The following is a 72,089-nucleotide window of genomic DNA, read 5'->3' as shown; positions in this document are numbered from 1 at the left end:
CGCTGGATCTGTTAAGTGAAAAGTTGATAATGAGTCAATGAAACGAATCAACTCCTGGACCGTCCGATAGTGATGTGTCAGTGCTCTGTCCACCGCTTCCGAGTACCCCTTCAATTGTAACAGTAGTGGTCGTAGGACTAGAAGCAGTTTCTTCCCCAGTCGCTCCTTGTCCTCCTCCGTAAGGCGACTCACCAAAGGCTGCATCAAAAACAGGTTTAGTCCACTTAGCAGGCACCCACAAAGGCCCTGTAGGTGAGGAAACACAAAGATACCCCCGACCCCAATATAATACTTTTGCAGGTTTTTCCCATAATCCTGTACTTGGGTTCTTATACTTAACCCAGACCTCTGTTTCCTTAGTATTTTCCTGACCTGACCTCGGATGATGCTTCATTGCAGGAGGGGTATCATCTTCCCCAAAAATGCATAAATGATTAATCACATACAAAACCTTAGCCAAACATGCTTGTGGATCTGCCAAATCTTGATGTTTTTCAATACACTGCTTAAGGGTACCATTTGCTCTTTCCCGTAAAGCTTTCTTTAACTGTATCGGTAACTCATACAATCGTTTATTATTCACTTCCTTAACTGCTGCTTCCTCTATTCGTTTGACTACTCCTGCAACATACATAGAGTCTGTGACCACATTTAAAGGCTCCTGTAAGTTGGACACCGCCCATACTACTGCTAACAATTCCAAAGTTTGTAAGCTATCTGCAGGGTCTGCTGTGAGGAGTTGATGCTTCCATTGTCCCTTTTCTTGCCAGGTAACAGCAGCACGCCTTGATTTCTTTCCTGCATCTGTAAAAGCTGTAATAGCTCCTTCTATGGGGTTTTCTTCTCTCAAAGGTCGAGTAATCCAGTTCCATTCTGTCATCCATCGCAAAACTCTAGGCACTAATTTACTAGTCTCTACTTTAGCATGTGACATCAATAATGCTTCTTGTAAATTCTTTGAATTTATCAAGTACCAGTCCAAGGTTTCTTTTTCCATAGGTAATCTAATAGTAGCAGGTTCTCTACCATCCACTTCAAGAATTCTGAGACGCCCCTTTTTGATTAATGCAGCCAATTGTTCAATTTTTGAAGATATTGTTTTCTTGTGCTGTAGTGGTGGTGACAACCATTCCAACACCCGTATCTCCCCTGTTTTCTTTTGCAACTGAGAGAGAGCACCAAGCAAGTGGCAAGGGCTATTCCAAATAGTAAGGTCAATGGGGTGGTCGAGTTGCCGACGAGACACATACCCTTGCTGTACACAGTTACCAATTTGCTGCAAGGCAAGACGATGCTCCTTTGTCAGGTGTACAGGAGTAGTAGGGTCCACGCCTTTCAACAAAGGCCGTAGGGCTTCTAATAAGTGATTTGGTATTCCCACAATAGGCTTCAGCCACTGTAAGTCTCCCAGCAACTTCTGTGCATCATGTAGAGTTTTAATGTCCAATTGTAATTCCAATTTTTGTGGTATCACTATTTGATCCGTCAAAGTCCATCCCAAATATTTCCAGGGCTTTGTAGTCTGAATTTTCTCTGCAGCAATAACAAGTAAATATGCAGCAAGAGTATTTTTAATGGTATTAATCTGTAAAGAGGAGAATGGCTGTTGCTGTGCAAACAAAATATCGTCCATGTAATGATATATTATAGTTGCTGGCCATTTACGACGTAGTGGCTGTAATGCTGCATCAACATAAAGCTGACATAAAGTGGGAGAGTTGCGCATGCCCTGCGGAAGAGATGTCCATTCAAATCTTTTATCTGGTTCCCCACGGTTTATTGCTGGTAAAGTAAAAGCAAATCTCTTCATGTCATCAGGATGCAGGCCAATAGTGAAAAAACAATCCTTTAGGTCAATAATTAAAAGTGGCCAGTGTTCTGGAATCATAGCTGGATTTGGAAGACCAGGCTGTAAGGCCCCCATTAGTTCCATTTGGTCATTTACAGCCCTCAAATCATGTATCAAACGATATTTCCCTGATTTCTTTTTGATTACAAAAATAGGTGTATTCCAAGGGCTTGTGGATAGTCGTAGGTGCCCTTTTGTATATTGTTCCTGTACCAATTCATGGGCATGCATAAGACTCTCCCCTTTTAATGGCCATTGCTTAACCATCACCGGTGTATCCGTTTTCCAGGTGAGTGGAATGGGGAAAGTCCAAGCAATGGCAATTACCCCAAAGGGTGCTGATTAGTTAACACCACTCCCAATTGTGTTAAAATGTCCCTTCCAATTAAGCAGAAAACTGTAGGAGGCAGTTGAACAATTGAAAACACAGCAGATATTTGTTGATTCTCAATGCACACAGACAAAGACGGCGACCTGCTTGCCAATGTAAATCCTCCCACTCCTGTGAGCATGTTTGATGAGGGAAATAGAGGCCAATGTTGTGGCCATGCTTCTGGAGAAATGATGCTAGTATCTGCTCCTGTAATCCATAAAGGGTTATGCTTTGATGCCCATAGGTAATTTCAACCTTTTGTTTTGGTCTATTTTGTAAATCCACAGTTAAAAGTGTAACACCAGTAGAGCCAAAACCTTTTTCATCCCGTGCTTGCCCAGTAAATGATTGTATTCCTGATGTCATTTGTGACAGTGGTACCAATTGAGCAATGCGTTGTCCTTTTGTAATTTTAATCGGAGGATAAAGGGTGTAAGCCATAATTTGTATTTCCCCTGTAAAGTCCGCATCGATAACACCAGGCAAAACAAATAATCCCAACATAGTTATAGAGGAACGTCCCAGCAATAATGCTCCACATGTTTGTCCATTTAATATAAGAAGACCCTTTACTCCAGTGGGTATCCTCTCAGGCCGGTTCGTCATTAGTGTGACGTCTACTGCTGCTGATAAGTCCAAGCCGAAGCTCCGTGTTGTTGCGGGTTGCAGACAGGAGGTAGCAGCGATGTCACGGCAGCAGCTGGTGTCTCTGATGTCACTGAGGCAACTTGTGTCTGTCCCTCATTGCCGCATCGGTAACACTTGATGAATGGTCTCGAGCCTCTTTACGTGACTGCCAGTGAGCCGCTTCGGAGAGGAGCAAGAGCAGCTAACACCTGATTTTGAGTAGACTATGCTTTTGCAACCCTAATCCTAATTCCTTTAAGGCTTCTGCTATAAATGCCTGTGAAGCTGTTGGCATTAATGCCATTTGCTCTAATGCTTCCTCAATAGTCTAATTTGCCTCTAAAGTAGCTAACACTCTTTGGGTTGCTGGATTGCTATTTTGCAAGGCACACTGCTTCAATAGCACCCTGCAACACCAGCCCGATCTATAGCAGTAGCTGTTCTATCGATAAAATTTCCAAATGATTCTTCCCTACTATGTTTAATGCCCATATAAGCCGGTAACCCTCCTGGCTCTTTAACCATGTCTATTGCAGCACGCACTAACCACATAGACTCTCTAAGTTTATCTTCTCTCGATATCATCTGTGCCTCTGTACGTAAAAATGCCTCTAAGCCCATCAGCTCCTCTACTATTACTCCATGTAATGGGTCATGTGCATTAAACAATAACTGCTGATGCTGAGTAAATATCAACCGAACTATTCCTCTTAAATTATTAGGACATAAAACCTGAGTATTAAAAAGATAATCTAACATTTGCCTAACAGGTTCACTTTTTACTCCAAACTGACTAACCGTAGAACGTAGCTGAGTTAACAGCTTCCAATCTAAGGGAGTATATTCTGCTATATTATGCGTAAGGTTCCCCTGTGCATCATACGGTGGTGTGTATGTAACTGGACATGCAAGACTAGAAGCTATTTCCACCGCCTCACCATCCCCCATTTGCATTACTTCTTTCGCCAAAGCAGCCCAAGCTTCCCTCCTCTGTTTAGCCATCTCCCCCCATGGATCACGGTGTGCCCCTGGGATGGGATCTGGCTCTTTAAGAGTGCTATGCTGCTGGCGCTTCGGTGCAGACACCGAGCTTTCGCGCGGGGGGGGCAGTGAAGCAGAGGCTGGCTCGCGCGGGGGAAGCAGGGGCCCCCCCGCTGGAGCTGACAGTGAAACCGGAGCCGACTCAAGCGGAGCCAGCCTGCGGGGGGGAACCAGCCCCCCCGCTGGAGCCGGCTCGGGCGGGGGAATGGGCCCTTCCCCCGCCGAAGCTGTAACCGGAGCCGGCTCACTCGGGGGAAGCGGCGGAGGCAAGGCTGGCGGTGGAGGCGAAGCTGGCTTGCTCCCACCCCCACCATCCTACCCGCCTGAAGCTGGTGGCGGAGGCAAAGCTGGCTTGCTCCTACCCCCACCATCCGACTCACCCTCCCCCTCTGACAGGAAAGGTGCAGACGGTTCCACTGCGCCTATAGAAAAATCCTCCACACCACTTTGCTGGGGACTCTTAGGCATAAGTACCTTAGTTACAGAAGGTGCCAGGGGATCATCTTCACGACCATAGCCTATATTCCTCTTATGAGCTTCTTTTGCCCTTTCTGCTGCCTTTCTCTCAGAGACCTGCTGAACGTGTAACGTGTTATACACCACCCGCCATAACTTCCCGAATTTCTTTGCTGACTTATCATCGTCTAGTACTGTATACCACAATATTTCCCCAAACTTCCTCCACTCTGATAACTCATGAACTGTATGAGGATTAGAAAAGATACCCTTAGCATGGCCATAAGCTAATAACCCTGGTAACTCCTTTTTTAAATCTATCCCTTTTATCCTACGCCGCTCTAAATAGGCGGTAAATAAATCATATGCCGCTTGCCTATCCATACCTATTAATCAGCGCGCGCTGTTGCAGCTCTCCAGGCTCCTGCGACACGTATTGGCTTAAGTCACCGTTGTGAACCTTAATGGTGCTTCAAATTCCGGCACCGTCCTGGCTGCAAGGACCCAAACCCAACTTCCTTGACCGTGGCATAATCCCTTTTTCTTTTAATCCGAGAAAAAGGGCAGAGATTCGGTTATGCCCGCATTCTCCACCATTTGTCGGCGGAAGGGAACCAGGACATCAATTTGATCATCACAGGCTCAATTTTATTGATCAGTACGGCGGGTTAAATACAGTTAATAATGAGCTTCATACATATTGCAAAAGTTGAGCTCAGGATTGGTCAGTTACATATCAGCACCTACGCCTACTTCTACATTCCTATGGTTCTACTTTTGATACTTTCTACATATTCTTAGGATATATTCAGGACTAATCTCTACTCCCTATCCTCATGTTGCAGCAAGGTCACTGCTGACTCTTCCTTTCAGCTTGCTGACTGCTGACTTTTCTCCTTCAGCTTAACCAGCGGCATTATGTCAGTATGGCCTTTCTCAGCTAACCAATTATTAATAATACTCTCCACAACCTCCAATACTGTCACTTCTCTCAGCTGTTGGATCCCATCCTCAAGAGTCTTCCAGCACATTCTATGGTGCTGCTCCTGCATTCTCTCCCTATGAACAAACCTCTCTCTGACACTTAATAAAAGCCCTTGCTCCCTTACAAAAATCTGATTGATACCTGAGTCCTGGGTCAAGCGTCCCAAATTCCTTGCCTCACCACCATCCAGCTGGACACCTGTACCCATAAGATCCCAGACCCAGAGTAACCAGGTTGTATAAGCCTCACGTCCCTGTGCGAACAATGTCTGTGTGCAGATTACAGAGACTTTTGTACATCAGGGACTCAGTGATGATCTCAACCATTGGCTCCCCTGTGAGTTGTGAGGGCCCTCCATTCTTATCCTTGTCTGGGTGCTCTGATTTCATCTTAGACCTCCTCGTTTCCACAGGGCAACTGCTGCTGGCTGTGACTGCCTCTGCAGTTCAGCTGGAACTTGGACAGTTGTAACATCTGTGGGTTCCGCTGCTGCACCATCAGACTCTCCCTCTTTGAGGCAGGGGGAGGTTTCCTCACCAGCTGGGGAAGTGTATTCCTTCAGCATCTGGCCCATCTCACACATCTCCTTCATCAGACCCCCCACCCAATCTGGGTGGTTCATTTCTGAGGTGGGCTGTGGGGCGTGGTCAGGCTCTGGGGTGTTGAGGATTTTTTGTAGGTTGAGGAGTTCTTGCTAGACAATGGCCGTATTCGGCCGATGCACAATCCAGCCTGCTTGTACTAATGGACAATGAACACATTCACAAACAATGGATAATGGACATATTCAGAAATGGGGTCAGTATATCCTTGAGAAAGATACAAGAAGAAGAGTCATCAGGACTCAGCAAGTTTGTCAGCAAGCTTGGGAGAGTGAGAAAAAAGAGAAAGCAATGGGTGGGCCAGACATCCACAGCAAGATGCACGAAAAATTAGATGATCCAATCAGCATTTAATTTAGATGTGTAAACAGCTAGGATTAACCAATCATGTATTAGCTAGAGAAGCGTGGGCAGTAGAAACTTATTATAAATCTAGTCTTTTTAGGGATAATAAATTTGGCTTCACTTGATCATACTGGTCATGGTGTGATGTCCCTGAACATCCGCACCTCGCAACTGGGTTCCTGGAAGTCTTCATCTATGTCACATTCCGTGGGTTTTTATTTACTCCTTATTTGTCCATCCTGTAGAAAAGGATTGGTGTCAGTGGGAAACTGACATTGCTTGTTTGAAGGGGAGCCCACCCATCCTGCCTGAGGATGATGAACTCCTCTGTTTTAAAGTCTCTTTTTGAGGGTCTCTTCTTGGGTCTTCTACAGGTTGGTTTTTTGTTTCCTCTCCTCCAGGCTGTCCTGGCCTGTGCTGGGAAAAGCCCACTGCAGGGACATCTGTGCACCCTGGGATCCCAGGGTCCTGGGCATCTGCATGGGGATGGGCAACATAACAAAGGACTGTCTGGAGGCCTTTGGAAATGGGAATTTATGGACAGGTGGGACTGCTCAATCTGACTGCACCAGGCCCTCACCTCTGGATCTCCTTCCTGCTTGGCAGGGTTCCGTTTCCAGGGAGTGTGGGCAAGGACTGGCACTCACCTGCACAGAAAGGCTTCTGCCTTTTGTCCCTGTAGCTAAACCCAGGGTGAGATTCCTCCTTTAGTGCTCAAAGAAAGGAAAGGAAATCCCAGAAGGGATGTGCTCTGTCTTTGAAATCATTACCAATTGTGAGGAACACCCCTGCTAAAGTAGGATGTGTCCCTGATCAAAGAAGGTCACCCTTCTGACCAAACTGATCCCAGCCCAAAGGCCAGGCCTTCTGCTGGGCTCCGGAAGGGGTTCTGCAGGCAATGTGCTCAGGGGAGAGACCTCCACTGCCCTCACTTCTCTCAGGGATAACACATCCCATCCCATCCCATCCCATCCCATCCCAAGGGTTCCCAGGATGGCCACAGACAAGAGCAATGGGATCCAGCACACTTAACGACTGTGTCGAATATCAGGTTTAGGACTTTCCCAACCAGACAGTCATGAACCACATATCCTGAACATGAAGTAGATACGAAAATAAAATAAAAAAGAAAACCAAGACATTTAACAAGGACCTTTCCCCAAGGACCTCCAGGACTGCACTGAGCAGGTTCTCGGGCAGAACACATCCCACAGCTGGCCCAGGAGCCCCATGCAGTGCTGGGGGTTCCTGACCCTCGGGCCCACTGAGGCTCTCCTGGGCCAGGGAGCTGCCTCAACTGCCACAGCACTCGGGCACCACACAGGTGCCTCAGTCCCACCAGAGGACAGACACCGACGAGAGGGTGAGACTCTTCTGCCACACACCAGGAGTGGAGAGGAACCTCCCAGGCCCCTTCACTGTCCCTTGGCACATTCATTTCAGCCTGACCCTCAAAGCCCTGCTCAGCAACATCCCCCGCTAGAGTAGGATGTGTCCCTGGTCAAAGGAGGTCACCCCTCTGACCAAACTGATCCCAGCCCAAAGGCCAGGCCTTCAGCTGGGCTCTGGAAGGGGTTCTGCAGGCAATGTGTTCATGGGAGAGATCTCCATTGGCCTCACTTCTCCCAGGGATAACACATCCCATCCAAGGTTCCCAAGGATGGGCACAGGCAAGAGCAATGGGAGCCATGAGTCCACACTTACTTATGAACTCAAATTGGCCTCCTTGGTCATGCTGCCATGAACTCCCTTTTTTTGTGGCCATTAGGTTCACCTGAAAACAAAAAGAAAAATGAAAAAGAGGAAGCTTAACTATGATATTTCCCCTTAGGTTTTAAAAAATGCATTTAAGAGCTTTTTTGTGACACATATATCCCTCAAAATATACTACTCAAACCTCTGATTTACTCAGGGTTTTTTAATTTACTGATTTTCCTTTCCATCACTGTCCAAACAGAATACAGCTCTTTCCAAGATATTCAGTCCTTGCTTGTGGTCTCCCGTATCATTTTCTCTAGGTTCACTCTGCAATGCAAGGGAAAAGAGGGGCAAAATCTCTGTGGTGAGCAACATCTCAGCACTAGAGAAGACAAGGCAGTTGATAAGATGTTCTGTTGCACTCCCAGCTGGTCCCTAACCCATCTTGTCTGCCCTGGAGCTCTGAGAATTCTCACAGACACACACTTCATCTTCCTTGGTAAAAATTAAGACCTTCTGCTTTTGCAGAGTGCAGAACCTGGTGTTCAACCCCAGTCATATTTTCCTCAGAGGCAAGGGACCATTTTCCATTCCTTCAGACTCAAATCCTGGAGGTTATCCTGACCAGCTATGAAGAAATCTATGGTGAAAGGACAAGTGACCTTGGCTGGAGTCGACGCAGGAAGTGTCCCGACCAGAGAGTAATTACCACTCATTCCATGATGCAGAACGCATGAAAGACACTTTATTATTCGTGTATAGTATTAAGAAATATACAGTTCATATAGGAACAGTAGTGGACCTAAGACCTGATTGGTCTTAAGGTGAAAACCTCTCACACTAGTGATGCATTATGATTAGTACACTCTAGCAAACCATTTTTATAAACAATGGTTATAGAAAGAGAGATAATAATTGTTTGATATTTTTTTTTTTTTGGATTGTTAGGTTCAGTTTGTGAGGAATTGTCTCTGTTCATTCTTTGACTGAACTGAGAATATTTACAGGCTGGCTGCCAAATGCCCATCAAACTTCTCTCACTCCCCCTCCTCAACTGGACAGGAGGAAAAAATACAACTGAAGAGCTCACATAAAGCTTGGGACATCCCTCTCCAGCTGCCACCATGGGCAAACCAGACTCCACTTGGGGTCGATTGCTTTGCTTTCTCAGCAATTCCCAATAGAGCAGCAAGCTGGGTAACAAAGACAAAACTGAAATCACCTCACTCCCACTCTCCCCTCTCCTGGCTGTGAACACACCTGGTGCAGGTGGCTGGGGCAGCTGCAGTGCCTGATGCAAGCTGAGCTCCAGGTGGGAGCCCGAGACAGGAGCTCATGAATGGCCAACAGAGCCCAACAAAGGGCACCAAGAGTGGTGGCACCGCTGGGGAAGGGACACCGAGAGACCCAGCAGGAGCTGAGGGCCCGGGAGGAAGAGCCAGACTCGAGCCTTGGGCATCCAGACTGAGGGGATAAAACTGAGGGGCTCCCTTGCTGGGGGAACAGCTCAGGCTGTTCCTGTGTCACTGCACTGGGAATAAATGGCTTTATGGAATCAGACAGCTGAGACTGCTCTGGGAAACCTGGGCTGGAACCAGGGAGGACACAGGGGCTGGGTGTGGGGAGTCCAGCAGGGCCCATTGGGGCCCTGCAGCCACTGCTGTGGAGGGGCTCTTCCCAACATTGAACACCTCTGGTGGCTGGAGTGTGATGGCCAGAGAGCCTTGGGAAGGGTCAGACTGGGAAGTTTCCTAAATATCCACTTCTGCACAGCTGGCTGCAGAAAGCAGGGCCCTGCTGACCCTTCCAACAAAGCCGCCTGTCCCTTCTGAGCACATCCATCAGAGCAGCAGGGACGAGGTGAAGGCAGAAACAGGGACTGCTCAAGAGTGAGGAAAGGTCTGCTCAGGGCACAACTCACTGCTGTGCTCTGCTCTCCCTCTTTCTTGCACTCCATTTCCCTGGGCTGTCTGCTCCTTGGGACTTTGTTTTCTTTGGCCACGTTCCAGAGAAGGAGGACCTGGACTGAATTAAGGGACCCCTTGCCAAAAGCTGCTGCATGTCCAGAAAGCTTTCGTGGTGCTCAAGGAGAGGATAGACCCAGGTGAGGAAAAGAGGGGAGGATTAGAAATAGAGAAATGCCAGCAGGGAACCATGAGAAGTCACAGCCCCAGGGCCCATGGCTGTCCCACGGGTCTAACTGAAAGCATCAGACAGGAAATGCCAGGGGTGATTTCCCAGGAATGAACCCTGCTCCATCTCTTCCCACTACATTTTACTGTTTTGCTCTGGTCTGAAAGGAGGGAAAGCATATAAATGGCAAAAAATGCTCAGAGTTTGAGGGGTTTTCTCCTGAAAGCAGAGCAATAGCGTGATGGCTTCTCAAACAGTAACAATGAGTAGATGATGTGCACGTGGAGCTGTCCTGGATGTACCTCTGCCATTGATCACTGATGAACACCGACATTAGCTCAGATCACCGCTCATGGAAAGATGGTTGTGCTTCCAGGGATGGGTCACCCCACTTCTCACAGACAGAGACACATTGTCCTCTCTGTCTCTCATATTTGGAAGGAGCCCTGACAACTGCTTTAGACAGGAGAATTATTTTATGCAGGGCCACATCTGCACTCTTGAGCCAAAGCTGAAGCTTTGAGGGGGAAAAAGAAAAGGAAGGGGGAAAGACAGGAGAAGGGAGGAGAATAAAAAAGAAAAGGGGGGCGGGGCAGGGGTAAGAGAAGACAGAAAAAATATGGAATAAAAAAAGAAATAAAAGAAACAAAAAAAGAAGAAACTCTCTCTGCCACATTGTCAGTGATGGCTTTGTTGCCCAGAGACCAAGAGAGTCTGGTCTGCCAACAGATGCCAAATAAATTAGACATTTTGAATTATGCATTGAGTGCAATAAAACATTATTACCAGCATGTGAGTTAAATCCAGGAGGATTGTATGAGTGGTGGTGAAATCTCATTATGCTTTTTCTGGTGTGCTAAGGTGAGGTAATAATATTAAATATAAAAATTAAATTAAGTTCTAGTCACTCCATGAAATAATTATTCATTCTATATTCAGACTAAAAATTTTTCCAATCAGCCAAGATCAAAGCAACAAACAATTATCCATAATGTATTCATGGCAACCAGGCTGTGCCTAATCAATATGCTACTTACTTTTCACTTTTTTCCCATTTAATGTGTAGCAAGAGTCATGGTAACAATTTTTGCTATCAGAAAAAAACCCATGAAATAAATAAGTAAAGCCTGAATTGACCATTTTTTCTCTACGTAGGAATGAATTAGGAACTGGATTAGTGTCTGTAGACTGAGGGCAGGAAGGGACAATCGACTTTGAATGGGAATTCTATGGAATATTAACTTTGTGGTCTCCCTCCAACCCTTCCTGACTGGTCCCCCACCCTCTGCAGCACAGCTGGGCCTTGATGAGGCAAAGACACTGAAAGCCCTGGGGGCCCTGGGGGTCCTTCAGGTCTCAGCAAAACCCAGTGAAGGCCCCAGGATGGTCCAGGGAGCTTTTCCCACTCAATCCCCTCTGGCAGAACTGGACTCAGCACTTGAGCCCTTTCCCTGGCTGGGCTCCTGCTCACACAGCCCCGGGTGCTGCTGCCTTGTTTGGCTGCTGGCCCGTGTGCTCCCTCTCCCAAGCGCTGCCTTTTCACCTGGAGCTTGCTCAGTTCAGCCGAGAGCCTCAGGAGAGGAGTGCTTTACTCCTGGCTCTTGGAGAGACCATTCCTGCCCTCAGAAGAGGCTGCCCTGGAAAGCTCGGCATATTTCCTGATAGGCATTTATGGGAAATCAGTGTCAAACGGAGAAAGGAGGTGCTGGGGGGGAGGGAGGAGCCCGTGGGGGTGGGAACCCTCCGCAGCTGCTGGTTCAGCCCATCAAAGCCTTCTCCTCTGCAGCCCCAGCTGTGTGCTCTGCTGCTGGCCTCAGTCCCTGCCCCTCGGTGCCTGGACCCCGCTATTTCCCGGCTGTGACAGCCCAGGCTGGCACTGAGGAGCTCATCCCTGTGTGGGGCAGGAGCAGCTCCCCGTGAGCACCCCCCATCCACGCACCAGGCAGCTCTGCTGAGCCATCGCTCCCGGATCCCCCATGCTGCTGGAGCCCTTTGCTGTGCCTGGCCATGGATGTCAGGGCAGCTGCCATTCCCATGGGAACCTGCTCACTGGCCTGAGACCACTCCAGGCTGCCCCCAGAGCTCTTCTGCCCACTCTCCCTGATGATCAGGGGGTTTCTGAGCTGGCAAGGCAGCGTCCCCCCTTTCTGACCCCTCCACTGCTCACTCACACAAGTCAACTTAACCTCTGCCCATCCTGTTGAGGATGTCCAGGTATCCCAGCTGCTCTTCACACCTCCCATCCTCATCCTCCCTGACACTCCTCTGGCAGAGCCTCTCCCCTTCCTCTGCATTCCACCAGCACTCAGGCACAGCCTTCCAAACCATCTAGGGATGGGTTTGGCTCTGAACAAAAATGATGTAGGCAGCTTCTGAGATCAAAACCAGCAATTTTGGGTTCTCAGGGGTTCAGAAACTCCCACTCAGGAGCATTTGGACTAAGAAACTGCAAGTTTGGGAGCTCTGGGGTCCCAAACACTGATTCACAAAGATTTTGGGTTCTGAAGAAGCCTCAACTTTAGGCAGCATTGGGGTTGAGAAACACAAATTTAGGGAGCATTTGACTCAAAACTACTGATTGGGGGAACTTTTCGCCTCAGAAAGTCCCCTCTAGGCAGCTTTTCAGCTCAAAATTCCAATTTAGGGAGCTCTTGGGCTCAGAAGCGAATGTTTAAGGAACTGCAATACTCAAAATGGGATCTCAGGAAGCTTTGCAGGTCAGGGAAAGCAACCTGGGGAGCTTCAGGGCTCAGAAACATCAATTTAATGAGCTTTGGGGCTCAGAAAACTCAGTGTCCAGACACTTGGGACACAAAAGCAGCAATTTAGGATACTTTGGGGCTCAGCAATACCATTTCAGGGCACTTTTGGCCTCAAAAATTGGTATTTGGGGAACTTCACAGCTGAGAATACAGGAGTCTCAGGAGCATTGGGGCTCACCCACCTGGGCATGTTTTTGGGACCTGAAACAGCATTTGGGTGCAGAAATACTGATTTAGGGAGCACTGGGGCTCTTAAACACCAATTTAGGGACACACATGCCTATGAAACCCTGATTTGGGGAGTTTAAGGCTGGGAAAAAATCATATTGGGAGCTTTGGGAATCAGGGAGAGTGATTTTGGGATATTTTCAGAGCAAAATGAACAATTTAGAGAGCTTTTGGGCTCCAAAACAACCAATTTAAGCCGATTTTTGGCTCTGTAGTCCCTATTTAGGGAGCTTTGGAGCTCCAAAACAGCGATTTATAGAACTTTTGGGCTGAGAAACATCAGTTTCGGGAGCAGAAGGAGCAAGCCCTGAGGAAACCCGGGAGCAAGGGGCAGGCGCTTACCTGGGACAGGTCTGGGAAGGAGCCGCTCTGCGCTGGGGCGCAAGCACTGCTTAAAAACTGGGATAGATACAGCTCACTAGCTCACTGTGCCCGACCCGTTCCCGCCCCCACGGGCTCCTCCCTCTCTGCCCGCAGCTCCTTTCCCAGTTTTACACCGATTTCCCCTAAATGAGGTTTCCCCGCTCTGGGAGCGGTTCCTTGGCTGGGGGTGGGAAATGGGCACAGCCAGCGCTCCCCGCCCATCGCTCCCGGAGCCTCCCTGGCTGGGATCAACCCCACGGGCTGATGGCACACCAGGCACAGGGCGTGAGTGAGGGGCGTCAGGGCTCTGGAACACTGATCTGGGAACTTCATGGCTTAGAAACCCCTGTGTCAGCAGCTTCGGGGCCAGAATGGTGAGCTCAGGAGCTTTGGGGCCGAGAATGAGCAATTCTGGGGGCCTTGGGGCTCCAGAACACTGATTTTGGGAGGTTTTTGGCTCGGGGAAAAAAAAAATATTTTGGGAGCTCCGAGTCTCAACGAAAGCAACTTAGGGCTATTTTTAGCTCAGAAGCAGCAATTTGGAGAGATTTTGGGCTGAGAAACATCAATTTAAGGATATTTTGGTGTCTGAAATACCAGTTTAGGGAGCTAAGAAACACTCATTTAGGGAGGATTTGGGCTCCGAAATATCAAATAAAGTTTTTGACCTCCCAAATAAAAAACCTTTTTGGGGAGGATTTTGCTCCTGAGGGCTGGAATATAAGTGTGGGGAGTCCTGGCAGACTGACTATCCCCCAAACCCACCACGGCAAGTGCTGTGTGCCTGTGGTGGCGAGAACAACCCCTGGATGACTGCAGACAGACCCTGTGTCCCATGTCACTGCCTGGGACACTGTCCTGAGCTTGGAAATGGGTGCTATGGGCACAGGTGCCCCATGAAAGAATTTAATCAGAGTGTGGTACTCATTGCCAAAGCAACCTTACAGACACCTGGGGAAGAAGCAGGCACCGAGGGGATTTAGGACATCCCCTGTGATGGACCAGCCTCTGGAATGATGGAATGGGCTGGGGAGGATGACAGTGAGCAATGGGTCCTTTCGGGACTACAGCTCCCATCATGCACCGCGGCATCCACTGAGCGCCATTGCAGCCGAGACTTCATCTCCCGTGATGCTCTGCGCACCGTAGAGCATCTTTGTAGCCGGACCACCATTTTCAATATGCCCCGCGACCCCAGAGGCCCGACATAACCTGTTCCGGCCGTACAAGTCCCGTCATGTTCCGTTCCCCAAAGGGGCCGACTCTCCAGATGTCCCCCAAGGGCTTCCCGGCACCATAGGTTCCCCGAAGGTGCCCCCTGAGGACCCGAAGTGGCCGCCCGCACCCACAACTGGCTCCCCGGACCCCCAAGTGCTGCAGTGGAGCTACTTCTGGGACTACATCTCCCATCATGCTCCGCGGCGCTCGTGGCGTTTGAATGCAGCCGAGACTTCGTTTCCCGTCACCCCCGCGCTCTGCAGGGCGCCATTAGCGCTCCGCCTTCATCCCCGCACCCAGAGAGCCCCGTTAGAGCCCCCCAAGGGCCCGCCCGGACCCCGAAGGGCCCCAAATTCCCCTCCCTGATCTCCAAGGGCCCCCCTGCATCCCCAAGGGGTCCTCTGGACCCCGAATTGTCCCTCAGAATCCCTGAGTGCTTCCCCCCACCCCTCATTTCCCACCCGGCTCCCCCAAGTGTTCTCCCGACGCTCAAGTTTTCTCTGAATTCCCCCCCTAGACCCAAAACTGCCCCAAATGTGCCCCAAAATGATCTCCGTGTAAGCCCAAGAGCCCCCTTGAACCATGTGTGAGAAAAACAGGATTAAAAACATTACAAAAGGACTAAACATAGGGCGAATTAGCATAGAGGAAAAATTAATAACCAATAGAGGTGAATTAGTGAATGAAGGGAATTGTGATACTTAGAACCAGTTACCATTAATTTTACTGGTTGCTAAACACGGATCGATTTTTGATATAAATATAAAGTTAGGTAACAAAAATGAAACAACTATTATTACAAATAAGAAATAAATACAATTAATACATTTAATTGGAAAATATTAAAAATAAAGAATGTGGAGAGCATTATTAATAATTGGTTAGCTGAGAAAGGCCACACTGATATAATGCCACTGGTTAAACTGAAGGAGAAAAGTCAGCAGTCAGCAAGCTAAAAGGAAGAGTCAGCAGCGACCTTGCTGCAACATGAGGATAGGGAGTTGAGATTAGTCCTGAATACATCCTAAGAATATGTAGAAAGTATCAAAAGTAGAACCATAGGAATGTAGAAGTAGGCGTAGGTGCTGATATGCAAGCTGACCAATCCTGAGCTCAACTTTTGCAATATGTATGAAGCTCATTATTAACTGTATTTAACCCGCCGTACTGATCAATAAAATTGAGCCTGTGATGATCAAATTGATGTCCTGGTTCCCTTCCGTCGACAAATGGTGGAGAATGCGGGCATAACCGAATCTCTGCCCTTTTTCTCGGATTAAAAGAAAAAGGGATTACGCCGCGGTCGGGGAAGTTGGGTTTGGGTCCCAGCAGCCGGGACGGTGCCGGAATTTGAAGCACCCTTAAGGTTCACAACTGTGACTTAAGCCAATACGTGTCCGCCGGAGCCTGGAGAGCTGCAACAGCGCGCGCTGATTAATAGGTATGGATAGGCAAGCGGCATATGATTTATTTACCGCCTATTTAGAGCGGCGTGGGATAAAAGGGATAGATTTAAAAAAGGAGTTACCAGGGTTATTAGCTTATGGCCATGCTAAGGGTATCTTTTCTAATCCTCATACAGTTCATGAGTTATCAGAGTGGAGAAAGTTTGGGGAAATATTGTGGGATACAGTACTAGACGATGATAAGTCAGCAAAGAAATTCGGGAAGTTATGGCGGGTGGTGTATAACACGTTACACGTTCAGCAGGTCTCTGAGAGAAAGGCAGCAGAAAGGGCAAAAGAAGCTCATAAGAGGAATATAGGGTATGGTCGTGAAGATGATCCCCTGGCACCCTCTGTAACTAAAGTACTTATGCCTAAGAGTCCCCAGCAAAGTGGTGTGGAGGATTTCTCTATAGGCGCAGTGGAACCGTCTGCACCTTTCCTGTCAGAGGGGGAGGGCGAGTCGGATGGTGGAGGTAGGAGCAAGCCAGCTTTGCCTCCGCCACCAGCTTCAGGCGGGTCGGATGGTGGGAGTAGGGGCAAGCCAGCTTCGCCTCCGCCGCCAGCCTTGCCTCCGCCGCTACCTCTCAGTGAGCCAGCTCAGGTTACAGCTTCGGTGGGGGGGTCACCTTCCCCGCCCGAGCCGGCTCCAGCGGGGGGGCTGGTTTCCCCCCGCAGGCTGGCTCCGCTCGAGCCGGCTCCGGTTTCACTGTCAGCTCCAGCGGGGGAGGGGGGGCCCCTGCTTCCCCCGCGCGAGCCAGCCTCTGCTTCACTGCCCCCCCCGCGCGAAAGCTCGGTGTCTGCACCGAAGCGCCAGCAGCATAGCACTCTTAAAGAGCCAGATCCCATCCCAGGGGCACACCGTGATCCATGGGGGGAGATGGCTAAACAGAGGAGGGAAGCTTGGGCTGCTTTGGCGAAAGAAGTAATGCAAATGGGGGATGGTGAGGCGGTGGAAATAGCTTCTAGTCTTGCATGTCCAGTTACATACACACCACCGTATGATGCACAGGGGAACCTTACGCATAATATAGCAGAATATACTCCCTTAGATTGGAAGCTGTTAACTCAGCTACGTTCTACGGTTAGTCAGTTTGGAGTAAAAAGTGAACCTGTTAGGCAAATGTTAGATTATCTTTTTAATACTCAGGTTTTATGTCCTAATGATTTAAGAGGAATAGTTCGGTTGATATTTACTCAGCATCAGCAGTTATTATTTAATGCCCATTGGCACGCGTTGGTAAATGAATCGGTTGCTGTACAACGAGCCCAGGGAGACCCATTACGTGGGGTGACAGTAGAGGAGCTGATGGGCTTAGGGGCATATTTACGTACAGAGGCACAGATGATATCGGGAGCAGATAAACTTACAGAGTCTATGTGGTTAGTGCGTGCTGCAATAGATATGGTTAAAGAGCCAGGAGGGTTACCGGCTTATATGGGTATTAAACAAGGAAGGGAAGAATCATTTGGAAATTTTATCGATAGAACAGCTACTGCTATAGATCGGGCTGGTGTTGCAGGGCACTATTGAAGCAGGTGTGCTTTGCAAAATAGCAATCCAGCAACCCAAAGAGTGTTAGCTACTTTAGGGGCAAACTGGACTATTGAGGAAGCATTAGAGTGAATGGCATTGATGCCAACAGCTTCACAGGCATTTATAGCAGAAGCCTTAAAGGAATTAGGATTAGGGTTGCAAAAGCCTATTCTACTCAAAATCAGGTGTTAGCTGCTCTTGCTCCTCTCCGAAGCGGCTCACTGGCATTCACGCAAGGAGGCTCGAGACCATTCATCAAGTGTTACCGATGCGGCAATGAGGGACAGACACAAGTTGCCGCCGTGACATCGGAGACACCAGCAGCTGCCGTGACATCGCTGCTACCTCCTGTCTGCAACCCGCAACAACCGGGAGCCTCGCTTGGACTTATCAGCAGCAGTAGACGTCACACTAATGACAAACCGGCCTGAGAGGATACCCACTGGAATAAAGGGTCCTCTTATACTAAATGGACAAACATGTGGAGCATTATTGCTGGGACGTTCCTCTATAACTATGTTGGGATTATTTGTTTTGCCTGGTGTTATCGATGCGGACTTTACAGGGGAAATACAAATTATGGCTTACACCCTTTATCCTCCGATTAAAATTACAAAAGGACAACGCATTGCACAATTGGTACCACTGTCACAAATGACATTGGGAATACAATCATTTACTGGGCAAGCACGGGATGAAAAAGGTTTTGGCTCTACTGGTGTTACACTTTTAACTGTGGATTTACAAAATAGACCAAAACAAAAGGTTGAAATTACCTATGGGCATCAAAGCATAACCCTTTATGGATTATTGGATACAGGAGCAGATACTAGCATCATTTCTCCAGAAGCATGGCCACAACATTGGCCTCTATTTCCCTCATCAAACATGCTCACAGGAGTGGGAGGATTTACATTGGCAAGCAGGTCGCCGTCTTTGTCTGTGTGCATTGAGAATCAACAAATATCTGCTGTGTTTTCAATTGTTCAACTGCCTCCTACAGTTTCCTGCTTAATTGGAAGGGACATTTTAACACAATTGGGAGTGGTGTTAACTAATCAGCACCCTTTGGGGTAATTGCCATTGCTTGGACTTTCCCCATTCCACTCACCTGGAAAACGGATACACCGGTGATGGTTAAGCAATGGCCATTAAAAGGGGAGAGTCTTATGCATGCCCATGAATTGGTACAGGAACAATATACAAAGGGACACCTGCGACTGTCCACAAGCCCTTGGAATACACCTATTTTTGTAATCAAAAAGAAATCAGGGAAATATCGTTTGATACATGATTTGAGGGCTGTAAATGACCAAATGGAACCAATGGGGGCCTTACAGCCTGGTCTTCCAAATCCAGCTATGATTCCAGAACACTGGCCACTTTTAATTATTGACCTAAAGGATTGTTTTTTCACTATTGGCCTGCATCCTGATGACATGAAGAGATTTGCTTTTACTTTACCAGCAATAAACCGTGGGGAACCAGATAAAAGATTTGAATGGACATCTCTTCCGCAGGGCATGCGCAACTCTCCCACTTTATGTCAGCTTTATGTTGATGCAGCATTACAGCCACTACGTCGTAAATGGCCAGCAACTATAATATATCATTACATGGACGATATTTTGTTTGCACAGCAACAGCCATTCTCCTCTTTACAGATTAACACCATTAAAAATACTCTTGCTGCATATTCACTTGTTATTGCTGCAGAGAAAATTCAGACTACAAAGCCCTGGAAATATTTGGGATGGACTTTGACGAATCAAATAGTGATACCACAAAAATTGGAATTACAATTGGACATTAAAACTCTACATGATGCACAGAAGTTGCTGGGAGACTTACAGTGGCTGAAGCCTATTGTGGGAATACCAAATCACTTATTAGAAGCCCTACGGCCTTTGTTGAAAGGTGTGGACCCTACTACTCCTGTACACCTGACAAAGGAGCATCGTCTTGCCTTGCAGCAAATTAGTAACTGTGTACAGCAAGGGTATGTGTCTCGTCGACAACTCGACCACCCCATTGACCTTACTATTTGGAATAGCCCTTGCCACTTGCTTGGTGCTCTCTCTCAGTTGCAAAAGAAAACAGGGGAGATACGGGTGTTGGAATGGTTGTCACAACCACTACAGCATAAAAAAACAATATCTTCAAAAATTGAACAATTGGCTGCATTAATCAAAAAGGGGTGTCTCAGAATTCTTGAAGTGGATGGTAGAGAACCTGCTACTATTAGATTGCCTATGGAAAAAGAAACCTTGGACTGGTACTTGATAAATTCAAAGAATTTACAAGAAGCATTATTGATGTCACCTGCTAAAGTAGAGACTAGTAAATTAGTGCCTAGAGTTTTGCGATGGATGACAGAATGGAACTGGATTACTCGACCTTTGAGAGAAGAAAACCCCATAGAAGGAGCTATTACAGTTTTTACAGATGCAGGAAAGAAATCAAGGCGTGCTGCTGTTACCTGGCAAGAAAAAGGACAATGGAAGCATCAACTCCTCACAGCAGACCCTGCAGATAGCTTACAAACTTTGGAATTGTTAGCAGTAGTATGGGCGGTGTCCAACTTACAGGAGCCTTTAAATGTGGTCACAGACTCTATGTATGTTGCAGGAGTAGTCAAACGAATAGAGGAAGCAGCAATTAAGGAAGTGAATAATAAACGATTGTATGAGTTACTGATACAGTTAAGGAAAGCTTTACGGGAAAGAGCAAACGGTACCCTTAAGCAGTATATTGAAAAACATCAAGATTTGGCAGATCCACAAGCATGTTTGGCTAAGGTTTTGTATGTGATTAATCATTTATGCATTTTTGGGGAAGACGATACCCCCCCTGCAATGAAACATCATCCGAGGTCAGGTCAGGAAAATACTAAGGAAACAGAGGTCTGGGTTAAGTATAAGAACCCAAGTACAGGATTATGGGAAAAACCTGCAAAAGTATTATATTGGGGTCGGGGTATCTTTGTGTTTCCTCACCTACAGGGCCTTTGTGGGTGCCTGCTAAGTGGACTAAACCTGTTTTTGATGCAGCCTCTGGTGGATCACCTTATGGAGGAGGACAAGGAGCGACTGGGGAAGAAACTGCTTCTAGTCCTACAACCACTACTGTTTCAATTGAAGGGGTACTCGGAAGCGGTGGACAGAGCATTGACACGTCACTACCGGACGGCCCAGGAGTTGATTCGTTTCATTGACTCATTATCAACTTTTCATTTAACAGATCCAGCGAAACTACATTGCCTTGACTGTCACAATTCACATTGTGCTGCCTGGATAGCTCTACGTTGTGGGGGTTGTAAAAGAACTTTTTGGATAGAACAATCATTATTACGGGATTTGTGGTGTCATACTTGTGAACACGAGCACACGTGGGGTAAAAGCTGGCAAGATGAATTAAGGAGACAAACGGGGCAAAACGCATATATAGCTTTAAATCTTTATGAGTCTCCTGAACAGAAGGTTCTTGTTTATTATTGATGGGAAATACAATGTATTGTAAATAGAATTAAGGTTCAAAGTAAATCACGTATAGTTTCTATAAGGTGTAGGAAATTAGTGCCTTTAACACAGCATTCAGTTGTAGGACCCTTCCAAGGGGATCCTGATAGAGCATTAGATTGCTGCATTGATAAGTTGCAAAAATTAAGTTCGAAAGTGGCAGGACCAGTGAAATTAGGAGCAGCAAGATTGAAGACAGATAAGAAAAAGAAGGCAAAAAAGGGAACGGTCTCATTTGAATAGGAGTATCAGTGATTGCTAATTAATTTTCTATGATTAGAACAATTTTACTGTTGTGGGACCCTCGGGAGGATATAGTTGTTGAGGAGGATAACGAACAAGAACTACGATTACGAAATAAGATACACTTTGTGTTAAAGAAAGACCTTGAGCTGTTAGCCTCATATAGTAAAAAGGCTGAAGAGGCTTTGCGATCACCACCATTGAATTGGTTGCTTTGGGTTGAAGATACACAATTTTATACTGGTCCTTACTTACATTCGCTTCCTTGTTATGTTTGCAAAAAGGATAAAGATAAATGCTATGCATGGGTAGCTTTGCATTGTGCAGATTGTAATCAGATTTATTGGTATTCACAGAAGTCATTGGGATATTTATGGTGTACATCTTGTTTTGGAAAGTGGATTCGAAATCATATCTGGGTTAGAGCTCTTGAACAAAGTACTGGCCTGCCAGGACGGACAGGATTACAGCTCTTTGAGAGTGCAGAACAAGTGGTTATAGCATATCTTAGGTGGAAGTTACAGGAAAACCTTAGAATATTTGAAATTACTAAAGCCTCACGCATCATAGCAGCTCGCTGCAAAGCTGATTTGCCTTCAAACTTACCTCGTGCTATACCTGTGAGCAAGGATGCTGATTTAGAATTAGATCAGTATATCCAAGAATTGACTCAGCCTTACAATAGACAATCTAGCAAACCAGGGAAAAGACAGCGAAGAAAGGAAAAACAACGTAAGCAGAGGGAAGAAAAGGAGAAGCAAAGCAAGCAGAAAGAAAAATGAGGTTTGTTTTTGTAATACTGCTCAATGCTGTAGCAAGTGAAGCAGTAGGAGTAACACACTTTAGTCAACCAAGGGAAAATTTATGGGTAACACTTGCTAATCAAACTAACCAATCATCACTTTGTCTTAGCCTTGGAGGAGTCACTAACCCATTTCGAACATGCCTGGTGGGACTTCCGGTGTGGTCTCCTGGAGAATTTTGTAGTTTGATAAACAATCAAACCTTATGTATGTCTAACATGTCAAACATCACATTGCCGGTGCAACAGGGGTATACTGCAGGTCAGAGTGATGGCTATCGTCAATGCTTACTAATCCAATCACTTAACACCTCTTTGCACTCTCCTCCTGAGGAATTGGATCTTTTTGGAAGTACAAATGCCAGCATATCTAACACTACAGCTGGTGGATGGTTTAGCTTCAAACTTTTGGGTGCTCAGAATTTAAACCAACCTAAAGAAACATGGGCCACCCTAGATTCATCCCTGAATGTGAGTTAATTCTCTCCACAGCATTACAGTCAATGTAACGGCACAAATATCACAGCACCAATGAAATTACCCACAGGAATATTTTTGATTTGTGGAGACAGGGCGTGGAATGGTATACCAGCTAAACCACAGGGTGGACCCTGTTTTTTGGGAAAATTGTCACTGTTTCATCCTAATGTGTCCTTGCTAATGCAGCTGAGTCAAAATTCAAACAGGAGAAAACGTAGCATACATGACTTAGACTGCAGCAAGATAGGAGATCCACGGTTTTGGGGCACATTCAAACAGGTGGTGGTTTCAACTATCTTACCAGGAGGATCTGCCAATAACGCTATGAATTTAGCAAAACAATTAGGATGCTGGGCAAAGAATGAGCTGAACAAGACATCACAAATTCTAGACATGCTAACTGCAGATGTGCAAAGTGTTAACCATGCTGTTTTGCAAAACAGAGCTGCTGTAGATTTTTTGCTCTTAGCACAAGGGCATGGATGTGAAGAGTTCGAGGGAATGTGTTGCATGAATCTGTCTGATCATTCAGTGTCCATTCACACTAAGATAAAAGAGTTACAACAGGGACTTCACAAACTTAAGGAAGAAGACGGTTTAGGAATTGACGAATGGCTTAAAGGCCTGGGACTCGGACCGTGGCTGAGGAACCTTGTGATCTATGCTATAGGATTGCTGGGTGTAATTTTACTGGTTTTGCTTATTTTGCCTTGTATCTTTAACTGTATCCAAAACATGGTCAGCCGTACAATAGCAAAAACATGGCAAATTAATCTCCTTGCACAAGAAGAAAACGGGGGAAATGTGGAGAGCATTATTAATAATTGGTTAGCTGAGAAAGGCCACACTGATATAATGCCACTGGTTAAACTGAAGGAGAAAAGTCAGCAGTCAGCAAGCTAAAAGGAAGAGTCAGCAGCGACCTTGCTGCAACATGAGGATAGGGAGTTGAGATTAGTCCTGAATACATCCTAAGAATATGTAGAAAGTATCAAAAGTAGAACCATAGGAATGTAGAAGTAGGCGTAGGTGCTGATATGCAAGCTGACCAATCCTGAGCTCAACTTTTGCAATATGTATGAAGCTCATTATTAACTGTATTTAACCCGCCGTACTGATCAATAAAATTGAGCCTGTGATGATCAAAATGATGTCCTGGTTCCCTTCCATCGACAAAAGAATAAATTACTTTTTCTTTTATATTTTGGGATGTTAATCCCAGGGGGACGATGTCAGACATGGTGAGGCTGGGGATGAGGAGCAGGTTGTCCAAACAGAGTCAGCCTGCAAGGGTGTCATTCTTCTCTGCACCCAGACCTCCTAAGGAGACATTCAGCATCAAGATCACTTGGGGAAAGCTTCAGTTACCTTTTCTCTGAACTGAAAAATAAAAAAAAAATACTCGTGATTAAAAAACTAAAAATCATGAGGTGCACTTTGAAATTATCCTCCTGAACAGAACTCCAAACTGACTCTAATCACTGCACAAACCCTGGAGACTCAAAGATAATGGAAGGGAGACAAAGAGCTCCCGAGGGCATTCTGTATTTTCATGATCCCCGTGGCGGGTTTGGAGCTGGGTCCAGGAGCCTCAGGCACGAAGAGAAGGATGAAGAAGCTGCTCAAGGAGTCAGCAGCAAAACTCCAAGTCCCTTGGAGCATGGCTGGGCCCCACTGAGGGCAGGGAGTGCCAAAGGCTGCCCAGGGACTGCTGAGAGGCCAGGATTGCAGGGAGCCCAAGGCTCTGAGCAGGGAACTGCAGTGCTGGGCAAGGCCTGGGCTGGTTGGGGGAAGCAGAAAGGCCAAGTCCTGAGCCCAGCCTGGGATAGCAGGGCCTGTCCCTCACGGCTGGCTCAGGGCTGTTTGTGGGCCAGGGGGATGTGAAGGGCAGCAAGGACAAATGGCATAAACCTGTGTGACACTCCAGATCCTCATGGAACTGAGGGGCCAGTGGGACACTGTGGGAAGTTGTGGAACCAAGGGGATCATGGTGGCACTGTTGGGGCCCATGGAACCAAGGGGCCAGTGTGACACTGTGGGGCCTCATGGAAACAAGAGGCCATTGTGAGCCTGCAGGGCTGCAACACCCCAGAACACTGAAATGCTGGGGGTAACCAAAGGTTCCTTGACTCGAATTTGGTGCACAGGAGAAACACCAACCAGATATTATCAACATGGACAGATGCAAAGAATATTCTTGATAGGAAGGGACCCAGAAGGATCATCAAGTCCAGCTCATAAGTGAATGGCCCAAACAGGGTTGAACCCACAGCCCACTAATACCAGCACCATGCTCTGATCAATGGAGCTAAGAGGTCAAAATGACACAAAATATTACTGGCAAAATATAGACAATCAAGGAACTTTTGTAAAAGGTTTAGTACAATATCCACTTCAATATGAAACCCTTATCATAGCATTAAATTCAATAAGTTAATCTAAAAATTTAGTTGAAAAACCTTTATCCCTTAAGATGTTAAGTTACCAAAAAATGTTCCAGCTAAGTAGGATTAGAAGGAGAAGAAATAGCAAACAACAGAAAGACAGAAGATCCATAGAAAGACACACGCATAGGTACCAACTGCTCAGGTTCCAGCATCACTAACAAAGAAACCCCAGGAGAAGGCAGGACCCAGACCATGGTCTGGCCTCGTGCTCCGGCTTTTAACCCCCTGGGCCTTCATGAGCCCGCCTGTGGGTGGGACTGTCAGTTGCTTGTCCAATCAGAGCCAGGGTAGCACCAGCTGCTAGTGTGTGATTGATTGATTAACAGCTGGGCTAAGCAGAGCTGGGTTAACATCACCCCCTGCTGTGTGATTGACAGCTCTGCCAGGCCAGGGCTGGGAGCGGGGCTCTGTCCCACCACAAACCAAGGCCTGACCCGGCCCTGGCCCCACACGGGCATTCCGAGCATCCCAAGGTGTCTCGGGACGTCGATCTCATCCAGCCTCTGACAGCGACCATGGTGACACTACAGAACCTCATGAAACCATGGGTCAGTTGTGACAATGTGGGTCCAAGGACACCACGGTGAGACTATGGAACCTCATGGAATCAAGGAGGCCATTGTGCAACTCAGAGACCCTATAGAAGCAAGGGTCAATGATCAAACTGTGGGGCCCATAGGAACAAGGAGCCAATGTGACACAGCATAACCGCATGGAGCCATGTGGGCCTCATGAAACCAAGAAACCATTGTGACATTGCAAGACCTCATGGAATCAAGGGAACCATTGTGGCAGTATGGGACTCCATGAAATCAGGGGAACATGGAACAGGTCTGCCTGGTTTGGCCTCCTGGGGGCTGTCTGACAGGTCCCACTGAATTAGACATGCCAAGGACCACTTCCCATCTGACCATGAGGCACTGGGGCTCTGTGTTTTTATTCCTATGGAAAAGAACTGTCTTTCTTGTCTAGCCTCCCATGGCTGAAATTAGGATTCCACCTCTAAAATTCCCTATATCCACGGGTTGCTCCCAGATAAAATCTGCTAATACAGTCAAGTCTGGCTAGCCTTGGCCTCTGGTCACTGCCTCTCATCTGCCCCTGCACATTGGGGCTCACTTGTTTCCTTCCTATGGAGACCATTGTGACACTGCGGGGCGTTGTGGAGCCAAAGGGCCATAGTGACACTGCAAGCCCTTGTGGAGCCTGTTAAACTGTAGGAACTTGTGGAACCAAGGAGATCATTGTGACACTGTGAGTACCATGGAATCCATGGGGCCATTGTGACACTGTGGGGTCTTGAGGAACTATGGAGACCATTGTGACTTTTTTGAGCCTTGTGACATGCAGGGGCAATTGTGACACTGCAGAGTACCATGGATCCAAGGGACCATTGTGACACTGTGGGGCCTCGTGGAAACAAGGACATCATTGCGGCTTTGTTGGGCTGCATGGTCCCAAGGGGCCAGTGTGAAGCAGCGGGGCTTTGTGGAACCAAGAGGCCATTGCTGCATTTCAGGGCCTTATGGAGCCAAAGGGCCGTTGTGATCCTGAGGGGCACCGTGGATCCATGGAGATCATTGTGACATTGCAAGGCCCCATGGAATCATGGAGACCATTTGTCGTGATCCGTCCTAGTGAATGGATGATGTGATGGTTCGTAGGGGTGATCTCAGGGTGCAAAAAAACCAACACGGCACAGGGGATTTGCAGTAACAATCAACAAGTGCAATTTTCTTGAAATAACCACAACAGAAATGCATTGGTGAGGGGAACCGGGGGAACAAAGGAGAAAATAAGGAAAAGAGGGAGGAAGAGGAGGGGTGGGTTATAGCTACCAAACGTGATGCTGAGTTATCCTTCGGGATCCAGCCGATGGAGTCTGCCAGGCCATGTCCGGGGAGATCTTGGAGGCACAATTCATCTGGACCCCAAATTATACTATTTTTCACTGGGGGAAGGGGGAATGAATTTCACAACCGAAACAAAGCTCTTCAGGGGCTGTGGAGAGCTAGGGATATGCGTGCGGAAGAAATCGAGCTGTACGGTCAGTCGGGACATCCCCCCCACCCTGCAGTCAGACCTTTGCTCCGTACCTGGCCACACCCAGCCGGACGCGAGCAGAAGGAAATGACACTGACTGCCCAAGCTATAAAAACCCTTGTGATCCCTCAATAAACGCCATTTGCTGTCCACCACGTTGGTGTCAGGAGCATATGGACCGAGTGACCCTGGGGTTACGGCCACCGTGCTGGACTAAGAACGTGGTCGCCACACCTTGAGAAGGCAATATCTGGTGCCGAAAACCCGGGACACGATCACCGCCCGGGGTTCGGGGATCGCCTGGACGAGGAACTGGCTGCTGCACAGCTGGCCTAGTGCAGCGGGGGGGATGCCCCCGGACCAGTGAGGAACATGGACGCTATTGCGAAGGTCATAAGTCAGATCCACGCTCAGTGGGGTATCGAGTGTAAGCTTAAGGATTTTATTCTCGCAGTGCCAAGACTGATAAAGCTAGGGTCTATAGAAAGCCCAGTAGATATTCTCCATCCGGAGATATGGGATAATTGCACGAAGGCTCTGGCCGAGGAAACCATGTCCTCAGGCTCAGGGAAAACCCTCAAATCGTGGGGCAGAGTTATCCAGGCTCTGCAAAAAGCTCGGCAAGAGCAAGAATCCTGGAAAGCTGCGCGAACTTGTTTATTAGCCATGCCGCAGTTGGGAATAGGAGCAGCGACGCAAACCGCGGAGGACTTTGACCCATTCAGGTGCACGGAGGCGCGAACGCCGGAACCCCCTCAGTGACCAGACTCACCATCAGAGGGGGGGGGGGAGCGCACGCAGACGTTTTGGCAGGGGCTAGCAGAGGAGGCACGGAATGCTGCTATAATATCGGACCCCGACGCAGTTGATAAAAAGGCACCCCTGCCATATGCGTTTGAAAATGGTGCTGGAGCGCGTGACCAGGGCTGGAATGATGACACGGGGGGGTGAAAATGCAGAAGGCTCGGTGAACAGCACAAGCGTGGGCAAGCGTGGAGGAGGGGCGGCCCCCGAGAAGGAGCGTAAGACCATTCAAAGCGCTCATTTTAAATTAGGTCCCTATAGGGCAAGAACCTCCCTCAGAAGGAGGCAGGGGGAGCCCAGGGGGAAGGAACGGCCCGACCTCCGCAGGAAGGGGCGTGGTCGGAGCCCGAGAAAACGGCTGAGCAGCCCGGAAATTTCCAGGCAGTCGGCTTCCGGCTCGGACTCTGACTTGAGCTGGGATGGGCTCGAAAGGTGGTCAGAGGACGATTCCGACACTAACTTGAGCTTTAACAAAAAGGGAACAGCGGCATACAAGATCACTAGCTGCAGCGCTCCTGCGTGGGTTAAGCGGATATCAGAGAAAGATCGAACCCCGCTTACAGACTGGTGGAAAATAAAAATGGCTTGTGCGTAGTGGGCTCCGTCTGCCACACTGGTGTTCCCGGTCCGTGTGGGGGGGCAGGCGGAAATCAAAGAACCTACTCCCCGGTAAACCCGAAGGACGCGCAGGCAATTGTTAAAGCGGTTGCAGACAGGGGGATTAATTCTGCCATGGTTTCCACACTCATTGACAGCGTTTTTGGAGGCGATGATATGCTTCCCTTTGATATCAAGACTTGCAGACTTGCAGGCTGATTTTCGATGGGGCGGGGATGATCGTTTTTAAACAGGAATGGGAGGACAATTGTGTAAAGCAGCTAGCCTTAGTAACAGGGGCAGACCATCCACTGCACGGCTCCAGCATACAGAGGCTAATGGGCACAGACCCCACTATGATCACCCCCCAGGTGCAGGCTGAGGGCCTGCGGGCCCATGAGGTTATGACAACAACCCATGCTGCCCGAGAAGCCATCCGTGTTGCTTCCAAAGTAATAGCCAAACCATCCCCACGGTCAACTATAAAGCAGAGTGAGAGTGAGAGCTTCACTCACTTTGTGGACCGCCTTCAGGCAGCATTAGATCTCTCTGCATTACCCTCAGAGGTGAAGGGTCCTGTGCTAGCAGACTGCCTATGCCAGCAATGCAACTGAGCCACCAAGGACATTTTAAGATCACTGCCACCTGGGTCCAATGTTGCTGCCATGATCAGACATGTTGCAAAGGAAGAACACCTAGCTCCCATCCAAGCAGCCGTTCACACTGCAATAACCAGTGTGATGGCATGCTTTAAGTGTGGCCAGGCAGGCCACGTGGCAGTAAACTGCCCCCAGTCAGGACGCCTCTGCAACCCATACGCCTCACTACCAGGAAAGAGAGAGAGACCACTGAGCAACCCGACATCACCTGAGAAGCTCACACCATCAAAATCAAAGCAGCAACAGTATCTCTGTGTGATCTTGTTTCTAGGGTTAGCAGGTGGAGGACAGGCAGACACAAAACATCCCCCTCACCAGCCATTCAGGTGGGTTCTACGCCATCTCTCAGGTGAGGGGGTCATCAAAAAAATTGTTACAGCTGACACCCCATCTTTCGAGTTCAGGCTAAAAGACATTTTTCCCTCGCATACAGGGCACCCCAAATTTGAGGAGACGACATTATTTCAGACCTACTGGTGCCCTGCTTCCAACCCAGGAAAAAATTACTGTAATTACCCAGGGTATGGATATTGTGGATATTGGGGGTGTGAAACTATTGTGACAAGCAATAGATGGAAACCACAACAGCCTGATAAGTTCCTGCAAATTAGGTATACTCCCCACAGCTGTCTCGAACCAAAATTTGATATGGGTGGGTATGTGATTTTGCCCCAAGGCAGGAAACAGCACACCTGCACAGGCTATATAATGACAATCCTGCAACCAATGATGGCTGGGCCACGGGCAAAGTGTGGACAGCGTTTATTTATCTCTCTCGCTGCATCTGGGCAAACATGCAAATTATCAGATTCCCACCTCCAATATCCCAATCAGTCGGACCCAATCCGATTCTAGCAATGAGTAGACCCAGGAAGGGGATCACAGCTAACAGCAGTTCTAGCCACAAAACACAGATGCTAAAACTAACCTCCTCCCCATCCGATCTCTTAGCCAAACCAACCCTCTCCAATCCATTCTTAAGCGTGTTAAATGCTACCTTCTTATCGTTAAACCAATCCAACCCGAACCTCACAGAGTCATGCTGGTTATGCTATGATGCACAACCGCCTTTTTCCGAAGGTGTTGCCCTCGATCTCCTATTCATCTTCTCAAAGTCAGACAATCCACGCCAATGCAGATGGGACACTCCCCGGCGAGGCATTACCCTAAGTCAGGTTACGGGCCAAGACAAATGCTTTGGCAATGCAACCTTGGCAAAGCAGATGGGCAATGTCTGCCGGGAATTCGTCAAACTTAAGGGAGGGAAGTTCTAGTGGGTGATCCCAGCTGCATCAGGAATGTGGGTCTGTCAACGATCCGGGGTAAGCTCATGTGTACTCCTTGACAAATTCGATCATTCTACTGACTTTTGTGTCCAAGTTTTAATTGTCCCCAGAGTCCTGTATCACCAGGAAGAAGAGGTGTACCACTTGTTCGAGGAACCTGACCAGCTCCACAAACGAGAAGTGATAACAGGCATCACCATCGCAATGCTCCTCGGTTTAGGAGCTACCAGCGCTGCCACAGGCATCTTGGCCCTTGCAACAAAACATCAAGGACTGGCACAACTGCAGATGACTGTCGACAAGGACTTGCAGAGGATTGAGAAATCCATTTCTTCCCTAGAAAAATCCCTTTCCTCGCTCTCAGAGGTTGTCCTCCAAAACAGGCTAGGACTGGACCTTTTGTTCATGCAACAAGGAGGCCTGTGTGCCACCTTGAAAGAGGAATGCTGCTTTTATGTGGACCACACCGGAGTCGTGAGAGACTCCATGGCTGAACTGAGAAACCGACTAAACCTAAGAAAAATGGACAGAGAAGCTCAACAGAGCTGGTTCGAGTCGTGGTTCAACCAGTGCCCATGGCTCACCACCCTGATTTCTACACTAATAGGCCCACTTGCTATAATCTTACTAACCCTAATCTTTGGGCCTTGCATATTAAACAAACTGGTGCTATTCGTTAAAAAGCGTTTAGAAACGCTTAACATTATGTTTGTCGAGCGCCGACAATTACTTTAAGGCATACCAGTTACTAACGCACTTAAAATTTTATACTAATTTTACTAACCCATGAAATTTTGTAACCTCTACATTTTATAATTTTATACGATTTTTACTAATTGTGAGGGAGGAGGGAAACGTGGAGAGTTAGGGATATGTGTGCGGAAGAAGTCGGGCTGTACGGTCAGTCAGGACATCCCCTCCACCCTGCAGTCAGACCTTTGCTCCGTACCTGGACGTGAGCAGAAGGACGTGAGCAGAAGGAAATGACACTGACTGCCCAAGCTATAAAAACCCTTGTGACCCCTCAATAAACGCCATTTGCTGTCCACCACGTTGGTGTCAGGAGCATATGGACCGAGTGACCCTGGGGTTACGGCCACCGTGCTGGACTAAGAACCTGGTCGCCACGCCTTGAGAAGGCAACAAGGGGGAAAGAATAGTGTCTGTTCAGGGGTACACAAAATCGAGCCAGGCAGTAAGCGAGAAACATTGTTTTCATGGCCCAGTGCCTGCACCTGTACTTGCTCTGGGCAGCTTTCCTCCCTGCCCTCTGCACACCTCCCCCAAGTTGGGAGGGTTTCAGTCGCAGTCCCTGGAAGAAGGTGAGAGGGGGCCTTCTCACACAGGGGTTTCATGTCTCGGGTCCTTGATGAAGAGGCCTACATCTCTACTTGTCTATCACAATGGTTGAGAACAGACTAGAGGGGTCTTCTCTTGGAGGAGGGACCACGCTAAAGCTCAAACCAGCCAGGCCAGGAGGCGGGGAGAAATTCCAGGACCATTGTTCAGGAAAAAGGGCAGGGTGCTCCTTCGAGTTCAGTGTCGCATATAGCAAACAACACCTCTGGAAACAGTGAGCTAAGATGTGGGATCTCAGTGCCTCAGGACTGAGGTGCAGAGTGACCGAGACCACCCTTGGGGGGCTCGGGAGTCCTGGAATGTTGCCAGAAGTGTCTGGTGGCTGGACTTTGATCCTACACAGGAGACAACACCTGTATGAGGATAGGAGGATTTCACTGGGGTAAATGGTGAAGGGATAAGTTAGTTAGAGTGAAACACAGGGTTTAGGATTTCTGTACAGGGGGGTCTAAAGAAGTAAGATGGAGGAATTGGGGCGTGTCCTGTTCTTCTTCTTCTTCTTCTTGGCCTCCATCTTCTGTGGTGATGTTGGCACTTTGGGATTAGTTATTACTAAAAGTGCACTGGTTAATAAGGGTAAAAGGTATTGGGGAAAAATGATAAATATTGTATACGTAACTTCGAGTATAAAGATAGGTGACCACCCCGGGGGCTCGCAGTGTGCTCATGGCTGGCTGCTGAGCAGACCTCTGTCAGGCCAAAAGAAAATCTTTTAGATAAACAATTAATAAACACCGAGACCGAGAAAAGATCTGAAGTCTCTTCTCGTCCTTTGAATCGCGGGCTGTCCAAGGCCACCCCGGGCCTTTCCAGGTCACCTAAACAGCCCAGAAACTGACAAAACTCCACCAGATGATCCACACTGGGATACGACCCTTTGTGTGTGGAGAATGTGGGAAGGGCTTCCGTGACAGCTCTCGCCTGATCATCCACCAGACAGTGCAAACTGGGGAATGCCCCTACATGTGCTCAGTGTGTGGGAAGAGCTTCATCGAGAACTCCAGCCTGATTCTGCACCAGAGGATCCACACTGGGGAGAGGCCCTACAAGTGCAGGGAATGTGGGAAAAGCTTTAGGCAGAGCTGCCATCTGAATGTCCACCAGAGGATCCACACTGGGGAGAGGCCCTATAAGTGCAGGGAATGTGGGAAAAGCTTCAGGAGGAGCAGTGGGCTGATTCTGCACTAGAGGATCCACTCCAGGGAGAGGCCTTACAAGTGTGGAGAATGTGGGAAGAGCTTCGGCCAGAACTCCAGCCTGATTATGCACCAGAGGATCCACACTGGGGAGAGGCCCTGACAGTGTCCTAAGTGTGGGAAGAGCTTCTCCCAGAACTCTGCTGTGACCCAACACCAAGGGAGGCAGCAGTAAGGGATGCCCTACAAGTGCCCTGTGTGCAGGAAGAGTGTCGCCTTGATTTTTTAAGATTTTCTAAGCCTTCTGATGTTTACATTCTTGTAGCAAATTTTCTCACACAGTTTCTGTAAATAACTTATTGTTTTGCATTCTTTTTTAGAAGAAGAAAAATTTGATGGACTGTTGGTTTGTCCAGTGTCATTGGAGAGGTGGCACTTTCACCCTCCAATCCACTGTCACTTTCAGAAAACTATAAATGTTGGAGTCAGAAAATAAACTCACCTTTTCTCCCTCTTGAGAGCAGCAATGTGTGTGCTCGTGTTGTTTTGTGTCCTACAGTGACAGGAAGAGCTTTGAGCGCTGCTTCAACTCCATCCCCCGTTGGGGACCTCCACTGGATAGTCCACAGTGACCCTCGCTAGGCAGAGACTTGGTCATCCATGGTCCTGGTGATCCATGTTGGGAAGACACCTGGCTGGTGGTCTCCACATCTTCCTGGCTTCCCTTGGGCACTTGGACACAGCCATAGAAAAATCCATTGGGATGCAAACTGACATCAGAATTTCATAGGGAACAGCACATTTTTTTTACTTTTGACACCAAAAGTCTGACCTTTGGCATCCAATCATTGCTTTGGGTGGCATCCAGCAATTCCAAATGGTGTTGGAGGTCTTTTCCAACCTGAATCATTCCATGATTCTAATTCTCTCTGGCCCACCAGCATCTTCCACAGCCAAATGGTGATGGACTGGGGCAAAAAACCAGGATTTTGGAGACAATGGAGTGGAAATCCCTCTTTAAACAGGTCATTTCTACCCACCCAAGCATATGGATCCTCAGCCAGCATGGACACGTAAATGCTTTTATTTTGGCCTTTATTTTCTCTCATTTTTCTTTGCCCTTCACCCAACATTGGGGTAAATATAAAGACATTTAAATATCACACGGATGGTGACATTGTGGGACATGGGTGGGGACATGTTAGGGATGGGGACAAGGGCATGGGTGTGAACATGGCTGTGGATGGCGATATTGGGCATGGGGGGGTGTCACAGATAGAGATGGTGACATGGGGCTCTATGGCCATGGATGAGGACATGGGGGACATGGCCATGGATGGCAACACAAGTGGCCTAGGGGACAAGTCCATGGGTTGTCATGTCCATGCCATGAGGTGTCCCATGGCCAAGGACATCACATCCCCACCACCACCATGATACTGTCCCTTTCATGCTACCATTTATTCCCTGCTCTTCCCCTGGCTGTGACACCCGCCTTGTGGGATGTCCCCATGTCCTGGTGACCCGTGTCACTCAGGCCACTCCCACCAGTGGCTCCAGCAGCAGCCAGAGCCCATCCTTGGCACGCAGGATCAGCTCGGGCTGGCGGCACAGGGGTGACCTCACGTTGTCCCTCCGCAGCACCAGCTGGGACGGTGTCAATGCCACTACCACCTTCATCTCAGCCATGGCAAAGCTCTGCCTGATGCAGTTCCTGCCACCACGTCCCCACTGTCACTGTCATCCCACTGTGAACCCAGCCAGGGACAGGGGTGGCACTTGGGGACACTCCTGTCCCCACTCCAGCACATACCTGGGGCCAGCAGAGAAGGGGATGAAGGACGGCAGGAAGGACTGTCCCTTGCTGTTCTCCAGACAACCTCAGAGGATTGAACACCTGGGGTGACACCGACACAGTCACACTGAGGGGACACAGCTGTCACCACTGTGGTGGCAGGGACACATGGAGGCCTTGAGAACAGTTAATAACAAGTCAATAACAGGATGAGAAAAGCAAGTATTAGTCTCAACAAGAAAACCACAGGTATCGGCAACAAAGAGGGGTTGGTGTGTAATCTGCAACCAATGATGAGCTCGGGTTTTGTAATATGTATAAGCTTAACTAACACCACTATAAAAGAGTGTAAGCTAGATCAATAAATCGGAGTTCGATGCTGATCAATTAGGATGGGTCAACTCCCTTTGCTTCCTCAAATGGTGACACCCGATCGTGATACGGCAATGCACCACGGAGGAGTGAAGACACGGCTCAGGTCCTGAGAAGCAGCTGAGACGGCAGAAAACGCGGAGAACAGAAAAAAAAAGCAGATAAAAAAGAAGCTGAGACGCATCGTGCCTCGGGTGTCGTACAGGCAAGCCCGACTGATACGTGCTGCATGGACCTTGAAGAGGCTGCAACAGCACTGACGATTTTAGGTATGAAAAGGCAAGCAGCATATGATTTATTGACTGCCTTTTTACAAAAAAGGCAGGTTAAGGGGACAGATTTGCAAAAGGATTTACCAGGGCTTTTGGCTTATGGCTACGATAGGGGAATTTTTATTAATCCCCATACGGTTCACGAGTTAACGGAGTGGCGTAAATTCGGTGATTTATTATGGGAGGCTACTTTAGAGGGCAATAAAACTGCCAAGAAGTTAGGTAAATTGTGGCGGGTCGTTCGCAATGAATTATTGCAGTTTCAGGCTGAGAAAGAGGCTGCCCAGCAGGCTACCGCTGCTCATGGGTGTAATAAAGATTACGATCAGGACAGGGGGTACGATCAGGATAGGGGATTACCATTAGCCCCTGCAATGAGGACGGTCTTATTACCTGCTTCGCCACCCTCTTCTGCTTTAAGCCAGGCTACACAGAGTGCTTCTGAGGCTTCCACACCCCCTGAACAACACGAACTATGGCCAAGACCACCCGATAATCTCCCGAAAATCAATGAGCCGATCCCTGGGGCGGAAAATGACCTAGCGGGGGCTATTGCAAGGGAGTGGAGGTTGGCCTGGGCTGCACTTGCCAGAGACGCTATGAAAAAGGGGGATGGGGAGCTTATCAGCGCTGCTACCCAGCTGGCTTGTCCTGTTGTATTCAATCCGCAAGAAGGAGGGGGCATGCAGGCTACTATTACAGCCCTTGATTGGAAATTGCTGTCTCAGCTGAGGTCTACTGTTAGTCAGTTTGGAGTGAAAAGTGAGCCAGCCAAACAGATGTTAGATTTTATTTTTGATGCCAGTCTTCTTCTTTTGGTGAATGATTGTCATGAGGATAGCTAAATTGATCTTTACTCAGCCTCAGCAATTGTTATTCAATGCTCATTGGCAAGGGCTTGTAAATGAATGAGTAGCACAGTTAGGGCTAGGCTTACAAGAACAGGCAAAGACCTCTCAAAATCAGGTGTTAGCTGCTCTTGGACCTCTTCAAACGTCAGCAACACTGCCTTCAATGCCTAGTTGGTGCCAGGGCCGCAGTGACCACGCACCAACAGAAGTCGTCGCTGCAGCATCAGCACCTCTCGTGTCTCCAACCCGACACCACAGGGAGCCTCGGCTTGGAACCGGCAGCTGCCGTAGAAGATATGCTGATGACCTGCACCCACGGAAGATCCCGACAGGGATTCACGGACCTATTGTTATACAGGGTCACACGGTGGGTGCTTTGCTTTTCGGAAGATCATCTGCATTGGGATTATTTGTTTTGCCTGGCGTCACTGATGTGGACTATATGTTATGGTGCGTACTCTTTTCCCACCACTCCAAATTAACAAAGGACTGAGAAGTGCTCAGCTGGTGCCACTTGAGCCAAATGACTAAGGGATTACAGACTATGAAAGGACAAGAGAGGGGGGGAAATGGTTTTGAATCCACCGGAGGACTTACCTTACTGGCTTTGAACCTTTCTGAGAGACCCAAGAAAAGGGTGGAAGTGGAATTTCAAGGAGACAGAAAAGATCATTTTCAGGCTTGTTGGACACTGGAGTCGATTCCAGCAGTATTAGCCCTAGCCGTTCGCCTCCTCTCTGGGTTCGCATGAATGAAAAACAGCTAACAGCTTTCCTTTTCAGTAGTCCAATTACCACCTACCGTGCAATGCCTGATAAGGCAGGACATTATGGCTCAGTTGGGGGTGGTTTTAACCCTTTGGGGTAAAAGCCATTGCTTGGACCGTGGCTGAGGAACCTTGTGACATATGCTGTAGAGATATTAGATGTGCTTTTAATGCTTCTGCTTATTTTACCTTGTATTTTTGATTATATTCAAAATGTGGTCAGTAGAATGATAGAAAAAACTTGGCAGACTAACCTCCTTGCGCAAAAAAGAAAAACGGGGAATTTGTTGGAGAATTTTGCTCAGACATGGCTTGAAGGAAAAAAGGCCATGAACATATACAGCTGGTTAAAAAATAAAAGGCAGCTGTGAGCAGCAAGTTCTCAGGCTTTTCCCTTAACAACAGTAAACACCATGTCCTTGAGGAAGTGATGAGAAAAAACATGGTGGAAAACATGGAGGCCTTGACAACAGTTAATAACAAGTCAATAACAGGATGAGAAAAGCAAGTATTAGTCTCAACAAGAAAACCACAGGTATCGGCAACAAAGAGGGGTTGGTGTGTAATCTGCAACCTATGATGAGCTCGGGTTTTGTAATATGTATAAGCTTAATTAACACCACTATAAAAGAGTGTAAGCTAGATCAACAAATCGGAGTTCCATGCTGATCAATTAGGATGTGGTCGACTCCCTTTGCTTCCTCAAGGGACACCTCATAGGGTGGCCCTACCTCAGGCTCAGGCCAGAGGTCTGGGCTGTGGTGGGTCCCGTAGATGCTCATCGGGCAGATGAGCTATGGTAGGATGGGAATGGTCACTTTAGGGACAGCAGATGAGGGTGGGTGGTGACACTGGGGACACCCTGTCATACCCTTGGGGATGACATGGCCATCACGCTGGGGGATGTCCTCGGTGCAGCGCTGGGACACAGCAGTGACAGGATTGGCGTTTTTTACATCCTGTGACCTCCCTGTCCGTGGGATGTTGTGTCAGGCACTGCGTGAAAAACGCCAATCACTTGTTTTTCAAAATTTTAGAAGTTTAATAGTAATAAAATGGTTATAAAAATAGCAATATTACTAGAGTAATAAAAATTTGGACAATTAGGATTTAGGACAATATGAGACAATAAAAACAAAGAGTTACAGACGGTCCGGGTACCTTTTTCTGGTACCCATTCAGCACCACAGCCAGATGTGCTTCCACAAACAAAGGCACTGCACAGTTTTTTCCACCAAGATGCTTGAGCTTTACAACAGCAATTTCAGCTGTCAAACACAGAGGTTTGTAATATTGTTAGCATCTGTGCTGTCAAGGTCACGCTGCACCATTGCAGATGAGAGTGAACCCTCATGGACTGTGTGCTTTGCAAATCTGGCAAATTGATGTCACACACATCCCTGATTTTGGCCGTTTAAAACACACCCGTGTCTCAATTGGCACCCTTTCCTCAGCAATATGGGCTACAGTACACACAGAGGAAAGGGGACTGGGTGCCATGGTACACTGGCAATCAGCTTTTGCAGCCTTGGGCATTCCTCAAACCATCAAAACTGATAAAGGGCCTGCTACACTTCCCAGAAAACCAGGCAATTTCTACAGCTCTGGGGTGTATCACACCAAACCAGCATCCCTCATTTACCAGCTGGACAAGCAATAGTGGAAAGAGCACATGGTGCCTGAAAAGGTATAGTTAATAAACAAAAGGGAGGTATGTGGTGAGACCCCACAGAGTAGAATAGCTAAAGCTCTATACACATTAAATCACTTAACAGTATTAGGAAAATCCCCGAACCCAGTTATGCTAAATCACTCCTTATCAATGCAATCATGTGATGTTCAGCTGCCCAAATCCAAGGGAATGGCACGAGACCTCCTTACCAATACATGGGGGGGGTCCCTGGGATCTCATTACCTGGGCTTGGGGACATTCATGTGTTCCAACAGACAGTGGGACACATTGGGTACCTGCCAGATGCATCCAGCCTGCACTGCATCCTGACAGCACCTCCTGATAAACCCTCAGCAGACACAGAGCCGTGTGATCAGTGATTGGTGACAACCTCATGGAAATCTGGGACTGCAGTTCACATAAAGATTCATCTGTTTACAAATTATTCCCCTGTTTACAAACTGTTTTCCTTGTCTACAGATTGTTTCCTAGTTTTTGTGTTTGTTTTTCTTTCTTTAATAAGGGTTGAATGATTCTTGTTCTTGCAGACTGTTTTATTTTCTTCAAGGCTTAAATGGTTTGTTGTTTTTACAAATAAGTTGCAATCTGTAACCTATAAGCCTAATGCCTGGGGCATATTTACCTGAGCTCTCCCCTAGCAGTTCCTGGACATAAATGCTGCAGCTAGAATGCAAATCAAAATTTCTAGAAAAGAAAGGGTGAGATGTTGGTGTCACCTTGCCAGCCCCTGGGCTCAGTGACAAGAGCTTTGGCCAATTTGATCTCTCATAAGCCTGCAGACATCTCAGTGGCCCAGGTCCCAAAGGGGTGTGGAGTTCAAACCAATGACAGCATCCAGACCAGGCCTTTCAAATGCTCTATATAAAGGAGGGAGTGGAAAACAAAACCCTCTCTTGCCACACAAACATCAGGGTGAGTGGTGTCTGTCTCCTGTGCCCCTCACCCTCCACATGTCACCTAACACAGAGGCAGATCCAGCTCTGGATCACCTCCATGCAGGTGAATCCTGGTGTGTGATCCATGCTGGAATCTCATGGATCCTCTCATTCTGCAGAAACAGGCAGAGAAACCAATTGCTTGACCACAGGTACAGAGGGGAATCTGTGCGGGATTCCAGAAGGGATATAGGGCAGGATTCCAGACCAGGGCACGATTCCAGATCAGGATCAGGTAGAATTCTAAAGTGTATCTGGGCTGGATTCCAGAGCAGGATCAGGTGGGATGGATGGGGCAGCATTGGAGTGGGATTCCAGAACAGGATTGAGGGGATTCCAAAACAGATCAGGTGGTGTTGGTGGAGCAGGATTGGGGTACAAGGGATGCAGTAGGATCTGGTGGGATCCTTGCTCTCTGTGGGCTCTTCAGCCAGATCCAACCCATGGCGACAGAGACAGGGTGACACCAACTCTTACTCTCATCACCAGCTGAATGATCCATGGTGCAGGTCCAACCCCTTCCCTCTCCCTGCAGAAAGCCACAAATTGCTGGCAGAGTTCATCCTGCTGTTCCCACTCATCACACAGCAGCCCTTCCCAACAGACTGACTTCCTGTTTTCCCATGTTTTAAACACAAGAATTACAGTTGTTCAAAATGTTTTATTTCTCGTGTATAAATACCCTGGTTTGGGCAATAAATCTCAGTCCCATCCTCCAGTGCCCAGCACTTCCTCTCAGGGAATGAGGAATAGAAAAGGGGACATCGGGAACTGGGATAAAGACACTGGGGATGGGGACACTGGGAAAGGACTGGGGACACCAGGAGCTTGGAGTGAGCACAGCAGGAGTGAGATGAGGACATGACACCCATGCCCAGATCCATTCCTTGGGATTGATTTCCCACCCTGTGCCCCATGTCCAGGAGCAGACATGGGGACCAGGGATCATGGGGGCATGGTGGATACAGGGGATACACACACATCCAGGGAATGGGCAGACCTGGGGGACACAGTGGGGACATGGGGGACACAGGGAGTTGGGATCCTGAGGATGTGGGGAGAAGGGATTCACAGGACACTGTGATTGGGGACACCAGGAGCTGGCTGGTGACACAAACACCGGGAATGAGGACACTGGGGCTGATTCCCCTTTATTCCCTGCCAGATGCAGCCCCCTTCTTGCTGCCCATCCCAGGGCCCTCGGGCTGCCCAGTGCTGCCTCCTCCAAGGAGCAGGCGGCTGTAGGTGCCGCGGCGTTCCCGCAGCTCCGCTGGTGTTCCCGTCTCCATCACGGCCCCGCGCTCCAGCAGCACCAGGCGATCGGCCCCGTCCAGCACCCGCGGCCGGTGGGACACGACCAGCATGGTCTTTGCCAGCCCAGTGCGCACCCAGCGCTGTGCCTGCGGCCAGAGAATGCTCTCATCCCAACCCATCCAGCTCAGAGAACACTCATCCCAACCCATCCAGCTCAGAGAACGCTCATCCAAAACCATCCAGCTCAGAGAACTCCCATTCCAAACCATCCAGCTCAGAGAACTCCCATCCCAACCCATCCAGCTAGGAGAACACTCATCCCAACCCATCCAGCTCAGAGAATGCTCATCCCAACCCATCCAGCTCAGAGAACGCTCATCCCAACCCATCCAATCAGAGAACCCTCAGGCCAACCCATCCAACTCAGTCCTACCCTGTCCCACCTGATCCCACCCAGTCCCGACCAACCAATCCCATCCCACTCTCAGTCCCACCCTAATCCTATCATCCTGTTCTTACCATCTCCCTGTTCTCCATCCCATCCCCATGCCCACTATGCCATCCTGCCCACACTATCCCCATTCCCACTGTCCCATCCCATCCTACTCCTACCACTCCAACTCTTCCCATTGCACTCCATCTCTGTCCTCATCCCAGCATTCCCATCCCCTTCATTCCCACCCCATCCCACCCCACCCTATCGTATCTCCTTGTCTTCATCCTTTGATTCTACTTTCCTGCCATCCTACACCCCTGGTCTCTATCCCATCCTACTATCCTGTCCTATTTCTCCACCTCGTTGACCCACACCACCCCATCCAATCCCTGTCTTCATCACATCATTCCCACTCCATGCCAATCATTATCCCTTATTGCCACTACCTCATCCCACCATCCCATTCCAGCCATCCCAGCCATCCCATCATACCCCATTTTCACCAACTACACCCCTATCCACACCAACCCCCTCCATCCCACCCCACTCACCGCTCCATCATCTCCATCATCCAGCGCCTCATCGAGGATGAGCACGGCGGGACGCCGGAGCAGAGCCCGGGCCAGGGCCACACGGCGCCGCTCCCCCGCCGCCAGCCGCCCCCCGCGCTCCCCCACCTCTGTGGGAGCGACCACAGGGGATCAGTGGGGTGCAGCCCTGTTCTCCCCTCTTGTCCCACCCCCCACACTCCCCCACCTCTGCGGGGGGACCCTGGGATCAGTGGGATCCCAGCACAAGAGGTTCCCCCCCCTTCCCCTGCCCCCCACACTCCCTCACCAGTGTGTGAGCAATCCCATGGGATCAGTGGGATCTGACCTGCGTGAGCAATCCCATGGGATCAGTGGGATGTGACCTCAGGGATCCCCCGCACACCCCACCATGTGCCACCCACTCCGCTCTCCCATCGCTGCCAGAGGATCCTGGGATCAGGGGGATGTGCCCCAGGGGTGCCCCATCCATCCCCCTAGCTCTCACCAGTGTCCCAGCCCTGCTCCAGCCCCTGGATGAACTCCATGGCTCCAGCAGCAATGGCAGCCTCCCGCAGCTCTGACTCTTTGCAGTGCTCCAGCCCCAGCAGGATGTTCTCACGGATCGTTCCAGAAAACAGGACGGGATCCTGCTCCACCAGCACCACCTGCCCCAGCCCCAAGCCCTATGATGCTGTCTTGGCTCCTGGTGTCCCCACCCCTGTTCCATGACCCCATGCCACCTTGGTGTCCCCATAGTGTCCATCCCTGATCCCATTCTCCCCATCTGTGTCCCCAGTGTCCCCACCCCTGACTTTCCACTTTTCCCCATTCCTTTCATCCCCATCCCATTTCCCAATGTTCCTATCCCATTTCTTGTTGTCCCCACCCTATTCCTGATGTCCCCATCCTCTTCCCAGTATCCTCATTTCTGCTCCCATGCTCCTGTGGTCCCAGTTCCATTTCATTGTTTATTGCAGACATCTTTTATGGAAAATCCTTTCCTTAGGATTTTTCCTCCTGAGAAGCTGAGAGGCCTCAGGAACAAAATGTAAACATTGATTATCTGCTACTGTGGAATGCAACAGGTGCATCTGTGATGGGCCCATGTTGGATGTTTGTAATTAATGGCAAATCACAACCCAGCTGGCGCAGACAGAGAGCCAAGCCACAAGCCTTTGTTATCATTCTTTCCTATTCTATTCTTAGCTAGCCTTCTGATGAAATCCTTTCTTCTGTTCCTTTAGTATACTTTTAATGTAATATATATATCATAAAATAATAAATCAAGCCTTCTGAAGCATGGAGTCAAATCCTTGTCTCTTCCCTCATCCAAAAACCCCTGTGAACACCATCACAGTTGTCCCCTGACCCCTGTCCCCATTTTCCCCATTCCATGCCCAGTGTTCCCAGTGTCTCTGCTGTCCCACCTTGCGGTGCAGGTACTGGTGTTCATACTCTGGCAGCGGGATCCCATCCAGCAGCACTGTCCCGCTGCCAGGATCCCGCAGCCGCTCCAGCAGCGCCACGGCCGTGCTCTTCCCGCTGCCATCGGGCCCCGCCAGCGCCGTCACCTCCCCGGAGCGCACCTCGAAGCTCACGTCCTGTGGGATGGGGACAGGTGTGTGAGTCTGTCTGAAATATTCCTCATCTGCCTCACCATCATCATTGGGGGAGCACTGAAGAGTCCCCACTGTCTAAAATCTCTGGTTCTGAAGGAGAAAGTCACATGCCAACAAGGCCCCGAGACCTGAGAGCATTGTTAAGCTGTTGTCCACAGGTGTATTTACTATATGCTACACTGAGCCCAATGAGAAGAAGAAGGGGGCACCTTGCCTTTTTGCAACAGTAGCCTTGGAAGCTGTCCCCTCTTTGCCTGGCTGGACTTCTCCTGAGTTTTGGGTGGTCCCCCACAAAAGACCCTTCACTCGTCTTACAACTGCCGTGACAGACGAACTGAGATGTAAGAAGCCTCTCCATCAAAGACCAAGACATGAAACCCCCATGTGAAAAGGCCCCCCACACTCTTTCCAAGGACTGGGACTGAGACCCCCAACCTGGGAGAGGTGTGTGGGGGAGGCAACCTAACCAAAGCAAGATGGATGTTGCAGGTGTGAGCAGTGGACCACGAAAACAATGGCTCACACCCACTGCTGAACATGGACTGTGTGTACCCCTTTTCCAAACATTATTCTTTCCTTCCCGAAGATACAATAAACTACCTTTGACTCGGTTGCAAAATCCATTCCCCTTCCCCCATCGAAAAAGAGTATAATTGGGGTCCAGATGGACTGCAACCCTGAGATCTCCCCGACGTAATAGGCGGATCCTCGACTGGACTGGACCAAAGGATTTCGTCTCTGCATTTGGTAGCTATATCCCCCTCCTTCTCTCTCTCTCTTTTCTCTCTCTATCTTTTTCTCTCCCTTAATCCCTCTACTGCATTTTGTGGTGGTCATTCAATAAAGCTGCATTCGTTTTATTACTGCAAATCTCCTGTGCCGTGTTGGTTTTTTTGCACCCTGAGATCAATCCATGAACTATCAAGAAACCCGTTTGTAAGGACGGATTGTGACAGCAGGTGATGCCAAAATTCCCACCCCTGGGAAACCCCACCTCCCCCCAGACCCACCTTCAGCACAGGGTGCTCTGGATTTCCAGGATATGTGAAGGAGACCTTCTGAAAAGTGACATGGCCCTGAAGCTCGGGGGGCTCCCGCGTCCCCCCGACATTCCCTGCGGGTTTCCGATCCAGGTATTCCCAGATCCTCTGTCCAGCAGCTGCGTTGGTCAGGAATTCATTGAAGCCGTAGAGCAGCACCTGGGGAGAAGGAAGGGGGTGGCACCGGGATGGACAGAAGCACGGTCGGATGGACAAACACGTGCATTCCATGGGATCACCTGGGTATGGTTACCAACTCTGTCCTGGTACAGCAGGAAGGTGACGAGGACCCCAGGAGTGATGGATCCGTCACGGAGCTGCTGGTGGCTCCAGCACCATGACCCGGATGGCCAGTTTGATCACCTGTAGGTGGGACAGGCATATTGCTGCCCCCAACCCACTCCTGGTGTCCTCATTCCATCTGCTCCCATTCCAACCCACTCCTGGTATCCCCATTCCATCTGCCCCCAATCCACTCCTGGTGTCCCCATTCCATCTGCCCCCAACCCACTCTTGGTGTCCCCATTCTGCCTGTCCCCATCCCACTCCTTTGTGTCTTTATCTCTGTTCCTGGTGGCCTCATCTCTGTTCCTGGTGTCCTTGTTCCAGTTCTGGATGTCCCCATCTTACTCTTGATGTCCCTATTCCTGATCCTGATCTATCACAGACATATTCTCTGAAAAATCTTTTCACCAGGATTTTTCTCCTGAGAAGCTGAGAGGCCTCAGAAACGAAATGTAAACAATAATGATCTGCTGCTGTGGAATGAAGCAGGTGCATCTTTGATTGGTCTCATGTGGTTGTTTTTACTTGATGACCAATCACAGGTCCAGCTGTGTCAGACTCTCTGTTGAGTTACAAGATTTTATTATTCATTCCTTTCTAGCTTTCTAATGTCTCCTTTCTCTTTCTTTAGTATATAATTTTCTTTTAATATAATATATATTATAAAATAATAAATCAGCTTTCTGAAACATGAAGTCAAGAATTTTGTCTCTTTTCTCATCCTGGGGACCTGCAAACACCACCACACTGATGTTCCCAACCTTTATCCCAGTGTCCCCATCCTGTTTCTAATGTCACCATTCCCATTCCTGCCATGCCGTTCCTGAACTCAATGTCCCTGTTCTGTTGTCCCCATTCCTGGTGTCCCCATTGTACTCTGAGTGCCCCCATCTTAGCCGCTGGTTTCCCATTTCTGGTCCCAGTGTTCTCATTCCCAGTGTCCTCATCCCTGATCCTGGCATCCCCATTCTCTGCTGTTCCCATTCCCAGTCCCCCCTGACCCTGTAGACAAGGACGAAGATTGCCAGCTCCAGCTCTATCTGCTCCTTCAGCCTCAGCTCCTTGGCCAGGTTACATCTGTGCTGCTCCTCCTCCTCCTCCTCTGCCGAAAAGGTTCGGATGGTCTCAATGGCGGCAACAGATTCCTGCACCCCTGTGGCTGTGCGGGCGGATGCTTCCAGCATGGATCACTGAAGGGCCTGTGGCAGCAACAGGGGATCTCCAACTTTCCCAGATCACCTTCCTAGCCCACCATCCACATCCCATCCCACCACACCCACTGCATCCCCACTATTGCATTCCCGCCATCCCACGCCCTTCTCTCTCACCCTCACCATTCCCATCCATTCTCCTAATCCCACCATCCCCATCCCCACTGTCTCATCCCATACCCACCACCTTATCTCATCCTTCTCTTCTCATCCACACCAGTCCCATCTCGACCATTTTGTTCTATCCTCATGTCAGCACTCCCACCATCTCACTCCCCTGGTCTTTATCCCCTTTCATCCCACCATTTATCATCCTCCTTTCCATTCTCCATCCCATCCCCATCATCCCATTCCCCTTGTCTTCATCCCCTTTCATCCCACCATTTCCACCTCCATCATCCTCCTTTCCATTCTCCATCCCATCCCATCCCATCCCATCCCATCCCATCCCATCCCATCCCCACCATCCCATTCCCCTAGCCTCCATCCCAGCTCCACCATTCCCACCTTTCTTCAGTCCCCTCCCACTCTTTCCCTCCTACTCCTGACCTGTTTGCGGGTGCTCTGGATGCGGCGGGTGGCGATTCCAAGGGGCACCTCCAGCAGTGCCAGCTCCGGTGCCAGTCCCACCATGAACCCCCCCACCACCAGGGCCATCACCAGGCTCCGCAGCAGCTGGTTGGCTCCACTCGGTGCTGCCCTGCACACCCATGGCACTTCCATGGAAAACTGAGCCAGGAGCTCAGCTGCAGGGTGGGAAAAGAGGTTGGGATTGTGGTGGGTGAGACCATGATCCCATCATGGATGATCCCATTTGGGATGGGAATGATGTAATGGGGAGCAGTGGGATGGGATGATGGGAATGGCTGTGGAGATGGTCAGGGTGGAATGGGGCAGGACAGGGGAAATGGGATGGTGGGAAAGGAAATGGTGGGATGGGGTGATGGGATGGTGGGAGGCAGCTGGGGATACGCAACAGGGTGGAGGCACGGGAGTGAGAATAATGGGGACAGAACAGTGGCTAGAATGGGAAAGTGGGATGGGGACAGGATGGAACACTGGAGTAGAATGAAGCCAGGAAGATGGCATAGGATGGAATTGGATGGGATGGTGGGAATGGGAATGATGGGGATGGAGTCGTGGGATGGGATAACAGACAGATGGGATGGGATGGGATGGGATGGGATGGGATGGGATGGGATGGGATGGGATGGGATGGGATGGGATGGGATGGGATGGGATGGGATGGGATGGGATCAATGGGATGGGATGGTGGGAATGGAATGGGATGGGATGGGATCAATGGGATGGGATGGTGGGAATGGGATGGGATGGGATCAATGGGATGGGATGGTGGGAATGGGATGGGATGGGATGGGATGGGATGGGATGGGATGGGATGGGATGGGATGGGATGGGATGGGATGGGATCAATGGGATGGGATGGTGGGAATGGGATGGTGGGAATGGGATGGGATGGGATGGGATGGGACGGGACGGGACGGGATGGGATGGGATGGGATGGTGGGGATGGGACTGGGGTGACAGACTAGCTGGGATGGGATGGAACAGGTGGGATGGGTCGGGGGGGATGGGGCTGGGCCGTACCCCGTTACCTGCTGGTGTTCCCTGGAAGAAGTCCAGGTCTTGGTGCACCAGGTGGGAAAAAAGCCGCAGGCTCAGGCTCTGACGGAGACGCGCCATCAACAGCATGAAGAGAGACCCCCGGCAGCCAGAAAACAGCACACTGTGGGGACACAGGGACACGGTGACATCGGGGACGTTGGGGACATGGGGACAGGCCCTGGGAATGCTCCAACCCACCTTGTGGCTCCAGCAGCCGCCACCATCCCGACAGCTCCAGCGGTGACTCCGTCCCCACTCCCGATGGCATCCAGCACCTTGCCGGTGGTGTACGGCCCCGCCATCTCCCCTGGGTGTCACCGAGGCTGCATCACCACGGGTGAGACCACTGACACAGGGGGACCCTGATTTGTGGGGGGCAGGATCCAGTCTGGGGAGCGGGGATCTAATTTTGGAAAGGCGGGACACGATTTGGGCAGGAGACAATTTAGAGAAGTCAGGACCCAATTTGGGGGGTTTCGTGAAAAATTTAGGGATTTTACACCCAATTTAAAGTGTCAGTACCAATTTTGGGGGGGGTTCAGCACACAATTTTATGGATCAGAACCTAAACATAGGAGATCAGGACCTTAAGATCCCAGGTCTTAGAGGTCAACATCCATATTTGGGCATCAGACCATTAGTTTGATGGTCAGCACCCAATTTTGGGGGACCAACAGTCAAGTTTGCAGGGTCAGAACCCAATTTGGAAAGTGAGCACCCCATTTTTGCAGGGTCAGCACCCAACTGAAGGGGTCAACTCACAATTTAGGAGGGTCACCACTCTATTTTAGGGTGGTCATCACCTATTTAGGAGCTCAACACCCAATTTTAAGGCACCAGCATCCAATTTGGTGGGGTATCCCAGATTGGGGTTTCCCAATTTGGGGCTGCAGAGCCCAAATTGGGGGTGTCAATGCCTGTCACCACATGTCAACGTCCTAAGGTGACGTTAGGATGTTTGTATCCCCATCTGTGTGTTCTGTTTATGCTGGATATCATGTTCTGTGCCTTCAAGACTGGCTCTGAAGAGTGAAAGTTTTGCTTTGGTTTTGCTATCAGCCGCTCCCCCACGGCTGGCGGGACACAGACACGGGGCAGTACATGGTGCTGCTTTTGCTTTTTGCTTGGCTTTTTGCTTTTCTCTTGCTTCTGCTTTGCTCCTGCTTCGCTCTTGCTTTTGTTTCTGCTCATTATTTAGTTTAGCTAAGCAGTCCAAATTTTTCCCTGGACTGTTTCTCCTTTCCCTTTTTTGGACCTACTTGAGCCTGCTCCAGACCAGGACCTGGGAACACCGAGAGTTTGCACCTTGTGGCTGCAGCAGCTGCCCCAGGACCAGAGGGACTGACAACAGAGCGACCACCCCCAAGAGAGACTTTCTTAATTTGTCATCTTTTTCAGAGTGGTGAAAGAATGTTGTCATCTGGTATTGTTCATTTTGTGTGCTTTGCCTGTTAAATAAACAGGTTCTTCCCACTTCTGAGGAATCTTTCCTGAACTGGTTTGGGGACGGGTTGTGTGGGTTTGCTTTCTGGAGGGGCCCCTTTTGGAGGTTTTCTCCCAGATTTGCCCTAAACCAAGACAGTCACCCACCAACGACAGCCAGCATGAGGCAGAGGACAGCAGCTCCAAGGACGTTCCTCTGCTCCCAGGTCAGTGCCAGAGCGCGCCGGACGCTGCTGGGAGCCTTGGGGACGCCTCCGGGGGTCTCAGGGACGCTGCCGGGGGCTGGGGGCGCGGCCCAGGCCAGCACGGCCAGGGCGGCAGCAGCGTGGGTGACCCCGAGCCAGGCGGGCGCTGCGGCCGCCAACAGCCCCGGGCCGGCCCCGAGCGGCCCCAGGAGGCTCCGGAAGGTTCCGAACACCGCGGGGGTGGCGGCGGCCGTGACGGCGGCCGCGGTGGCTCCGGAAGGACGGCGAGGGGCTGGCAGCCGGGTGGCCGCGGCCAGGATGGGCAAGCGCAGGGCAGCCTCGAGCCACACGCCCAGCACGCCCAGCGGTGCCAGCAGCCGCACCAGCGGCACCAGTAACACCAGTGCCAGGGCGTCAGCACACCAGCAGCACACTGGGCAGGAGAGCGGCGGGTGGCAGCGCCATGGTGGGACCAGTACGGACAGTGCTCTCTGTGGGGTTCCCGGGGAATGAGCAACAGCCTGTGGAGACACCAGTTAAAACCAGTTAGGACTGGGGCGCTCCCCTGTGCACACCAGTGCTCTCAGTCTAGACTACAGTGCTCCCAGTCTGGCCCGCTGAGCTCAGCAGTCCACACCAGTGCTCCCAGTTCAGCCTGGGGCACTTCCAGCTTGGGGCACTCACCAGTCCACACCAGTGCTCCCAGTCCAGCCCTCTCAGCTACCCAGGCCACACCAGTGCTCCCAGTCCAGCCTGGGGCGCTCCTGAGTCCAGCCTGGGGCGCTCCCCTGTCCACACCAGTTCTCCCAGTCCAGACTACGGTGCTACTAGTCTGGCCCCCTGAGCTCAGCAGTCCACACCAGTGCTCCCACTTCAGACCCCTGAGCTCAGCAGTCCACACCAGTGCTCCAAATTCAGCCTGGGGCACTCTCCAGTCCACACCAGTGGTCCCAGTCCAGTTCGGGGCACTTGCCAGTCCACACCAGTGCTCCCAGTTCAGCCTGGCGCACTCTCCAGTCCAGACAAGGCACTCACCAGCCCACACCAGTGCTCCCAGTTCAGCCTGGGGCACTTCCTAGTCCAGCCTGGGGCATTCTCTAGTCCATATCAATGTTTCCAGTCCAGCTTAGGGCACTCACCAGTCCCCAGCAGTGCTCCCAGTCGAGCCTGGGACTCTCCACAGTCCAGACAAGGCACTCCCCAGTCCGCACCAGTGCTCCCAGTCCAGACTACGGTGCTCCCAGTTCAGCCCTCTCAGCTCCCCAGTCCACATCAATGTCTCCAGTCCAGCTTGGGGCACTCACCAGTTCACACCAGTGCTCCCAGTCCAGCTTGGGGCACTGCCCAGTCCACACCAGTACTCCCAGTTCAGCTCCCAAAAGCTCCGTTAAGGTTTCGCTTTCGAGCCCCCGCCCATCCCGCTCTGCCCCGCCCAGACCCCGCCCTGCTCCGCCCCCATCCCCGCCCAGACCCCGCCTCCTCCTGCCCAGACCCCGCCCCCTCCGGGCACCGCCTCCTTCGCCTCTCAAACCCGCTCCAGCCCCCTCTGCCTGGCAACCGATGATGTCACCTCCGCTTTGACCTATCACAGACGCCATTTCAGGCGTGGGCGTGTCAGGCGAGGATTCCCGCGCGCGCGTTCCGGGAAACGGCGGCGGCTGCCGGGAAGGCACTGGGCCGGCATCGGGAGCACACCGGGACCGTCCGAGGGCGACACGGTCCGGACCGGGACACGCTGCGAGCAGCACCGGGGCCCGCACGGGCCCCCGGGACTGCCCGGAACCACCGGCGAGAAGAACCGGGAGCAGGACCGGGAGCCAGAAGGACAGACCGAGACCCACCGGACACAGCAGAACCCACCGGTCCCCGTGTCCCCGATACTGTCTCCCCCCATTCGCCGGTTCCTGGCCCTGCTGGGGCCCGAGGGCGGGCGATGGACGCTGGTGGGGAGCTGATGTCGGCTTCTGCTCTCGGTACGGGGGGACCCCGACCGGAGGCGCAGGACCCCTTTGAGGGGATTTGGGATCCGATTTGTGGGTTTGGATATGGCAGAACCCCATTGAGGGGCTTTGGCATCTGATTTGGAGGATTTGAACATAGCAGGACCCCTTTGAGAGGCTTTGGGATCCGATTTGGACATAACAGGACCCCTTTGAGAGGCTTTGGGATCCGATTTGGACATAACAGGACCCCTTTGAGAGGCTTTGGAATCTGATTTTGAGGCTTTTTGGACATAACTGGAGGGGGACAGGATGCCGTGGGGGGTTGCAAGGCCAATTTGAGGGGTCAGGACCCAATTTGGGGGAGGCAGAATCTGATTTGAGCGAGGTCAGAAACCAATTTGAGGGGTCAGGACCCAATTTAGAGGTTTTGAGCACCCAGTTTGGGAAATCAGGATCTGATTTTGGGGTTCAACACACAATTTTGGCAGTGGTCAGGATACAATTTCCAGTCCTCTTCCCTCAATTCAGGGGTCACCACCCATCGTGGTGATGCTGATGCTGTGTCCCCACCGGTGAGGTGGCCGCCCCCTACTTCACAGGCCATGTCACCGACCGGGTGGCACAGGAGGAGGACGCCTCAGGCGCTGTGTGGCCCCTGGGGCTGGGTAGGTGGGTGACACCGGGTGAAATAAACAGGGCAGGAGACTTTTTCTCCTTTTTAATGCCTTTATTAAAAGTGATCAGCTCAAGGTTGGGAAGCTCGATGGGTCCGAAACTGCTCCCAGGGTGACTCGGAGGAGGAGGAAAGTGCAGCTTTGTCCACTAAAGGGCAGAGCTGGGGGTCCCACCTGTGACGGTGTTCACAGGGGTTCTTGGATGAGGGAAGAGATGAGGATCTGACTCCATGTTTCAGAAGACTTGATTTTTTATTTTATGATATATATTACATTAAAACTATCCTGAAAGGATAGAAGACAAGGTTTCATCAGAAGGCTAGCTAAGAATAGAATAGGAAAGAATGATAACAAGGGTTTGTGGCTAGGACAGAGTCTGAGCCAGCTGACTGTGATTGGCCATTAATTAGAAACAACCACGTGAGACCAATCACAGATGCACCTGTTGCATCCCACAGCAGCAGATAATCAATGTTTACATTTTGTTCCTGAGGCCTCTAAGCTTCTCAGGAGAAAAAATCCCGAGGAAAAGATTTTTCATGAAAAGATGTCTGTGACACTTCACCTTGGCAGCAACTGGTATAACTGGTTCACTCTGCAACCCTTTTTTGCCCAAAAAATTGGCAGATTTTTTTATTTATAACACCCCTGACCCCTCTGTCCATCCCCGCTGAGCCATCACAGAGCTGGGCTGTGACAGCCTGGCAGCTGAGGTCTTTGCTCAGGGTGAGAGGCAACAAAGGTTCTCAGCATCTCTGCAGGCTCGGTACTTTGTTCCTCACCTCCAGACATCACTCTGATCTCTTAATTCTGTATTGGCTTGTTGTTTTTGGGTTTTTTTCGGTAAGTTTGGTGGGGTTGCTTCCCATGGCATGCTGGTCCCGAGGTTATTTTGCATTTTCTCTGATGCCCCCCCCCCTCCATATCCCGTCCTCTCACTGTTTGGAGAGAAGGGCCATCAATTTAGCCTCAGGCAGGGCCATCCCGATACAAAAGAAGCGATTAACTAAAACGACTGGTGATTACAATAACAAACAGGTAGAACTTCACGGTGACTGTGTTCACAGGGGTTCTTGGGTTGGGGAAGAGATGAACATCTGACTCCATGTTTCAGAAGGCTTGATTTATTATGGTATGATATATATTACATTAAAACTATACTAAAAGAACAGAAGAAAGGATTTCATCAGAAGGCTAGCTAAGAATAGAATAGGAAGGAATGATAACAAAGGTTTGTGGCTCGGACAGAGAGTCTGAGCCAGCTGACTGTGATTGGCCATTAATTAGAAACAACCACATGAGACCAATCACAGATCCACCTGTTGCATTCCACAGCAGTAAATAATGTCAATGTTTACATTTTGTTCCTGAGGCATCTCAGCCTCTCAGGAGGAAAAATCCTAAGGAAAGGATTTTTCAGGAGAGATGTCTGTGACAGCCTGACTGCCTGTTCTGACAAAAGCCTGTGCTCTAAGAAACTGCTGCAGCCCAAGACAGAGATAAAGGGGGGGCCCTTGAACTCTGAAACAGAGAGAGAGGCTGCTGTGGAAAGCAGGGTCAAAATGACCCCAGGAATTCTTTCTGATAAAGAAAAATTCACAGGAAATGTAACAGGAAATCAGTAGAATGAATATGTATGAACTTGTTGTGAAATTGCATGCAGATGTATTTGAGAGGGAGCTATGTGACCGTGTTCTCAGGGGTCCAAGGATGAGGGAAGAGATGAAAATCTGACTCCGTGTTTCAGGAGGCTTGATTTATTATTTTATGACATATATTATATTAAAACTGAGCAGCCCAGCTTCTGTCCAGGCATTATTTCTTCTAAACAGCCCATTATCGGTCCAGGGATTATTTATCCTGAGCTGCCCAGCTTCTGTCCAGGGATTATTGATCCCAAGCACCCCAGTTTCTCTCCAATGATTATTGATCCCTTGCCTGTAGGGTTCCTGCACACCTCAGTACTCCTCAGATGATTGAGCAGCCCAACTTCTGTGTGGGGATTATTGATCCCAAGCAACCCAACTTCTGTCCAGGATTATTGATCCTGAGCTACCCAGCTCCTGTCCAGGATTATTGATCCTGAGCAGCCCAACTCCTGTTCAGGGATTATTGATCCTGAGCTACCCAGCTTCTGTCCAGGGATTATTTCTCCTGAGCAGCCCAGCTTCTGTCCAGGGATTATTGATCCCTTACTTGTAGGGTTCCTGCACACCCCAACACTCCTCAGGTGATTTAGCACCACAGTAGCCCCTGGATGCAGAGACATTTCTCCATCACATTTAAAAGAAAAGTTCAGGTGGGTTTTCCAATGAGCAATGTGGATTTCCCTGGAGTTCAGCAGCCAGGATCACATACCCCAGAACCAGAGCTTCTGTATCCCTATGGAAAGGGGATGGCACAGGGAATATCTGCTCTGCTGCTCACAAACAGCTGCAGCTGCTTTGGGTGCCTGAACATCTGCAGTGACAACTGCACCCAGCTGTTCCTGCTGCAGGGAGCGATTTTGGGAAAACATGGGCAGGATTGAGATGCTGTTCCCAGGTGCCTTCTAGAGCAGTATCAATAATCTTTCTGGAAGGAATGAGCTCCTGAGATTTGTTTTGCATTCCTTTATAGAAGAAAAGAAATTTATTAAACTGTTGGTTTGTCCAGTGTCATTGGAGAGATGGCACTTTCAGCCTCCAATCCATGGTCACTTTTAAAAACCTATAAATGTTAGTCAGAAAATAAACTTCCTTTTCCTTCACCTTCAGAATCCCTGAAAAGAACTGCTGCACCTCACCTGCACCTGGGTGCTGGGCCCCAGCTCCTGAGGGCAGCATCATCTCCCGGCTCACCTGTGACACAGGTACCAGCTGGGGAGTGAAAGAGCTGGGGCTGGGTGATCCCAGCGACAAAATAAAGCTATGCCTGCTTTTAATGTACGAATTGGTGTTTAAAAGTGTGAAAAACGCTAATCACGTGTTTTTAAATTTTCAAAAAGTTGAATGATAATAAAATGGTTATAAAAATAGCAATATAATTAGAGTAATAATAATTTGGACAATTTGGATTAGGACAATAAGAGACAATAGAAGCAAAGAGTTATGCATGTCCGGGTACCTTTTTCTGGGCAAAATAAGCCTGATAAAGGACACACGTTAACAAGGGATTAACCCTTAAAAAACCATAACCTGTTGCATATTCACACACCTCATACATGATGCATAAATTCCATTCAAACACAGGATTCTGTCTGGTCAGTGTCAGCTTCTTCCTTTGAATCCTGACGGCTTCTTCCCGAGTGAGGCGGGAAGAAGTTCGTTTCTTCTGATAAGAGAGCAATAAATTTTCTTTCTCTGAAAGATTGAGGTGTCCTTTGGCTGCTGACTGGTGTGCGTCCTTTCTTTAAAAAAAAAAAGTATCTTACATAGCATAGTTTCTATTTTAACGCTTTGTTACAATCTACAACTAGATTTAACACACTACTTAAGAAAACTAATACAGCATCACTTTCTAACGTAACACACAAAGTATTCGTTTGAATATCTGCCAAAAGCCAATCAGAAACCGCGCGTTATTCAAAATGCCCATTGCGTTGGGTGGAAGACGCTGATTGGTGCCGGGGCAGGCGGAGGCGGCTGCGGGCGGGTCCCATTGCCAGCCCGGCCCTGCCCGTTCCGGCCGCGTGTCCCTGGCAGCGGAGCGGCGGCGGCGGCAGCGGGTGCGTGGTGCGGGCCGGGCCCGGGGCTGGTGCAGGGCTGGGCGGATCCGCGGTGCCCGAGCGGGGCTGGGGGGGCCGGGCAGATCCGCCGTGCCCGAGCGGGGCCGAGCATGGCCGGGCAGATCCGCGGTACCCGATCGGGGCCGGTGCAGGGCTGGGCCGATCCGCGGTGCCCCGAGCGGTCGCTGCCCCGAGCGCGGTCCCCGAAGGGCGCTGAGGCCCAGGGCCCGGCGAGGCGGCGGAGGGCTGAGGGCGCTGAGGGCGATGTGGGCGGCGGGGCCGAGCCGAGGCCGCGGGAAGAGCCGGGCCGGGGCGGCTCTGCCCGGGGTGGGTTTTTGCTGCCAACAGCGGCACCGGCTCCAGCGCCGGGCCAAGGGCTGCTGTGGCAGGGCCGGGCTGCAGCCACAGAGAGCGGCCCTGGGCGCTGGAAACGGCGGCTCCGGGCTGGGAGGGCCCCAGCAGCAGCAGGAGGAGGAGGAGGCGGTGGCCGGGCCCGGGATGAGCGCTGGCATGTATTATCTGAGCGGCTCTGATGTCTTTCACGCTTTAGCTCTAGAATTGCTCTGAGGCCCGGCCCGCCCCCGATCCCTCTGGCAGTGCAGCTTTTCCCAATACTGGCATCGAGTGCTCAGGCCAGGCTGGGGCGCAGCCTGGGGAGAGGGCTCTGAGGCAGAGGTGGAATTTTCCAGAGGAGAAATCCATTTGGATTGAGGTGAAATGTGCATCTGTGAGTTCAGTCTGCAGCTTGCTGTTTAGTCTGACTGTGACTGTGTTCACAGGGGTCCAAGGATGAGGGAAGAGACAAGGATCTGACTCCATGTTTCAGAAGGCTTGATTTATTATTTTATGACATATATTATATTAAAACTATACTAAAAGAACAGAAGAAAGGATTTCATCAGAAGGCTAGCTAAGAATAGCAAAAGAAGGAATGATAACAAAGGTTTGTGGCTCGGACTCTCTGTCCGAGCCAGCTGACTGTGATTGGCCATTAATTAGAAACATCCACATGAGACCAATCACAGATCCACCTGTTGTGTTCCACAGCAGCAGATAATCAATGTTTACATTTTGTTCCTGAGGCCTCTCAGCTCTTCAGGAGGAAAAATCCTAAGGAAAGGATTTTCCATAAAAGATGTCTGTGACACTTATGCATAGTAAACTTTTTTCCCAAAGAAGTTTCCGTATTCCAAGAGCTGTTTAGCATGGGTCCTCCTCAGTTCCACCTTTTTAGGGCATGTGTATTCCTTGGTTGTGGTTTTGGTCCTTTCTTATCATCTTCAGTTTTGGCCGCTGCCCACACTGCCTTCAGAGGATGAGTGCTGATAGCTGGTAATTAACAACAGAAATAAAAACTGTATCTTTATAACAGTTTTTTTAACAGCACCCATATAGAAAGTTATTTTAACAGCACCCATATAAAATCCATGTTAACATTTGCACAAAGCCAATACTGCAATTTATAGCAGGCCAAGGGCCGGGCGCCCCTTGGCGGCTCCGGCCTGGCAGAATTTTGGGGGTCCCGGTGTTTGGTGCCGGCAGAGCACCAGCGCTGGGCCGGGGGTGCGGGGGACCCTCCCTGGGGGGGAGTCGGGCTGCCCGGGGCAGGCACTGCAGCATCAGCCCGCAGCCACGGGGGGATGGCCCGGGCCCGGCAGGCTGGGGGCTGGCACAGCGGAGAGGGGGCCCCGGAGCTGGGGGAGCCTCTGCAGCCTGCGGTGTCAGACGCCCCGATAAGGGGGAGCCCAGGAGCCTGGAGATGGTGGCACCATGGACGAGGGACACCCATGGTGTGAAGAATGCATATTTTATGATTGGCTCTTTGCAAATATTAAAACGAATATTATGTGTTATGTTAGGATGTTATGCTGTATTGATTTTTTAATTGATTTTTAATTGTGTTAAATATAGTTTAGGTTATAACATAATGTTAAAATAGAAACTGTGTATGTGAGGTATTTTTTAAAGAAAGGAATGAGGTACTCACAGCAAGATGGCAGCCACAGGACACCTAAATCTTTCAGAGAAAGAGAATTTATTGCTCTCACCTCAGGGGAAACTAACTGCTTCCTGCCTCTCTCAGGCTTGAAGATGCTGTCAGGATTCAGAGGGAGAAGCTGACACTGACCAGACAGAATCCTGTGTTTGAATGGAATTTATGCATCATGTATGAGGTGTGTGAATATGCAACAGGTTATTATTTTTAAGGGTTAATCCTCGGTTAATGTGTGTCCATTTTTGGGCTTATGCTGCCCAGAAAAAGGTACCTTGACGTCTGTTACTCTTTGCTTTTGTTGTCTCATATTGTCCTAAATCCTAATTGTCCAAATTACTAATGCTCTAATTATATTACTATTTTTATAACCATTTTATTACTATTAAACTTTTAAAATTTTAAAAACAAGTGATTGGCGTTTTTCACCCTTGGGTACCCTGGGTGCTGAAATGAGGACCCTGCACAGGCAGCACCCCTGGGCCCCTCTGACTCACCTGGGGAGCCCGGGGAAGGAACCTCTGGGATTGCCCCAGCAGCCCAGAGAGAGGGGACACCAATACACACTGGGGCTGCAGGAGCCCAGACAGGAGGGAGCCCCTGAACTGCAAAGTAGGGAGACCAGAGAGGGGAACTCCTTGGTGGGTGTTTTTTTGCTGAATTTTGGTGGTTTGGGGTTTTTTGAGGGTGGCTGAATCCTGGTGGTCTGGAGGTTTTTATGGACATCAAACACCTGGTGAATTCTAGAGATGGAGTCAGGCAGGAGGAACAGCCAGTCCCCAAAATCCCACTCTTGGCATCCCTCATCCCCCTCTGCAGTCCTCCCTCTAACATCTTTAAGCCTCTGGGAAGAGCCCAAAGGGATGGAAGTGCCTAAAACGCTGCTGAAGTGCCTGAGCTGCTCTCACCTGTGGATGTTCCTGTCCACAAGCCTCTCCTGGTCAGTGCCACGGGGGGCTGGGAAGGAATTTAGGGGATCCTGAGAGGATTGGAAGGGGTTCTGGTGGCTCTTGGCTCCATTTGTGGTGCTGGGAAGGGGTTAAGGGGGCTCTAGAGGGGTCTATGGGAGAGTTTTGGGAGTTCTGGAAGGGCTGTGTGGCTTGGAGAGAACTTGGGTGGGTCTTGGCAGAGGTGGGAAAGAGTTTTGATGGATCTTGGGGCCATTTCTATTGCACAGAGTGGTTCGGGGTGTGGGGGACAGCAGGAATCTGGGGGCTGGTTTGATGGAGCTGGAGTGGCTCTGGGGCTGGGAGGGGGTTTTAGGGCAGTCGTGACCCCCAGACCCCCAGAGCTGCCCCCAGACCCTGCGCACAAGGTGCTGCTGGGGGACAGGGGCTCCATGGAGGGGTTTGTGTTCCTGGCACTGTGGGAGTGAGGGGGGATCCCCAGGGGCCGTGTGTGACCCCTGCATGCCGGTGTCACCCCCTTGTCCCTCCCCACAGGGCTGCCCCAGCTCTGCTGCCCCAGAGAGAATTTGGGGAGGGGGCAGAGGGGGTGAGCAGCCCCTGCTGGGGGATGGCCCCAGCCCAGCCCCTTTGTTCAGCACCGAGCTGGGCTGGGGCTGCAGGAGGAAGAGGCCGATGGGAAGCAGATCCTGCAGCTGGGACAGTGCTTGGGGTCAGGACAAGGTCCTGCCCTGCACACCTGGCTCAGGTGTGACCCTGCCCCAGCAAGGGAGCGGGACGTTCCCATCCCCACTGATCAGGGCTGGGAGCAGCACTTGGAGCACGGATGTGGAAATACTGGGAGTGACTGGGAGCTCACTGACAGGGTGAATTATCCCCCCTTCCCCTTCTGAGGCCACCCTGCCAGCTGAGAAATTCCCCTTGTGCCTCAGCCTTGGCCAACAGCCCCTGGGCTCAGCCCCTCCGCAGCTCATCACAAACACTGTCTGCTCCAGGCACTGCTGCTGCCCAACCAGCTCCTGGTTCCTTTAGCAGCAGCCCTGGGAACTGTTTCTGTTCCCTCAGTGGCACAACATCCCTGTTCTCACCCTGCCAAAGAAAGCTGTTGGTGCCAAGTGCGGCCAGGATGAACCATTGCTGGGACTGAAGCCCCTCTCTTGGGGCCCTGCTCCAAAAGGAGCCCTTGGAGCTCTCCTGGGCCAGCGACTCCCTCTGAGTGGGGCCTCTCCCAGCTGGGAACTCCCCTGTTTGCTGCACTCGGGGATCCTGAACAACGACAGAGCGTGGGCTGATCCCCCCACTCCTCCAGGCTCAATCCTTTGCCCGCTGGGGAGATGCCAAAGCATTCTCAGGGAGCATTGCCTGCCCTCAGGGGAGTTGCTCACAGGCGCCTTGCCCTGACTCTTTGTGTCTGTGTGCACACAGGAGTGCCTGTGCTGGGGAAATGTGGCAGAAATGCTGCTCTCTGAGGGGTTTGAGTGCCTTGGATAACTGAGCCACTCAGGCTTGTAGGTAAGGTTAAATCACAAGCTGTAAGTGAATTTAAATGCTGCTAAGAGTAGTTCTTAGTAACTAAGTTGTTACCTTTAATATAAGTTATAAGCTAAGTTAAATATTGTAAAGTGTTTTTCCTCTGTTAAATTGCAAAGTCATAGGTTAAATTAGGTTAAATGCTGTTACACTCTGCTCTTTTGCTAAATTGTGAACTTGAAGGTATCAGTTAACATTAAGGTACAAGTTAAGTCCTGTTAATTTTGAGCTCTGTTAAGCTTTTAGGCTGTATTCCTTTTATCCTTGCCCTCACTGTCTTTGTGTCACACACACAGGGACAGTTCTCAGTTCATTTCTGGTTTGATTACCTGGACTCTGTTTGGTTTTGTTGTTGCTTTGTTTCCCTGGTGTGCCTGAAGTGCCCAGTCAGGAGCAGAGTGACTCTTGCCAAGGAACTCTGTGCTGCTGTCCCTTAATATTAACTCTGGTTTTTGCTGCTCCCTTGCTGGGGATTTTTTCAGCGCTCTCAAGCCCTTGTTCGTAACAGGGTGAAGGAGCCCTGGCCCAGGCTCTGGCCCTGGGGGACGCGGGGACGCTGCCGGGGGGTCCCTGTCCCCCTGTGCCACCCCCAGGGCCCAGCCCCCCATCTCCGTGTCAGGCTCTGGGGTCGATCTCGTGGAACATCCTCTGGGGGAGGCTGTGGAGCCGGGGGCGGGGGGACCCAGAGGGACGGGGAATCCTGCTGTGCACAAGTAGGGTTGGACTGCTCTGGGGAGAGCTGTGAGGGGGGCTGGGGCAGAGTGACCTCCCCAGGGACCTCACACAGCCCCTGTGATGTCACACAGACCATGTGATGTCACACAACCATCTCTGTGATGTCGCACTGCACCTGTGATGTCACACAGTCCTGTGATGTCACATTGTCCCTGTGATGTCGCACAGCCATATCTGTGATGTCACACAGCCTCCTGCTTTGTCACAGAGCCAACTCTGTGTCACCTTGTGATGTCATACAGAAGTGCTGTGACATCACAGAAGACCAATGACACAAAGTCACCCTGTGATTTCACAATCTGTTCTCTGATGTCACAGCCTGCTCTATGATGTAACACAGCCACTGGGTGATGTCACAACCCACTCTGATGCCACAGAGCCACCCTCTATGATGGCAGACTCTGCTCTCATATCCTCATATCCTCATATCCATATAGTCTCATATCCTGCTCTGTGATGTCACAACCGCCTCAGTGATGTCACCGAACCCTCAAGAACTCAGTTCTATTGAAACACTGAAGTTTCTTGGACTTAAAATAGATCCCTGTGAGGGACGCAACTGAGGAAGTATCCCCAGGTTCCAGCTAGAGCAGAACACTGGAGGCAGGTGGGGACAAACAAGGCAAAGGTGTCTCTGGTGCTGAGCACACCTGGATGTGTTTGAGGAATGCAAAGGGCCAAGGCCTGAGCCCCAGCCCCTGGCCAGGCAGATCCTGTCCCTCCCTGCTTCCTCAGGGCTCTTCCCGGGATGGGCACTGGCATGGGGGGATGTGCAATGCCAGGGGCAGGAGCATGGGGCAGCCCCTGCCAGGCTGCTGAGCAGGGACAAGGAGGCAATGAGGCCCCAGGCCTGCAAGGGTCACTTGTCTCCTCCTGGCCCCAGGGCCAGCAGCCATGGCCAAAGTGCTGCCCAAGTTGGCTCTGGCAGGGCTGTCTTGCAGCTGCTGCCCATCCCTGTGCCCTGTGCAGCCCAGGCTGTCCCACGGTGTCCCTGCCCTGCGCCTCTGTCCCTGCAGGCTGTCGGCATCCCCCGGCTGCCCCACCTGGCTGGGCCCTTCCTTTGCTGACAGCTCTGCCTGGCCACTGCATGGTGTTTGGATTGATTGATCAATTAGATCAAAGCTGTATTGGACTGTCTGAAAGGGGATGAGTTTCTTAATAAGTACAGTATGATATGATGTAATGTAGTAGAATAAAGCGATGGATCAGCCTTCTGCAATCATGGAGTCAATGCTAATTATTACCTGGCTGGGAGCCTGCAACAGCAGGCAAATACTGCAGTACTGATAAACAGAGGTACAGCCAGGGGAGGGAGGCAGGTGGAAAAGGCTTTGTGCTGTCCCTGCTCTGAGGGGATCCTCAGCACGGCCCTAAAGATCTGCACATAGGAGAAAACAATGAACACAAAACAACCAAATACCAAAGACTAAGCATGATGAGCCCAAGTTCCCTGAGGCTGGAGTGTGAGCAGGAGAGCTTGAGGATCTGGGGGATTTCACACAAGAACTGGCCCAGGGCATTGCCATGACATAGGGCAGGGAAAATGTATTGGCCGTGTGCATGAGAGCATTGAGAAAGGCATTGGCCCAGGCAGCTGCTGCCATGTGGGCACAAGCTCTGCCAGGGGGCAGAGGGTCCTGTGGTGCAGGGCTTGGCAGATGGACACAGAGCTGTCGGACCACATGATGGTCAGAAATGAAAGCTCTGCTGTGATAAAGAACAAAAAGAAAAAGAGCTGAGCAGCACATCCTGAGTAGGAGATGGTCCTGGTGTCCCAGAGGGAATTGTGCATGGCTTTGGGGACAGTGGTGCAGATGGAGCCCAGGTCAGTGAGGGCCAGGTTGAGCAGGCAGAAGAACATGGGCGTGTGCAGGTGGTGGCCACAGGCTACGGTGCTGATGATGAGGCTGTTGCCCAGGAGGGCAGCCAGGGAGATGCCCAGCAAGAGGCAGAAGTGCAGGAGCTGCAGCTGCCGCGTGTCTGCCAATGGCAGCAGGAAGAAGTGGATGATGGAGCTGCTGTTGGACATTTGCTGTAGCTGCACTTGGGCACCTGTTCATGGAGAAAGGGACAGTGAAGGGTTAGAGGAGATACCAGTAACCAAAATCAAAGCAATTTCCCATACACCCTCCTTTGTAACACACAGAGACATGCTCTTGTGTTGAAGAGTTCTGATGTTTTCTTTTTAAGCTCTTTCCATGTACTTCCTGGTATTCTTGGATATCAGAAACCCTCAGCATTTCTGCTGCCCTCTGGTAGAACAGAGTGATTTCCCTGAGGCAAGATAATGAGTGGAGACTGGGGGCAGATGATCTGTCACTTCATTCTGTTTGCAGTTCCTCTGGGCTTTCACTTTTCTCAGGTGGAGAATATTCACAGTCCCACGTTTCTCTTAAAAACCCCCCAGGCACTGCTGAGCGCAGATGGATCCATCACAGCCCAGCTCCACATTTGTAGCCAAGGACTCACATTGCTCATTTCACCAACCCAGCAGCATTTTCAGTGTCACACCTCTGCCTTTCCCCATGGATCTTATCACTGAGAGATGTTCTAGGACAGGTTTGCATGCTGGGTTGAAGCTCCCGGCTTGGACTGAAATCTCAGAGGGACTTCCAAGTGTCCTTATGCTGGCATTGGATGAAGGAAGATGCAGCTCCTTTCCTGGCTGCACTGACAGCATTGCCCAGAGCCAGGCACTGGAGACAGCGTCACCCTGAGCCAGCGGTGCCCCCTGCCAGAGCCCCCAGTGCCGGGCAGCTGCTCCCAGCCCTGTGCTCTGCAGAGGGAACTGGGCCCGGGGCTGCAGAGCTGCCCCACGGCTCTGCTGCAGCTCTGCCTGCACAGGAGGGGCTGCACGCCTTGGAGCCTCGGCCCTGAGGGCAGAGGCTTGGCTGGGGCACAGGAGGGAGGGGGCTTGTTCAGAGGGAGGGGCTGCACTGGAGGGGATCCTGTGGACATCTCTCAACTCACCCTGCCACAGCATTGCTGGGTTTTGTTTTCTCTCATTGCCTGATCTTCTCTCTGCTTGCTGGAGATTTTCCTCCTGCAGGGGTTTCCAGCCCTCACAGACCCTAAATCTCTGTGCACTCTCCCTGGCCCTACAGAATCCTGCCTGTTTGCAGGGCACTGTCTGGGGGCAGGTTCTGTTTGCAGCTTGGAGAAAGAACAGCTCAGACTGAGCCTGATGACTCCAGCAAGGGTGATGCTGCTGCTGACCATAGGCAGAGTGGCTGAAGGCACATCAGGGATCTCCTGTGAACCTATTGATCACTGAAAGGAACAGTTCAGATGTCTCAGGGACTTGTCAAAATTCATAATCGTCCTTTAATATTTATCCCCCCCTCTATGTCATTCTCCAGTATTAGGAATCTGAAGACAAAGTCTTAGGAAATGTCCTCATTTTTATCAACATCCTTGTCTTTGAAATATTCTGTGACTGATCAGAAGCCAACAGCATATCAGAGCTTCATGAGCATTTCACCTCCCCTGCACCAGAAATACTCAGAGATGTACTCACAGAGTCTGTAGGCATTGGGATGTTCCAGCTGTAGGAAATCACTCCAGGAACGGCAGCTGCATTATCCTGCAGCCAGAGGTTCCTGTGCCAAGGCTGGCAGTGATTCTGCCCCAGGCACTTCTCAGCCCCTTCCCAGCCCTGCCTGATTGAAACTCTCTGTGCCTCTGTGCTGTGCCTGGGGTGGCTGCAGGCAGTGCCCCAGCCCTGCTGGGCTGTGCACAGGAGCTGCTCCTGGGCAGAGCTGTCTCTCTGCAGTGCTGTCCTTGCCAGGAGCTGCCTCTGGGCCAGGAGCCCAGCCCAGCTCAGCAGCACAGACACAGCACAAAGACTATAATGAGCCTCTGGGGCTTTGTGCTGATGCCCTGAACATCAGTCCCTGAGAGGGAGCTGAAGAAACTTCTCCAGAACTCCAAGTCAGAATCCAACTCCAAAGTTTCTTTGACTTTTAATGGTTCTCACTGAGGAACATGACAGAGAAAGTATCCCCAGGCCCCAGGCAGAGCAGAGAACTGGAGGCACTGATGACAGCTGGGGACAAAGAGAAGACAAGTCTTGCTGCCCAGGGGCACAGCAGGGTCTGTGCCACCAAGGGCTGTGAGGAGACACCTTGTCCTGAGACACTGGGGCCTCCTGGCACAGCCCCATCCAGGCTGGGCACTGTCAGCCCCTTGTCCTGCCCTCAGCATCCCCCCCTATCTCACATCCCAGCGGCCTCAAGGATCTGCTGGAAGGAGTCCCTGGGGAGCCTTGCTCAGCAATGGCGCTGGGGGCTCCTGAATGCTCCCTGCAGGGACTGCAGGTTTTTCAAAGGACTTTGGGTTTTGCTTTGGCCTTGCAGTCTCTGAGAGCTTTGTGCAATCATGGCCTCCAATTATCTGCTGTAATTAGTCCATGGAGAGGCTTTGTCAGTAACAACCCAAAGTGGGGCTCATTAATGCTTCAAGGTACTTCAGTTATTTTAAGGTACTTGGTGTTTCCCTTTTGATAGAGACTCCGTGAGAGATTTGTGCAATCATGGCCTCAGTTATCTGCTTTAACGAGTCCCTTGAGAGCTTTGTATTGACACTCAGTGGAACTCATTAATACTTTGAGGTAATAATGGTTTTTAAGGTGCTTTGGAATTTCCTTTCCTCAGTGAGGCTTCTGAGAGGTTTTTGTGCCATCTGGCCTCCAATTCTCTCCTCCAAGGAGTCATGAGGACCATGTTTTGGGGATGGACCTCAGTGGGGCCCATTCATGCTTTGAGACACTCTGGGGTTTTCTTCTGTCTTTGACTCCTGGAAAGGTTTGTGCAATCTCCTCTCAGACCTTGAGATTCAAGGGCTCAGCTCCAAATGCACCATGGGGCTCATTAGAATCAAGCAAGTCCTGACAAACCATGGTTTTGCCTTGATTTCCCTCTACTGTAGTGCAGTTCACTAGGAAGTTTTTTTCTATTGTTATGGAGAAATATTTCAAAGAGCTTCTAATAAATCCACATTCCTGTTTTAAGGGTGTATGGTTCTATTTAGAGAAGAAATGTTGGCAGAATTCTGTGAGTGACATTGTCCCAGGGACTTTGCTAAAGGAGCTCTGGCCTGCTCTGAGAAGCTGTGTCTTGAGATCTGGCACAGTGTGGAGAGCCTTGCTCCACATTTCCAAACCCCATCCTGTCTCTCCTCACTCACCTGGCATCAGCTTAGCTTGGAGAACTGGCTGCTCTCAGGCAAAGAGGGTTTTTTTTCTTTTCTTTTAGCGCTCTAAAACTCCTAAGCTCCCTGTTGAAAGCAGACACCCTCCTCAAGTGTGTGCCAAGCCCAACCTGCCACCAAGACCCCTCCAGACTTGCTCTGGGCCAGCTGTGAGGACGTGTGGAGGCCCAGAGGCCTACCATCAGAGTCTCAATCCCCCAGACATGGGGGACTGGTTCTAGATAAGAGGAATAGGCTTTCAGGTTAGGGTGAGATGCTTTCTTCTCATATTGACCTTTGCAGACACATGCTGATTTATGTTATGTTAGGTTACCCCATTGGCCCATTGGCCTAATTACCCTAGTTCAACTCCTATTGCCCACGTTTGTTTGGCCCTAGAATGTTCTCTCTCTGTCCCTCCATTTGCCCTAGTTTGCTGTATTCCTCAACCCTTGTTTCCCTATTGGCTGACCTGAGATCTGACCGCCTCCTCTGCACCATTTTCCCCCATATCCATTGGACCCTTGAGACAGAGTAAAGATCCATTCTGAATTAAATGAAGTGTCTAAGAAAAGTGAAAAGTGTGAGGCCAAAGCTAAAGGAAGAACTCGCATGCCGAGACAGCAAGGAGACAGAGAAAGAAAAACAACAAAGACCACAAGGTCGATTTGCCCCCGACTTAGAAATTCCTTTGATAAAGAAGAACTGGTGCTAAATGTCACACAGAACGAATATGTATGAACTTATTGTGAAACTGTATGCATATGCATTTAGAAGGGAGATAAAAGAAGACCCGAGGTCTTCAGAGGCACGCATGCCTTGTTGAGAGACTTGCGTCCGGCGCGCGTCGTAAATAAACATACCGAGCTTTACAACTTTTATAAAGTTGTGAGGTTTCTTCTTTTCTCCGCAAAACATTATGGCACCCCAGATGGGACTTCTCTGTCCCTGCAGGGGCAGGGGGAATAGACGGACCTCCAAGGCGCACCCTAGGATTTTTTTCCTGGTGGGGCTCCGCTCCTCTCAACTTGCCACCTGCAAGGACAGACAAGGACCTGCTGGCCTGCGGAGGAAGATACAGTATGTACTGAGGGGCCCCCGGGGGAGGGAAAGGAGAGCAAGGGAGTAAACCACCCAGAGACGTCTGGGTTCAGCTGACAGAGCAGCTGTATTAGAGATGGGGTTCATCTTTCTGATAGAGCAGACCGCAAGCGGTTCTGGGGGTGAGCCGGGTGAACCCGTGTATGTGTGGGTTGGAGGTTCATAGTTCTGATAGAGCAGAACTGTTGAGCCCGTGTGTGCTTTGTTTGTGTGTGTGTGATGTCCGGACATTGTGTTGCTGTATGGTTAATGTGTGCATTGTGTGGTCAGTGCACTGTGTTTCTAATCGTGCAAGTGTATAAGTGTATGGTGTATAAAAGAGAATAAATCTACAGTGCGGGGGGGTCAGTATTACCCGTGTTTGAAGCAGCCGAGTGAGGCCTGAGGCGCCGGCTGCAGCAGGCTGCCGGGGGCAGAGACAGAAGTGCCCCGCAGAGAAGCGAGTGGAAGAATGTCAGTGATGGTATTTATCGTGTTTAAATGTAGTGATTTGTGTAGATCTGGTACATTTTAACCGTGAGTATGAGTATGAGCTCAGAGAGTTCCTTTGCCTTAGATGTTTGATTTTGATTGTGTCCAAGAAAATTGATGTGAGTAAATGCTGAATTATGGTATGCTGTGTTGTGTTGAGAAAAGCGAGCACTTTGAGAGATATGCCCTTTCCCAGTGGTTTTGTGTAGTGATTTTCTTCCGCTGCATTGTGGTAATTTGATTCTCAAATTGTATAGTAGTGTTTGTAGAAATTTTAAGATTTTGTTGCAACAAGAGTGGCATTTTACATAGGAGAACTATAGTACGGTGATTTATGCTTAATTATGATAGAGTTAAAGGAATTCCAAGAATTCCCCCCCTCACAGCAATTCAAGCCTTGGCTCTAGTGAATTTGAGATAAAAAGAGAGTGCGAGTGTTTGTGTCTGAGGGCATATCATGGTTTCGGCTGTGACTAGCACAGCCTTTTTGCAAAACAGTAAAACAAGTGTAAGTAGACACAGGGCTTAATTAGATTGTGCAAGAAGAGAACTAGAAAAGACTGATATTTTGTTTGATCAGAATATAGTGTCTGTATCACGTTTTTGATTAGCATGCTTTGTGAGGTGACAGTGGCTGTCCCCTGGGCACAGGGACAGCTCTGGCTGCCCCGTCTCCCCAGGGAACACGGGAATGGCCTGTGAGCAAAAGCTAGATGTGCAGTTATTATTGCAGTGCGGTGTTTATGAAAAACACTGGTTTTGCTGTTCTAATAAGTGTCAGAGCACATGTAAATTAGAAGTTTCTAATCAAGCGGATTCAGAACCTAAGGTCTTAGAACTTGTGTGTGGGAACCACATCTGATACCTGCCACCTAGAGCTGTGTGTATAAGAAGAAAGTTGAGAAACTACTGTGAAGGTCTGTAAAAAAGTTTGAGTAGAAGCGAGATAGGGCAAGGAGAAATAAATAATGAGAACTGACCAGAGCAAAAAGGTTCCTAAATTAGCCCCTTTTGGGAGGGGCTCACTGGGAGAAGGCTGCCAGTAAGAGCAGCTCAGAAAATAAAAAGATTTATAATACTTCATTGCTGTTAGTACTGTATTAAAATAGGAAGATAAATGGGATAGAGTTTTGTATGCTGAAATGTCTTTGTGTTTTAAGAAATCACCCAGATTTCTTGAAAAGAGAAAACAAGACAAAGAGAAAGCAAATCAAACATGTTGTTCAGCATGCAGCATAAGATAGCAACGTATGAAATCAGGCAAGGATTATCATGCTGAAATGCAAAGCAATCACAGTTCACAAAATGAGTACATATGATTTGCTAAAGGCTCCTCCCAAAGTAAGGGAGGAAGGATAAAGATGACCTCCCCAAAAAGGAAGAATTTTTGTTGACACAAGGGCCATATATTCAGTTTTAAATAAAACTTTAGTACCTGTAGAGAATGCTTATGTTGCAGTGTGGAGAACAACTGAACAACTAGCCAGTCTGAGAAGGCATCCTTGTGCAAACCTTTAAAGTAATATGTGTACTATGTGTACCTAAAAGCTTTTGTGCAATTCGCTCAATTTGCTAAACATTCTCAAATGAGAAAAGTTACTCTGGAAGCAAATGATATAAAGATGTTAGGCTTAACATTAACAGACACTCAAATTAAGAAAGACATTAGTAAGGAGATATTAAAATAAGTAAACAAGTGTTTTCAAGGGTATGGGCCTCTGCTGTACCAGGGAGAGTGAAAGATGCTCCCCCATGAGCATCAAGTTTAAGGAAAGAACACAACTAGTGAGAACTGTGTAGTACCCTCAAAAGGAAAATAAGGAAGGAATCAGCCCAATAACTGATAGTACTGGATTAAGGGCTGTCGATAAGATAACACAGAATTTATACCCTGTGGTAGCAAATCCATATACCTTACTGACTTGTTTAACACCTGAGCTAACCTGGTTCACTGTTTCAGGCCTAAGAGATGCCTTCTTTTGCCTCCCTATCCACGAAGCCAGCCAAGAAATTTTTGCATTCAAACTCAAGCTCACATAGTCCATGTGCCTGAAGGCTTCAAGATTCCCCACTCCGACTAGAGAACAGCTTGCAAAGACCCAGAGTGCCAGGAAGCTCCACAAGAGGAAAAGAGGCTGTTGCAATACGTAGATGATCTTCTAGTAGCCACTCAGACGAGAGAAGCAAGAGAAGCCTAGACGGTAAGCCTTTTGAATTTCCTAGGACTCCAAGGACGCAGAGTCTCAAAGAAAAGGCACAGGTAGTGAAACAGAAGGTAATCTACCTGGAGTAAGTGAGTGCGGAGCAGCAGACTTTAAAGCAAAGAAGCCCTATGCCAAACCCTGAAACCCCAGACAATGAAAGAACTCCGAACCCTCTTAGGCATGGTAGGGTAGTGCCAGCTGTGAGTTTATAATTATGGACTGCTCGCCAGACCCCTCTATGCTCTTATTGCCAATGGAAACAGAGATCTCCAGTGGACACAAGACACCACATGGGCCTTTCGCCAGCTAGAGAGAGTGCCCTCATGTCAGCTCCAGCTTTGAAACTTCCAGATGTAAGTAAACCATTCTTTCTATTTTTCCCACGCAAGGAATTGCCCAGGGAATACTAGCTCGAGACTTGGACCCTTACTGAAGGGCAGTTGCTTACTTCTCTAAGCAACTAGATGCAACAGCCAAAGGATGGCCAGGTTGCCTCAGAGCTGTAGCAGCAGTCATGCTGAATATTCAAGAGGCATGCAAGTTTACCCTGGGACAAAAATGACTGTGCTAGTGTCCCACACAGTGTCCGCAGCACTGGAAGTAAAGAGTGGCCACTGGCTCTCACCACAGAGGTTTCTGAAATGCCAGGCCATCATGGTAGAGCAAGACGATGTAGAGATAGTGGTGACTAATATTGTCAACCCAGCTTCTTTTCTCAGTGGAATCAAGGAGAAGCAGTACACCACGATTGCCTAGAGACCATTGAAGCTACCTACTCCCGCCGCCCAGACTTAAGAGACACTCCTCCGGACGATGCAGAGACCTGGTTCACTGACAGGAAAGCGACATTGCAAAGTTCACGGTGACTACCTGCAGAGAGGTAATCGAGTCTGGACCCTTACCAACAGGTACCTCTGCGCAGAAGGCTGAGATAATTGCCCTGACCCGTGCCCTGGAAAGGGCAAAAGGGAGGAGAATAACCATCTACACAGACCCAAGGAATGCATTTGGAGTCATACATGCACATGGAGCCATCTAGAAAGAGAGGGGACTGCTGACCTCACAGGGAAAGAAGAGACAATCCAGCTGCTAGAAGCAGTTCAGCTACCTGAAAAGGCATATTAAGGCACACTAGAGAGTGAGCTTAAAATTAGAAGAAAGAAATGAGCTGGCAGATGGAGAGGCAAAGAAAGCAGCAAAGGGTGAGGTACAGATTTTCCTCGAAGGTAAGCCATAATACAATAATACTAACCAAAAGAGACGTACAACTGCAAGGGGTGGGCTACCATTGAAAGAGAGCTAGTAATCCCTTCCCATTTTCGTGGTTACTAGTGAAAGAAAGGCACTAGAAAACACACTAGAGGCTAACTATTTAGAAGCCTTTTATAGAGTGTGGCTCCTTTTTAGAGATGACCAAGACTGCGAGTGATACAGAGTGCATTACACACATCTGATTGAAACAATCGTTGTATCGTTGTCAGGAATTTATATGCCACTATCACTCAGGTAAGCCGACAATGTGATCCTTGCCTCCAGACTAACCCCAAAATACGCCCCCTGCCGAAACTCGGTCAGAGTGGGAGAGGCCATGGGCCTGTACAGCAGTGGCAAATTAACTTTTCAGAACTCCCAAGGAAAGGGGGGTATCAGTATTTACTAGTATTGATAGATACATTTTCAGGGTGGCCAGAAACATTCCCCACCAGAACTGTCAAAGCTCAAGAGGTGACCAGATTATTTTTATAAAGAATAATACCGCGCTTCAGAGTTCCAGCCACGATATCCTCAGATAAAGAATCACATTTCATTTCCAAAATAGTGCAACAGATTAGTAGCCATCTGGGCATAGATCAGGAACTTCACACCCCATACCACCCCCAATCAAGCGGCCAGGTGGAGAGAATGAATCATTTGATTAAGCAGCAAATCATAAGACTGAGGCAAGAAGTTAATCTACCCTAGCCCAAGCTCTTCCACTAGCACTATTGCAAATTCGAACTAAACCTTGAGCTAAAGGAATGCTGAGTCCTTTTAGAATGCCTTATAGAAGACCACATACAATGCAAAGGGAATGTCCAGAATGTCCACCTACATGGTGGCATTAAGCAAACAGCTCAGAGTAATTGAGAAACATGTGGCTGGAACTCGGAGCAAGGAGTTAGATTGCCTGGGGATGATATATATGTTAAGTCTCTTACAGAGAAGACTTCGGAACCACAGTGGGACAGACCACTGCGAGTACTTCTCACCACCTTCACTGCAATTAAAATCAAAGAGCAGAATGCCTGGAT

General features: G+C 49.7%; 1 non-coding gene and 1 pseudogene across 1 annotated transcript; one reads left to right on the top strand and one right to left on the bottom strand.

The window, feature by feature from the left end:
- Positions 1-40,494: 40,494 nt before the first annotated feature.
- On the bottom strand, positions 40,495-50,716 carry LOC134426032 (antigen peptide transporter 2-like; annotated as a pseudogene).
- A 5,446-nt stretch (positions 50,717-56,162) lies between these two features.
- LOC134426097 (small nucleolar RNA SNORD45) lies at positions 56,163-56,245 on the top strand. Its single transcript, XR_010029874.1, has one exon. It is a non-coding gene; the product is annotated as a small nucleolar RNA SNORD45 (small nucleolar RNA).
- The last annotated feature ends 15,844 nt before the right edge of the window (positions 56,246-72,089 follow it).

The sequence above is a fragment of the Melospiza melodia genome, chromosome 17 (assembly GCF_035770615.1).
Source record: "Melospiza melodia melodia isolate bMelMel2 chromosome 17, bMelMel2.pri, whole genome shotgun sequence".
Classification (NCBI taxonomy): Eukaryota; Metazoa; Chordata; class Aves; order Passeriformes; family Passerellidae; genus Melospiza; species Melospiza melodia.
Note: the sequence above shows the minus strand (reverse complement) of the source record. Positions and strands in the feature narration are given on the sequence as shown.